Raw genomic sequence first — 72,089 nt, forward strand, 5'->3', positions numbered from 1 at the left:
GAAGGAAGCCAACAGTAACAGAAACATCAGAACCTTGAAATGAATCTGGAAGTGTATCAGCATGTGGTTCCCAGGCATTGACAAGACCTAGACTTTCTTAGGGTTCAGTAAGGAGATGGCTTCCTGTACCCTGAGACTAGGCATCAAAGGCAATGCACCAGTTGGAGAGAGCAAACAATGAGGAATAGCTTTTGCTTGCTTGTGGGCTTCCCCAAGGCGTTAAGTTGGCTACAGTCAGAAAGAGAATGCTGAATGAGATAAATTTATGGGCTGATCCACCAGGCCCTGTATAGCATGTCCTAAGGATATTCACCTGCCTTAAAAAAATATATCAAGAAAGAGCACCACAACCAAGAAAGAGCTTTCATGTAGAAGAGTTAACTCTACAAAAGATTCAGGCAATAGACATTCAAATTCAAAGATGTGCTCCAGTGACTTCAGGTATTTCACAATTGTGAGTCTTTAGGGCAGAAAACCATCTCATTTTTATGTCTGCATTAAACCATTACCCATCTGGTGCTCTTGATGTAGGGTGTAGCGTAGATCAGAAATAAACTTTTAAAACTGAGAATAAAATACCAGCGGAAGATCTGTTTATTCCATTGTGCACATATCAGAAGCAATCTGTGAGCAGGGTTTTTAATTATTCTGATTTCTCCTAAACTCAGGGTAACCATTGCAGCTGCCCAGCCAGCTCCCAGAGTTGTTGCTCTGTGGGTTGTTGTTGTTGTTGTGTGTGTGTGTGTGTGTGTGTGTGTGTGTTTTGCAGCCCACTAGCCTGCACATCTGGATTATTCTGCTTTAAAAAGGAGCGTTGAATTTTGAAAGATACAAATAAGTCTTGCATCAAAATGATTCCACAGCTCCCTAAGTTAATTAAATGCTAATTTTCTAGTGAGGTGACAACAATGGCAGGGACCTGTTATCAGCATGGTAGCTGGTGCCAGCAACCAATGAGAGGGCTTGTGCTATTATTAAACCCCATTCCTACATTAATTAATTACCTTCACAGCTGTATTATTCAGAAGTGGGACAGCAGTGTGGATGGTAGTTAAAGAGGAAAAATATACATTATTAGCAGTCATTTGTGATAGTTATTGTTTCTATGACCTTGTTGTTCTCAAAACCTCTTGTGTGTTTGCATTCCTGTAGTGCTGCTTTAGAAAGAGCCATCCAGGGAAAACTCTCCTAAGTATAGGCTTCCTCTTGCTAAAGCCATTTCCGCAACTTAAGAACTGGGTACATGAGTGGAATGTTAATTAAGGGCAAGCTATTTCCCTGAAATGTGTGCATGTGGGGAAAATAACCAAGGAAGGACCTCTCCCTCATTTCCCTCACAATCCAGGGGCAGGGACAAGGTAGATGTAAGTTTATCAATCTGGGCTGTCAAAGGCAAGAAGACCAGCCCACCTTCTAAACAGCAGAATAACAAGTGACCAATGAAACCAAATTTAAGATGGCAGAATGCAATAATAATAATGCATTGCAAATATTTGTTAAGATTAAATAGGCAAGAACAAAAGTTAACTTGCAGGTCTGTTGTGCTACAGAGAAGAGGGCCAGATCAGAGACTACAACTTTTCTACAATCACCTATGTACTGTACTATTCCATGTATAAGACGAGGTGTGTTTTTCTTAGAAAATTGTGCGTAAGTGACTGGCAGGTGAGAGATTTTCGGCAACCCCCCCCCTAAAAAAAGCTCAAGAACTCTGGGCAATCCTCCCCCCCAAAGCTCCACAACTCTGGGCAATCTCCCCCCATTTTTCTAATTTGGAGTCCCCCAAAATAGGGGGCGTCTTATACACAGGGGCGGGTTATACATGGAAAACAACAGTATGTCCATTAGAGAGTGGGAGAGAGATTGCATCTTATCTCTCCACCCACTCTGTGCTGGGATGCACGAATCACACCAGTGGCATGCAGTGATTTTTTTTCATAGGGGAACAGTTAGAGCCAGAGGCACTGACTTGCGAGGGCATTTGGGGTGGGGAACGCGAACCAGACCTCACAATGTCTCAACGTCACATGTATGAGCATTTTGCCCCCCTCCCTAAGCCAGGCAGAAGCTTCCCAGGCTTTGGGAAGGAGGTGCCAGGCTTTAATACTTTAATATTCCAAGACAGAGGGCCTTCTTAGTAGTGGCACCCACCCTGTGGAATGCCCTCCTATCAGATGTCAAGGAAATAAACAACTATCTGACTTTTAGAAGACATCTGAAGACAGCCCTGTTTAGGGAAGTTTTTAATGTTTGATGCTTTATCATATTTTTAAAATTCTGTTGGCAGCTGCCCAGAGTGGCTGGGGAAACCCAGCCAGATGGGTGGGGTATAAATGATAATTTTATTTTATTTTATTTTATTTTATTTTATTTTATTTTATTTTATTTTATTTTATTTTATTTTATTTTATTTTATTATTTTACTGGGAACATTCAGGGGACTAGCCTAGTCCACTGACCACACACCACTGTCTCACACTAGTTCTTGTCCATGTCACTTTTGCATGTGTTCACTCATTCATCTGTCCCTGCTTGTTTCTGCATTAATCTGTGAATATATTAATCTGTTACATAGGATTTTTACTAAAGTTTTTCATAATACAATACAATATAGAAAACTAAACTAAATTTTAAAAGCTACAAAGAAATGCAAAAAGGATGAGTTGAATATGGAGTCCTTTCTGAAATCTTACTGCCCACAGATGGTAGTAGGCCTTCCCAGCTCTCACCTGGGATCTTCCATTTCTCCTCCCAGCCTCTCACTCTGGGAGACCAACTTTTTCCTGCCTCCCACCCAGGGTCCTCCATCAACCAGCTACCACCCACACATAGTCAGCATAACCAAGTAAGGCAAACGGAGTTATGTAAATTGGATAATATATGCAGGCAAGCCCACATTAGCCCTATTCAAGGATACAACTGTGTTGTGTATAAAGACACAAGGAGAAGCAAAGGTACCCTACTTTTCCATGTATAAGACTATGTTTTTTCTTTAAAAATCATTATAAAAAGTGGTGGGCATTTGATTAGTTGCTTTTGCAGCTGTCAGTGGCTATTGTGCATGTTATTGGTTGCTGCGTTGATTGGCCGATGCTTTGGCAGTTGGGCAGGCAATTGGCAACTTCTGCCAGTGATGGGACAGGCGGGAGGCGGATTTTGTGATGCGTGCGGCTGAGTGATTTTTGGCAATCCCTCAACAACCCTGGGTAATCCCCCCCAAAAATAATTTCAACAACTCTGTGCCATCTCCCCCTGTTTTCTTAAATTTGAGTCTCCAAAAATAGGGGGGCGTCTTATAAATGGGGGCGTCTTATAGATGGAAAAGTATGGTATATTGCCAAGTCCTGTCCCCTGTGACACATCATTGTCACACTGTTTAGAGCCCTCCAAAAATTTGAGGGTGAAGGTCTGAAGTAGGGAGCCGTTACTACTTATAGGGGCTCCCTCCACAATACAAAACCCTAATTGTGAAGGGCTCTAAATCATGTGGAGAACCCTCAGATTCATGGAGGGCTCTAAAATGTGTAGGAATGATGAGCTAGAGTGGGTGGGGCTTTTCTTCATCTGTTTCTCGATGCACAGGGAGAAACCTAAATAGCAATATTTGCCCCAGGGAATTTTTAAAGAACATTATTCGCCTGGTTTCGACTGACACATTTAGTTAAACTGGTGGCAAATGCTTTCAAACCAAGAATGTTTTTATATCTATTATCTTAGCAATACCAGTCCAGACATCGTAAGCAACAGGTAGGGCACACCTGTAACAATTCCTTGGAGTGCTCTACGCAGCAGATGTAATGATGTTCCATAAATGAATTCAAAAACCTGCCAGGATAATAAAGCTGTAATGTGAAAATCATGCTTGAAACTCTTGTTTATATATATATATATATATATATATATATATCCTACTTGCTTGTTCAACTCACATAAATATTTTTGAACACCTCTTCTTACAAACTGCAACAGAGAACAAGAGCAAGCATCTGATACACCTTTATTAATTCATTCCTATAGCTGCAGTGGCATTGCAGGTCTGTCTTATTTGCCCCAGTTCCTAGCTGCCAATATGATAATTTGCATTTATGTACAGGCAGCAACTGTTTTAAGCGTGCCTGGTATGGGGGCAACTGCACATGCAGGTATTGCACTGAGCCCGGAAGTGACATAAAAATGTCACAAAAAGGGGATGAACGGGCTGGCACAGAGGCGAAATGAGGTGTTTGTAGGCTTTTTCAACAGTGTTTCAAATATACACGCTTTCACTTAAACATGCTGTGCCTTGGAACCTAACCCCCCACATAAACTGGGAGTTGCTTGTAGCACATTTTCTTTTGAGGCATCTGAGAAATGAGACGTAGGAACTTTGTAATTCTGGGATTAAGCTGCTTCTGTCACTACCTAGTTACAGATGCCCTTGTATTTTAAAATAACAGAAGGTGGTTGGGATGGGGGAGAGAGAAGACTTTCCAACGTAGAGATGTAGCAGTGTTGAGCAATGATTACTACATTTTGTTTCTCACTGGTGGTTTTATTAATTCTTTTTAAGGTACTGATTTTGGCAGGGTTTGCATCTTCTTATGAAACTGCCTTTCGTGCAGATGGCATCAAACTGAAACATGCACAATCAGACCCTGTATTTTAGATATCCACCTCTTCCTAGATTTATTGAAAATCAGGTCTGGTCTGGTCAGACACAGACGCGGAATCTGGAGTGAAGCCAAACTGCATAGTTTTGACTCAGGCTGGTCTCCATTTTTTGATTATATAAACAGGGAGAGTCATACAAGTCTTCCTCCCAAAGCCCTCATTGCAGTTGGGCTATATACACTCATCTTAAAACCTTGGTTATATATAACTGCATCTCTGTAATTTGTATTTTTATATATATACTGAATACGATTTGTGTATAGTTCTGTTATTGTATAGTAATGTTAGTTTGTGCATGTTTATGATAAATCACTAAAATTATATTTTTTTAGAAAGAAATTCAGACCTGACCTTGGCCCATATTAGGCAACGATGATGCCTTCAAGCCCTGGCATGCAACAATCATATCCTGCACAGATGGACTTCACAGTGGGTAATGGACCCAACACCACCAATCCTCCACTTCCAGTAAGTAATTCAAAGTGGAGGAGATACATCTGGGAGAGCATTATTTACTACCAAGGCAAGGACTGACACCCATAGACATTGGTGATGATGCCATTGCTAAGGCCCAGAAGCTAGGGTCCTAATGCAGACCCAGTATAGAGTCCAGGAGGAAAAAAAAATCAGATCTCCAGATACCAGTTAATCCAGGTACTCTGGTTGATCTATGGACAGTGAAATCCAAACCACAGCTAGGGAGCTATGGCTCAGACCCACAGTATCCCAGGACCTACTGCTCATGTCAGCAGCAGGGACATTGCTGTTGCGGTAACTCTGGACTGATATAGCTGAGGGGCCCAAACTGAACTCCACTTGGGGAATGGAACATCTTAGGATTCAGCAGATCCATAATTGCCTGTGGTCTGCCTCCATCCTGCAATTGCCAACTTTGGGAACCTACACTGGCTTTTGACAATGGGGACATTGCTGGTGATAGCTTCTCAACTGCCTGGCTTCAGTGAATGCCTCCATGATGATGGAATTCCCTCTACCTCCAGCAGATGGGGTTGGCCACTGGATCCTAACCCCATCTATCAGCACAGATTTGGGGATTTTTGTTGTTGTTTAGTCGTTTAGTCGTGTCCGACTCTTCGTGACCCCATGGACCAGAGCACGCCAGGCACTCCTGTCTTCCACTGCCTCCCGCAGTTTGGTCAGACTCATGTTTGTAGCTTCGAGAACACTGTCCAACCATCTTGTCCTCTGTCGCCCCCTTCTCCTTGTGCCCTCCATCTTTCCCAGCATCAGGGTCTTTTCCAGGGAGTCTTGTCTTCTCATGAGGTGGCCAAAGTATTGGAGCCTCAGCTTCACAATCTGTCCTTCCAGTGAGCACTCAGGGCTGATAGGTTTGATCTTCTTGCAGTCCATGGGACTCTCAAGAGTCTCCTCCAGCACCATAATTCAAAAGCATCAATTCTTCGGCGATCAGCCTTCTTTATGGTCCAGCTCTCACTTCCATACATCACTACTGGGAAAATTTGGGGATTAGTCTCCCTCTCTTCTTTATTTGCATTTATCCAGCCTTACTATGTGGTATACGCGCATGCACACATGCACGAGTTGGACTCAAGTAACTTTTGTTCAGAGCAGATACCTTGGAAAGTTAGTCATGGTCATTAATTTCAATGGGTTTGCAAGTTAGTTGGATACAACCTAATATATTTTCATTTTATGCTCATCTCTTTTGTTTTTGGTAGTGTTTTATGCTTGGTTCCGAGGGGTGTTTTTTGGACATTTGTACTGATTTTTGTAAATCGGCCAGAGAACTTGGGTCTCAAAATGGTGTAAGCAAATAAGTGATATCTCTCTCTCTCTCTCTCTCTCTCTCTCTCTCTCTCTCTATATATATATATATATATATATATATATATGTTAGATGACGTGGGTATGGGTGAACTCTGAATTGGCTGCCCACCCCAGGAACAAAACACTTTTTTGTTTTCTAATTCCAGTGGTTCCTAATTTACATCTTGAGTGCCTTTCAGCATTCAGCAGCTCTCTCACTATTTGTAACGTGTGTGAGTGCTAACAAGGAGGAGCAGGAAGGAGAGAAATCAGATGAACGTGTTTGCCAATGTAGAGTTTACATTTACGTTACAGAACAATTTAAGTGAAAATGTGTGTAATCCTCACCTTTGGAGTTTTCCTTTAGGTGCCCACCAGCCATCCATGCAAGGAAATGTGTGTGTGTGGCGGTAACATTTAGTTTCTCGTTTCTCAGCAACTCGAATGAGTCTGGAAAATGGGTTATTTATACCAAGCAACAAAAGCACAGGCCATTCTAGATAATATAGATCTGCCTCTATGTCCTGCTCTGAGTAGACCCAGTGGGCTTAACTTAATCATCACAGAGCTACCATTACCAATAAATAAAAAAATTAAAAAAAATTAAAAATCAATCCTCCTTCTCAGAAAGCTTTACAAATTGTAGTACTGTGGCAGGAAAAGAGGTCTATGAAGAACTCTCAGCACCCATAACAAAATGCAGCTCCCATGATTCTTTGGGGAAAGCACTGACTGTTTAAAGTGGTGTGATACTGCTTTAAATGTGTGGTACAGATGGGGAAGACCTTTGATTTTAATAGATCTACTCGGATGAATGACTTAGCTTGATATAACCCCAAAGTTCTGTTTGTAGAGTTTGACCTTCAGAGCTACCTACTAAAGAATAAATTCCATGTTATTTGCCAAGGGTGATGTAATTTTGCAACCAACATGAATGCAAACTTGCATATTTTTTATTGTTTGCATAATTTGTTCTTTGGCTAGACAGGGGAAGAAAGTAGCTCCACATGTCACTCCAACCTACCTGCTCAGTTGCCCTAGTGACTTTTGAGTTTCTCCAGGTACAGCCCAGTTTTAAGTCACTGAGTTTCTCCAGTTGGTGGATACTGTGCTGTGTAACAAATCCTGTGCTTCTACATATCCATGGAACATACACAGCTTCAACGAACCCCAGAGTGTTCATACTCCTTGATGCAGTAACAGAGCAGAATCCAAATTCCTTAGATGCAGGCAACCTGGATATTCCCACAGAGATGCAGGTGCTTGTGGGCTATTATACTCGGTCTCTGTGTCTCCTGCTCCTGTTTCATTTGACTGGTTCTCTTTGTCAGCAGCTGCAACCAGTTCCATTCACCCTACCAGCTTCAGCGTAAGCCAATTGCAAGGTCAATTTTCACTTTGCTACAGAGGAGTTGCAAGGCAGTAAAACCTGATCATGTGGCGTTTTCCATGTTACTAGCACATGTCATCTTGTTTGGCCCTTAGTGTTCCAAGTATATACATGCATGTGATGCATATCATTCCCATAGAAAAAGACCCACTCTGGTCTCTCTTCAGATCGTATAAATCTTTCACCTTTCACTGAAAAAGACCCACATTAGTACAGTGGAAAGATGACCAGACCTAAGGAATCCAGACTTCTCATCCCATCTTAATGCCCTCAAGACAAATTTATGTGCATGCATCTATTTTTGAATCTCTCACATCTGTATCACACTCTTCCTCCAAATCCTTCAGGTCACCCACCCTTACTCACATGCCTGAGAGTTATGCACATTTCTGCTCTGCTTGTGAAAAGTTCTGTAGTCTAAAAGCTGACACCAACATTGCCTCAAGAAAACACATCAGCTGCACTACTCCTTGTTCATGCTAAAGAGTGTAAATGAGTTAAATGTTAATCAAGGGGGTTAAGTGATTTTAACTACAGTATAGGAAGGTATTAACAAAATACATACTTTTTTATAAAAAAAAGTACTGTAATGAATTGTTGGGAAGGATGGTGTGTTTATCTGATATGGATAATTTACTGTGAAATCTGTTTGTAATTGGTTACTATATATACAAAATTATGTTGTTATGATGATTATTGGAACAAATTTGCTAGAAAAGGAATTTCCCTTTTGTGACAACCATTCCTTAGGCTCACCTTCAAGCACACACATTCTGGCAGAAATGTGCCATCCTTTAAGGCTTTTCCCTTGCTGTCATGCCAGAAGCCTTTATAAATGTGAACTGAGATGCCACTATTTCCTGCTGAAAGCAAGGCTGTTTGTAACAACTGTCTCAAGAGTTCTCACCGGCTTAATGAGCTGGTAGCTGCTTGTTCTGGAAAGGCAGGCAATCATATGTGTCTTTATCTGTTCATTAATCTTAGCCATTCTCAAGCTGCTCTTCTCTGGCAATTCTTTACCTTTGTGCCGCATCGCCTCTTCCTCAAATGCCACCGAGTTGCGATAAATAAAAGTTGAGAGTTCCAGGGCTCTTTCGTAGCATTATTAAATCTAATAATGAACCCAAAATGTTGGCAACCTATCCTGAGAGGAGATTTCCTTATAATTGGATGTTGGTTTTTTGCCTCTGCCCGGTGTCATTTCAGGAGCTAATGCCTGCAGAAAGCTGATCTATAGAGGTGTATCTCAATCTGACAATCTATTTGTCATCGAGAGCTTACTCCATGAAAGCAAGGCACACTAATTTAAGTGCAACTTCCAGCAGGTCCCCTATTGCGCTGCAAAGAGATGCTGTGGTAAACTGAGTGTTTGGCTTCAGAATTCATGAAGAAATCAATTTTGTAAACATGGAAACTCAATGTGCAGCTGTCACACTGTAGAGTACAGGGTACTCCAGGATAAATGTACTCTGGGATAAAGAGTACTCCAGGATAAATGGCTCAAGAAACTCAGCTCTAACATGTCTATTAACCACTGTTTCATTGCTTGAATCCATAAATGAATAAATCCATTTCCTTACTGGGCTCCATAATGTCTGTTAAGAGCTCATTAAATGTTTCCAAAGAAATACTTGGTTGCAACAGTGGTCCCGGAAAAGGGTTTCTCGAAGTACTAGGAGAATGCACTCTCTTTGGGGAGTATTGCTGTACCAATTGGGGGCCGAGTTTGGCAGGCCTTGCCAGTATTTGTTAACACATGTGATTTCTCAAAGTGTGGGTGCTGACCGCCGCTGCCCCCCCCCCAGGAATGCTGAGATGAAGTCACAAGCTCTTGACCCATTAAGGTCCTAGGAATAACACTTACAATTACATTAAAAGGTTTATCCTCCATTCAGTGAGAGAGTAAAGGTAAAGGTAAAGGTACCCCTGCCCGTACGGGCCAGTCTTGACAGACTCTGGGGTTGTGCGCCCATCTCACTCAAGAGGCCGGGGGCCAGCGCTGTCCGGAGACACTTCCGGGTCACGTGGCCAGCGTGACATTGCTGCTCTGGCGAGCCAGAGCCGCACACGGAAACGCCGTTTACCTTCCCGCTGGTAAGCGGTCCCTATTTATCTACTTGCACCCGGGGGTGCTTTTGAACTGCTAGGTTGGCAGGCGCTGGGACCGAGCAGCGGGAGCGCACCCCGCTGCGGGGATTCGAACCGCCGACCTTTCAATCGGCAAGCCCTAGGCGCTGAGGCTTTTACCCACAGCGCCACCCGCGTCCCATCAGTGAGAGAGACACCACTTCAAATTGTCCAGGAAATAAGCATCCCAAATGCTAATATTCAGAGATGTGTAAACAATCACTCAGTGGATCATTCATTACCCTCAAGTGAGATGCTAGGGATCATTTGAAAATTAGCAGAGGTGTCTCTTTTCCGGGGGGAAGGGCCGGAGATCTGTGGTAGAACATCTGTACTGCATGCAGAATGACCCAGATTCAGCTGAGAGTAGGGTTGAGAGACTTCTGCCTGAAACCCTGGAGAACCTCTGCCAATAAATACAGGCAATACTGACTATATGGACCAATGAGCTGACTCAATGTAAGGCAGTGTCCTATGTCCTCTCTCTTTTAACACTACAGGTACTGTATGTTACAAATGACTTAATAGAGTCAAATTCAAATAGGTGAAATGGTTTATCTATTATTTTTTGGTCAAGAAACTTCTGGACTTATTTACAAGGCTTCTGTCTAAAACCAAAATGCAAGTTTCCCTTCCTAAGTTCTTTTCCAGATATCTGTAGATCCAACCATAACTGGCTGTTGGCTGGTATAACGTCTAAACACTTTGACCCTCCATGCATGTTTACTAGAGGTATGCTCCACCAAGTTCAGTTCAACTTTCTTCCTGATATGTGCCCTTCGGATTGAAGCCTTAGCAATCCCTATTTGGAGGGGAGTAAAGTGGAATGTTGATACATGAATTCACCTCCACAATTTCACTAAGTTAAAAATTATTCAGGGTCCGTGAGGTAAACACAGAGAGGGGGAAAATAGGACAGTGTTTTAATAAGTATATGTTTGTCTTTGATTTAACATGCAAAACAAACTGAATACAATTATACAATAGTCCCAAAAGTTACAAGTTTTACGGTAAGGTTACCAGATGTCCCCGTTTCCCGGGGACAGTCCCTGGATTTACAAATCAGTTCCCTGACAAAATCCATCCATTCTGACTGAAGTTGAAAAGTGTCCCCAGATTCATTAAAAAAAAAACTGGTAACCTTATTTACAGGCTATTGCAGCTCCCAGGTGCTTGTCTGGTACTGGTAATTGCAGTGCCGCCCAAACTGGCAATAACTGATACTGTTGTCTCAAATGGGGACAGTAAACAGATTAGCCCATTTTCAAAAAATAAAAAGGCTCCTACAATGTAACATTTCACAGTTGTGCATGTTTATTCATCCAAACAAGCAACAAAATAATGCTGAGGCATCTGTTTGAGAGACACTGGAACCTAACATTTTGGCTGTTTCTTCACAAATTTGGGATTCAGTAAACATTAGCAGAGAATGGTACTGGTTAAGGGCATTGACATGCCATATAAAGTTCCTTTTCCCCTTCTTGGTAACATTTTAAATATATATGTTATTATATAAAACATGGCACACTGAGGTTAAGTTAAACGGTCACATAAAAGGATATGCATTCAAAATATTCTTTTTTTCTGATTTAAGTACAGTTCACACAACTTAACATAACAGTGGTATGTGGTAAAGGCAGTGCTTTTTTCTGGGGGGATGCAGACCCCTAAACATTTTGTGAATCTTTGTACTTTTGTCCATTTGCTGTATTTATTTTTCCTGATTTGAACTGTAAGATGGTGATTTTCTTGAGTCAAAATGAGAGTACCCCTAAACATTTTTTAAGAAAAAAAGCACTGGATAAAGGAACAAGCAAACACCCTTCCACTCCCATTCCAAAGAAAGCTGGTGCCAGGGGTGGGAATTGCTAGGCATTTGTCATGGCCCACACCCCTTGGAGAACTATTATGCTCTGAAACTGCTTGGTTCTACTCTCTTCCTCCTTGTTAGTCCTGCCTGTTCACCTGCCCTCTCTGGCAATGCAAGCAATGACAAAAGGGAGGAGATGGAGAAGCAACATCCATTTCCCTTGGGCTCACTGTCAGGCTGGTGTGCCGAAAAGTGAGTGGGCAGTGGTGCATTGGAGAGGAAAAGGAAGGACCATAGAGAAAAGGGTGCCAACTCAAGAGACAACACTGCCTCCACCATACAGAGAGCATCACTAGTGCACTGTGCAAACACTTGATCTCATAATTCTTCCTCCACAGACGGGAGAAATCATGCATGCTGGGTGCCAAAGTGCAATGATGGTGCCAGTTCTCTAAGTTGCATGAACCAGACCCCGGTTTGTTTATTGTTCCGTTGAGAGGGGAAAGTACACAAATAATCATAGCCAGTTTATTCATTTGCCAATTTCATTCTCACAATTACAAGCAGAATTCACTACAAAAAAATGCCAGGAAGCAATTCCAACACTACCTCTCTCTTTTTTCTTTTTCTTTTTTTTTTTTTGCAATTTCAGTCAAGTACCATATTATCCTGCCAAAAGAAGTAAAACTTTACATGTAAAGTGACCAATTTTTCAGTTTGGATTGATCTGCATTATGTTTCCTGTTTGTGGAATGTTTTCATGTTGTGTCTTTCAACTTGGATGCATTATAATAGCTGACTTTCAAAATCTTTATGACAAACAACAGCGAAAGAAACACCTATGATTTGGTCCACAGACTGAGCAGAGTAGCTTTATGGTCAGGATGTTAAAATGAATTTCAAGGCTTCAATAAACATACCAAACAATTCTCTATTAAGCTTCCATATCCTAATCAGCACTAGGGCTTCTCTGATGCCCCATTAAAATGAACGAACCATGTGAACAGCATCATAAATTTCCCAACCATCAAATCTGCACAGATTCATCACAAGTAAAAAATAATAATTGCAGACCTTATAATATACTCAGATGCATTTTTTGTATTATCTATTTTTCCTTGGAACTGAGGTTAGGGAAAAAAAACCTTATACATTATATTTAGAATTTTATCATACAAGAAAGTATTAAGGAGCCAGGATGTTTCCAATTTACTGGGAATTTGTATGGAAAAGGTTTGTTAACCGTTATTTGAACTTATGAAAAATGACTGCCTAATTGCCAAAGAGATTTTTTAAAAAACAACCAGCAACCATGTATCTTCCATGTTGATATTGCAGGAACAGCAATGGTATAATTAAAACAGAATTTCAACTTTATATTAATGAAGCAATGCGCTAATTAAAATCAACATCGACTGAACTTTCTATTTACATTCGTTAAGATAGCCCAAGAGGCAAGGAACTCTGCTTCAGAGGCATATGTAAATGCTTGAGCTTCTGTCATCCAGGTGCCATTTCTGACAGAACACATGTGCCTTGAACAGTTGGCAATGAATGAAAAAGATGACTGCTGATATATATGCACAAAGGAGCCAGGGTGACACTGAAAATAAACTTGCACCAAAAAATATTTTTTTAAAAAAGGAATAGAAGGGTTCTTCTAAACAGAGAGGTTTGCCGTGTGATTCTATGTATAGATGTGCTACAATTACAAATTATTAAAGCATGCTTATTTGGGAAGTGTTTCTTCTGGCAACTCTTGATAATTTGGAAGCTTTGGATCGTAGAGTTTGATCAGAGTTGACTCCAAGTAGCTTTTACTGAGTCGAGGCTCTCCATATTCTATACAAACATCCATTGAAAGCCACAGCAGAAAATGCTTTGATGGTAGAGGTAGGTCCCATTGGGAGAGGGAAATGCAGTGTAGTGACCCGTCTGTTTCCATTAGCTCCAATCTTAAAATATTCGATTACACTTCTCTCGTCTGGTTCTTGGTTCTCTCACTGATGGCTATACTTGAGCACAGTTTAATTTGCTGTTAGGAAATAAATCCAAGTATATCAACTTGTAGGCCAATACCATAAATTACCTTTAATTATTTTCTCGGTTAAAATCTGCTTTCATTGCAAATGGAAACGCGAGGTGGTTAACTCAAGGTGATCTTTGCAAATTAGTTTTTTAAAATCCCCATGAATTAAGACTGCTTGTTTGATATTGACACTTGCAGAGGTTGCAACCAACCTAGGCTGCAATCCTATACACACCTATCTGGGAACAAGTCCAATTGAACTCAATAGGCCTTACCTATTCGTGAATTGTCCATAAATTGTGCTGTCCTGGTTAGCATCCTCTGGACTCTTTTGAGCTCTGGATCTTGGCATTGGGCTGTTTTGCAGTTAATAACAATGACCATCTTCCAGCCAACATTCAGCATTTTACAATCTCCTTATTCTGAATGGAATTTAAGCACGTTTTACTCTCTCACTGAAATCAATGCAACCTATGTGTGTTTTTGCAGCATCGTGGCCAATGGTGCAAGAGGGTACACTTGATGCATTGATACGGAGAAGACTGTGCTGGTGTGGTCGAATCCCTCTTCTCCAGCTTGTCTACACTTTTTGCTCGCAAAGTCAAAGTAAACCTTGGCATACTAATACTTGCTCTCACTAATTACTGGGTATGATCCAGTTATAGTTAAGCACATTTAAATTCTCACTGGTATTAGTCTAAGAATTAAACATATGCTTGAACCTTTCCTACTGCCTTTAATGCAACTTAACATTCTTAATAATGGAAGCATGCCCACAGACAGCATAGACAATGTAACTTTATCCAGTTCCATCCTGTTTGGTTTCGGTTTGTCATCCTTTGAAAATAGCTCATTCCAAGATGAGTCCAGGGAAATCAGAGTCTGCCCTCCAACATGGTAATGCTCATAAATGTAGGAAATTGTATTCCGGAATCAAATATTTTGCAGCTCAAATTATGAAACAAACTATGAAAAGGCTCTATATCATTGAATAAGCCAGGTTGAATAACAGAGGTTTGGTCAGTGGGCTTCATCATTAAAACCCGTAAGCCTTGCTACAATATTTCAAAAGTTTCCAAAGTGCAGGAACTTGTTCAGGTTATGGCCACCTCTGTGAAGAGACGGCTTGTTCTTCATCATCATCTTTTCTAGGAAAAAAAGCTTGCAAAAAGGACATCTGCTAGTTTTCATCTTGATCCAGTTCAAGGTCAACCTCTTCGGACAGGTTAAGATAAAAGAAAGCATAACATGCTACCAGAAATACCAATATAGCTCCAAGGATGAGGCTGACTTCCTGTAGCAATGATAAGATCGGGGTTGAAAGAAAAAAAGTTAGACAAGTCATCATTTCAGTTTAATTAAGAACAAATGACATTTTTCATTCATAAATACATTAACACTGTATGCAATTTACTCAACACATTGTAAATTATCATGGTAGGAAACTTACTCTGTAATTTACTCAAGCACAGCCTGATGACCCTCCTCATGCAAGGCCCCACAGCAATGAGCTACACAGTTTACTTAACCAATGTCAAAATACACTTTAAAAAACAATAACCGTGAACAAACACCCTGGCCAAATAATGATATAATCTAAACTGAAGGCCACTTTTGGTTTGTTGGTTTGCTTCACCACATGAGCAAACCTAACCTTCCTCATGATCTTCAAATTTCTAAAGGGCTTTCACATGGAAGATGGAGCAAACTTGTTTTCTCCCGCTCTGGAGGCATCAAGCTACAAGAAAGGAGATTCCGACTAAATGTCAGGAATAACTTTCGGACAGCAAGAGTGGAACAAGTCTCCCTGCACTCGCCTTCCTTGAAGGTTTTTCAGCAGAAGTTGGATGGCCATCTGTCATGCATGGGGTCCCTTCCAACTCTACAATTCTATGATTTGGTGGTTAACATGCATTAACAGTAAGGGCTAAAGCAGATGTGATATTAATGCATTTCTTACGATTAACACACACATCTTTAGTTCCAGTTACAGATAGGTAGCCGTGTTGGTCTGCCATAGTCAAAACAAAAAAAATTCCTTCCAGTAGCACCTTAAAGACCAACTAAGTTAGTTCTTGGTATGAGCTTTCGTGTGCATCACAGCAGAAGCAAAGCTCATACCAAGAACTAACTTAGTTGGTCTTTAAGGTGCTACTGGAAGGAATTTTTTTTGTTTACACACATCTTTATTAGTGTAAATAGCTGTGGGGATGAAGAACAGCACGGGATTTTTGTAGGTGAGGAATTCAATTCCTTTCCCCCTGGCACAAATCTGATGACAATCTCCACCCCTCAAGCTACTGCTTTGGCAAACAACTTCTATTAAGGCCAACAGCACCAATCACTGGGGTGGGGCTGGGGCTTTTCACTGGAATCACAGCAGAAGCAAAGACTTCATTTCTCTCTCTTCACCCGCTGTGGTCCTAATCTTCTTCAAATCTCCCCCCCTTTTTTTTTTTAAACTGCACGTTTTTTAAAAGTGCATTTAATGTCGCTTCTAGTCTGGTTATCAGAACTGAATCTGGTGACCATGCGGCTAAAGAAGAAAGATTACTGTATAACAGGCTTAGGAAGTGTTTTGCCCAGGACTCTGAAGAGGGACAGAATTCACAGAGTACTTTAAAGGTATCCAAGTGCCCACCAGCAGCATCACACATTTTTAACAGCACCCTCTTCCTAGGCAATATATGTGAACTTTGAAAGTTTCCTATCTTTTCTGGGAGCTGGGAAGCAACCTACCATACCGCTTAAAAAAATATATATGTTAAGGAAAACCCCCAGGCACTTGGAACTTATTCTGTAAAATGAGCTTTACAGCTCTCTAAATTATAGCCCGTGTCTCAAACTTACTGCAGGAAGAATGTGGGGCAGGTGGACAAAGACCAAGGCTCTTCCACCTTCTGAAAAGACTATTTAAAGCTAAGAGCCATTTCACCCAGGCAGTTTCATCTAATGCTGGAAGGCTGTGACCTGACACAACGAGGCCTGGCTCTAGGGTTGACATGCATAAATGGGGCCTTTGGGAGGCCGTCTTCCTTATTTGAACGACATACATAATTAAGGCCTCTCTCACACACATGCGTTTGCACATTGTGTAACTCGAGCCTACTTTATAACTTCGAGCTGGATTTAATAATTTCATGTAGCATGCAAGTTCTCTCTCTGCAAGCACTTCTGAAAGTACTCACGTCAGAGAGAAAGCAAAACAGTGTAATCCCAAGAAAGAGTTAACGTTCCTCTGTCGATTCTCTCCCCCGTCGCAAACTCCTCTGGAACACACTTCATTTGCATTTACATGAATCTGCTTTATATTTTATCAGTATTTCATATCCATAATTCAGTATATGCCACCACATACACTTTTCAAATATTATCGCTTCTTGGGGCGAAGATTTCTCAGTGGATTGTCATTCTGCAGGTAGCACAAATTTCCTTTTCCACACAAATAATGCGACTCACAGGTTTGAAACAACAACAACGCCATTTAAAAACTGTTGGTGTGCTTTTGTTCCCAACCCATAATTATAAGGATCATCAGGTTAGTTTAAACTTTGGGATCTTCTTTTGGTTTTATCTAACGGAATTTCAAAGAAAAGAGCTATGTAAAATTTGTTTTCAGAAAGCGATGGGAATAAAAAAGAAAGCAAGAGATGGGGGACTGCAGGCACACATCTTCTCTATGTCAAAATGCAATGGTCATATAAGGCAGAATTCATTCATTTTCTTGTATCTACTACAGTTGTGCTCCTAGACCTATCTGGGCCCAGCAATACTGCTTAAGGGGGTCCTGGGCAGGATGACCTCAGCTGGTTCTCCACTCTCTGGGTCGTTTGTAGTCTTTTGATTTCTTCTATCATTGCTTGCTCTCCTCCTCAGCTTCTTCTTTCCTGCAATCTGATAATTAGGGGCAATAGAGAAGGAAGGAAGGAGTCCCCTTCTCTTTACTTTGTCAAAAAAAGGGGGGGGAATTGCTACACCCCAGAAGGTTAGAGGATAATCCAGAACACACTTTGTGAGGCAGGGCAGGCAGGTCATTGCAGGAGGAAGGAAGTTCTTGCCATAGATGGCTTCCCTCATTTTTCTGCTGACAAATTCCCTTCTAGCAGCTGACAATCACCATTAGATGCTACCCTATGTAACAAGCACTGCTTGTTTTTAAGGGGAAAGTATGATAGAACTGTATGATAGAACTGTAAGAGACGTGGGTGGCGCTGTGGGTTAAACCACAGAGCCTAGGGCTTGCCGATCAGAAGGTCAGCGGTTTGAATCCCCGCAACGGGGTGAGCTCCCATTGCTCGGTCCCTGCTCCTGCCAACCTAGCAGTTCGAAAGCACATCAAAGTGCAAGTAGATAAATAGGTACCGCTCTGGCAGGAAGGTAAATGGCGTTTCCGTGTGCCGCTCTGGTTCGCCAAAAGCGGCTTAGTCATGCTGGCCACATGACCCAGAAGCTATACGCCGGCTCCCTCGGCCAATAAAGCGAGATGAGCACCGCAACCCCAGAGTTGGCCACGAACAGACCTAATGGTCAGGGGTCCCTTTACCTTTATGATAGAGCTGAAGAAATTCACAGTAAGGATAGTGACTCTTAATTTTTTGTTGAGTAGCAGAAAATCGATTCTGGTTTTCAGCATAAGATAAGGAGTTTGCAGAGTAGCTGGATGAATCCTTTGCATCTGTCTTTGCAGATAGGACAGATCCCTTTGCTTAAACTTTTTCGGAAGGAAGACCAAGGAGCTGAGGGAAATGGGAGTTAGAAGAGATGGCTGTGTTGTACCTTTGCTGCTGGAGGCAGTAAGCCTCTGAATACCAGTTTGCTTGGAATCAGAAGTGAGGAGGATGCTGCTGCACTCAGTTTCTGCTTGTGGGCTTCCCACAGACATCTAGACTTGACAGGCCATTGGACTAATGCCTTTCTTTTAACAGGAAAACTATTTATGCATGGAGAGGTTTTAATAGACATAGGAAAGCACATAAATTCTGCAGTCTACCACAGTCATCCTGCTTCAACAACACAGAGTCAAAAACACTGGATATTTATTGCCCACAAGTTACTGTGTTGACATTATCAACAAAAGATAAAAATCACTCATTGGGGAAATTAAAAAAGTATTAAATGGCAATGACTAAATGAAAGTTTGTTACTTTCAATCCAGCATAAAAATGATAGGCAATCAAAATGTGACAGGATAGACTAATTAGCATGCCAGTTTTGAAATTAAAAGTACCCTACTGGGGTTGGTTTAGAAAAGTTTAGGGCCCATTTTGAAGTAAGGGGGGAACCATACATTTTTTTAAAAGACTAAGTTTGTGCAAAATGCATCCCTGGTGAAAACTCAACCTGTCTACCTGGGTAAATAATAGAAAAATAAGCAATAATCAAGATTATTATTATTTTAAGAATAATGTTTAATTAAATTAGTGTTTCTGAAACTCCATGAAATCAAAATGTCGTTCTAAGCTGAATTGATCTTCTGTGCCCCCCAAATCTAAAAAACTTTGTATTAAGCTCCTAAATATTCTACATTATTCTTAATATGTCCTGTTCCTACTGCTCCAACTTACTGCTGCCTCAAATGTGATGAATCTTAAGTATGGCTATTTCCTTCAGTATAGATAGGAAAATGAATGCAAATTGTGTATATGTTACCACAGCTTGCTTATAAATATAGCCCATGGAAATATTGTACTGGCATGCTGGCAGAGAATGCAAAACTCTGAAACTGGCATTTAGGTCGCAGGCATTCGATTTCACACCATTTTTCAGCCCAGACACGGAGGTCCAGCTCCGAGGATCTTCTGGCGGTTCCCTCCCTGCGAGAAGTTAGGTTACAGGGAACCAGGCAGAGGGCCTTCTCGGTAGTGGTGCCTGCCTTGTGGAATGCCCTCCCATCAGATGTCAAGGAAATAAACAACTATCTGACTTTTTGAAGACATCTGGAGGCAACCCTGTATCGGGAGATTTTTAATGTCTGACGTTTTACAATTTTTTATGTGGTGTAAGCCGCTCAGAGTGGCTGGGAAAGCCCAGCCAGATGGGCTGGCTATAAATTATTATTATTATTATTATTATTATTATTATTATTATTATTATTATTATTATTGTGATACCTTGGATTACATACGCTTCAGGTTACATACGCTTCAGGTTACAGACTCTGCTAACCCAGAAATAGTACCTCGGGTTAAAAACTTTGCTTCAGGATGAGAACAGAAATTGTGCCATGGCGGCGCAGCGGCAGCAGGAGGCCCCATTAGCTAAAGTGGAACCTCAGGTTAAGAACAGTTTCAGGTTAAGAACGGACCTCCAGAAGAAATTAAGTTCTTAACCCGAGAATACCACTGTATTTAGGTGTAAGGATACCCAGGTCCTTGCACAGGTTGTATGAGCTAATGTGCATTGTGGGAGTTGAAATCAAGGTACAAGGGACTGCTGAATTTAGAGACTGTTTGGATTAACCCATTGGCTAGACTTTCATATCACAGCAAGTTGGTTCAAATGCAACATTCCCAGTCTCCCAAAGCGAAGTTTCAATAACCAAAACATGCTACAGGCTTACATCCGCCCTCCTTCTACTTCCTCCTCTTTTCAGTTAAAAGGGTACCCCTGCCCGTACGGGCCAGTCGTGTCCGACTCTGGGGTTGCGCGCCCATCTCGCTTAAGAGGCCGGGGGCCAGCGCTGTCCGCAGACACTTCCGGGTCACGTGGCCAGCGTGACAAGCTGCATCTGGCGAGCCAGCGCAGCACACGGAAACGCCGTTTACCTTCCCGCTAGTAAGCGGTCCCTATTTATCTACTTGCACCCGGGGGTGCTTTCGAACTGCTAGGTTGGCAGGCGCTGGGACTGAGCAACGGGAGCGCACCCCGCCGCGGGGATTCGAACCGCCGACCTGACGATCGGCAAGTCCTAGACGCTGAGGTTTTACCCACAGCGCCACCCGCATCCCTTCTACTTCCTCCTCTTTTCAGTTACTCATATCCAATTATTTCCTCTTTAACACAAACCATACTTTGCTACAATATCCAAACTAATAAGCTGTTTTTCCTTCCTTATACTCCAAAGAGCTAAAACATAACCAAGCCATGCTTTGCAATTCTGGTTTAGAGGGCAAGTATAAACCATTATTTTCCAGGTTTTGATGTCAAGGTAACTTATAACACCGGTCTTGAAAGACCTACATTGGCTCCCAGTACGTTTCCGAGCACAATTCAAAGTGTTGGTGCTGACCTTTAAAGCCCTAAACGGCCTCGGTCCAGTATACCTGAAGGAGCGTCTCCACCCCCATCATTCTGTCTGGACGCTGAGGTCCAGCGCCGAGGGCCTTCTGGCGGTTCCCTCATTGTGAGAAGCAAAGCTACAGGGAACCAGGCAGAGGGCCTTCTCGGTAGTGGCGCCCGCCCTATGGAACGCCCTTCCAGCAGATGTCAAAGTGATAAACAACTATCTGACATTCAGAAGACATCTTAAGGCAGCCCTGTTCAGGGAAGTTTTAACGTGTGATATTTTACTGTATTTTTGGTTTCTATGGAAGCCGCCCAGAGTGGCTGGGGAGGCCCAGCTAGATGGGTGGGGTATAAATAATAAATTAGTAGTAGTAGTAGTAGTAGTAGTAAAGGTAAAAGTAAAGGTAAAGGTAAAGCACCCGTGGGCAGTTAAGTCTACTCAAAGGTGACTATGGGGTGCAGCACTCAGCTCGCTTTTCAGGCCCAGGGAGCCAGCATTCATCTGCAGATAGTTTTCCAGGTCTTGTGGCCAGCATGACTGAACCACTTCTGGTGCAACGAGACACCGTGACTTAAGCCAGAGTTCACAGAAACGCCGTTTACCTTACCACCACAGTGGTACCTATTTCTCTACCTGCACTGGTATGCTTTCGAACTGCTAGGTTGGCAGAAGGTAACTTATATTTTGCTCTCATCTGGACACAACTAACTGAACCTGAGGACATGAGGGCAGAGAGACATGAGGAAATGGCTTGCTCATGCAACACTAAACAATGGTTTGACTTTACATCAGTACTTCAAGAAGCTTGCTTCTCATTCAGTTGCCAACCAAGTTGTACAATCAAGTGTCCAGAAATCGTGTGAGGAGTGTGCATATGTGACTCAACCCTATGCTTCAACACTGAAAACACAACACTGAAGTATAATTCTGCTTCTGCAAGATTTCCTTTTACTCTCATTATCAATTTGCATAGTACTTTTCACATGCCACATACTGCACAATCTTTATCTTCTTTAACTACCATCATCCAGCCAGGGTAAGGCACACCTATTTTACAGATGGCAACTGAAAAATAGTTATTTCCCAAAAGCTCTGCTGGGAATTTTTTTTATGTTTTTTACGTTATATTTGCTATTGTTCTGCTTTGTAATTATGAAATTGTTACTATGCTATTGTTTGGCTATGTTAGTATGAAACTGTTACTATGTTACTTGGCTGTGTTATTATGAAATTGTTTTTGTAGCATTTGAAATGTGTTCCTGTGTTGTTGTTGTTTTGTAAACCAGTTTGAGCATGATTTTTTTGTGTGGAAAAGCGCTATACAAATCTAAAGAATGAACAAATGAATTCAAGCCTCCAATATATGCATTGTTTGAGGCTATCCTCAACCCTATGCTGTGAGGCCACTTGTCCGGATAGCTCAGTTGGTGGATCATGAGACTCTTAATCTCAGGGTTGTGGGTTCAAGCCCCATATTCGACAAAAGATTTCTGCATTGCAGGGGGTTGAACTAGATTACCCTTGTGGCCCCTTCTACGATGTAAAATTAAATCAGAAAGGTAAAATTAAATCAGAAAGGGACAGAGAAAATTGCATAGCTTGATAGGTTAATAATCTGCCTTTTAAACAAACAACAAAAATGGCAATCTATTTTTTCCCCATTAAAACCTGACACACTGCACTAACTGAGGAGAAGATGTTGTGAAAGCAGACCACATTGCGTGGCAATGCTTGATCGAGATCAGCTATCAGAGAGCGAAAAGAAACCACTGTTTTGTGATTATAATAGCAAATTTTGGAAGACAACCAAATACATCATCTGGCGGCTCAACAGCTGTTACAGCCTGGTAGTAATACCTTGCCATTTGCTGTAAGCTATAACTTGGGGAGGGGGGAATTGATTTCTCATCTGCCAGAAACAAGGAAATGTACTTCTTTGAACATTACTGACATTCTTCTCATTAGGAATAGCTCATTTTTGCATCTATTTTTCCTGATCTGCATCCTTCCTTCAGCATGGGTTGCTAAGCTGATTTTATGTTAATTTATTTTGAACCAAAAATAAATCGAGAGGAAAGTATTGGAAGCAATTTAAACAAACTACATATGTTTAGCCAAACTCTACGACAGGGTCATGTGTGGGTGTGAAAATATTATAAATATCCTTCATATTATTATTTATTACCTTCACTTGTTCTCTTTCCTTTCTTTAAGCTTTAAAAACAGAAGTTCCAAAATAATTGAGTCCACCAGCTTCCTTGCTGGGTCATAAGAGAAGGCAATCGTTTTCCATGCTGGACAGAAAGATGAAAACTGTAGGCTGGATTTCAGTTATACAGTGGTACCTCGGGTTGCATACGCTTCAGGTTACACACATTTCAGGTTACAAACTCCGCTAACCCAGAAATATTACCTCGGGTTAAGAACTTTGCTTCAGGATGAGAACAGAAATCGTGCTCTGGCAGCGCAGCAGCAGCAGGAGGCCCCATTAGCTAAGGTGGTGCTTCAGGTTAAGAACAGTTTCAGGTTAAGAACGGACCTCCAGAACGAATTAAGTACTTAACCCGAGGTACCACTGTATGTATTTATGACAAAACTGTAACCGTTTACAGTAACATCTAGACAAAAAATTCCATCATGGTCAACAGTCAGGGTTCTCTCTGTGTGTGTGTGTGTGTGTGTGTGTGTGTGTGTGTGTGTAGGTAACAGTACTTGCCATACATGCTGGCTCCAGGGAGCTAAGGCACTATTGACCCCCTCTATGGTTTTTTTGAGGGGGATAGGCCCTCCCATTGTAAAAACTGGACACAGAGGGACATTAGGACATCACGCAATGTAGCTCATGTGGCGTCAGTACCTTGTGCAACATCACACACGCGAGGTCAGAACGCTGCATCAGGGTCCCTCAATGTGGTTCAGAAGATGGAGCTTCTGGTACTCACTAGTTAGGAGTTCTGGCACCACATATTTTGCTGCCTTGCAGCAGCCATTTTGTGCTGACCCCCACTTTTATCAAAGCATGGGTACCAGTACATTGTGGGGTTTTTAACCAAAGAAAGCACTGGTGTGCAATAATAATGAGGGCTACAATCCTACGCACGGTTCTTTGGGATTATGGCCTGTTGGGACTTACTGTTGAATAGATATGAGCCAAACTGGGATAGCTCATTTGGTAGAGCATGAGAGTCTTCACCTCAGAGTCGTGGGTTTGAGCCCCACATTGTGCAAAAGATTTCTGCATTGCAGGGGGTTGGACTAGATGATCCTCAGGGTCCCTTCCAGTTCTCCAAGTCTATTATTCTATGCTGTAAAACATTCACTGTCTGCCTATGGGAGTTGTTTTAAAAAATTATTCCATGACACACAGTAGTTGACAAGAAGCTTTAAAAAAAATAAAATGCTGCCTATCAAAATTACTTTGCAGCTTTATTCTATGCACCCTGCATAGACAAGGAGAGGATGGCATCACCGAAGAAGGGGATTTCCGTAGCAGACCCTAAGTAGCATCTTCACTGCACAGATTTCACTGTATGCTGAAGAGAGACCTCTTCGCCCTGGCCTTTGACAGTGAAGGTATTTTGTTTTGTGGGACCCACCTCTTTTGTTGAATTTATACCCATCTGTTGCCTTTGGAATGGCTTTCCGTGTTTTATAATTGGAATGGTTTTACAATTGCATATTTCATCGTTGCAACTCGCCCTGGGACTTTATGGTGGCGTAGGGGCAAGAGATCTTAAAAATAGGTAAACTGAAGCTTAATTCATAAATAACAAAATGGGACTGATTCCTAAGCAGAGCCGTGTCAGATTGCAGCCTCCGAGTTTCAGTTATTCCAGCTTGGCTGTAGGTTAACGCAAAAGAAATCAGTCATGAATATTTTAGATCCTGGCATTCCACTTAGGGTTTTGAAGTGTCATAAACAATATCTTTCAAAGATCAATATTCACACAGGACATCTATGGGGAAAAGAAACTCAACATCTCTAGGATGTTGGTGTAAGCTATCAGTTAGATATACCTTCATGCCTGGCGCAGTTTTCTTGGCCTCTGCTTTTAATCTTGTTGCTTTTAACATTGGCCTGGTTTTCTTGTAATCTTGTTTTCCTATTGACAGGGGGGGCGGGGGGAGAGAAAAAACAGTTACTGAAAACACTCCATGGTAAATGAGGGACAATTATTTTAATGTCTGCAGCATATCCAAATTTTCCTTTACAAAGCACAAAAAGACCACTGTATGTTAGAGCTGCTTATAGAGTGACAAACTTTGAAATGTTTGCTCTAATAGGGAATACATATGACAGTATAATTTGAGCAATTTATTATTTACGAATGGGCAGCCTAAAAGACTGATGCTACGCCACATCATGCCACATCCAATGTAGAAAATTAAAAAGGGAAAGCCCATGATGAGAAAAGTTTGACGCAATAGAGAACAATTGTGCATAGTATTTGCATGGGTTGTGGGGTTAATTAGGCATAAGATAAAACTCTTACTTTTTCCGAGACAATTTTCAAGAGTTCGTAACCACTCCGCCTGTAAATTGGAAGGTTATTAGGCCTACACCCAAATTCAGTTCTAGAAAAAATAAAAAGCACTTCCTGCCTAGTAATAACAGGTTTTGGCCATGTTGAAATTGTTTTCACAGTATCCCTTTTCATGCCTCATGTCACAAGACTGCATTATGGCGGCTGGCTGCCGATCAGTGTCAGATTAGCTGAAAGCTATGCTTTGCAGCCTTGTAGTCATTAAGGGCTCTGATTTTAAGCAAATGCATTCAGGACTACTGCTAGGCCAATGCTTGAGAGTTTGTTTCTGCTGCTAAAGTTACTGTTTTGGGAAGGGTGGTGGAAAACTTACCTTCCATACTTACGCACATTTTTACTGCCTTTTTAGTTTTCCTACTCTGCTGTGGCCTGAGTGCCAAAACAGACCAACAAACCAACCTCGAAAGGGCTTTTTGACTCTTATGGGCAGATCCACACCTTGGATTTAAAGCACATGACTACCCAAAGAATCCTGGGAACTTAAAGCTTCAAGAAGTGTGCATGCACACGAAAGTACATACCAAGAACAAACTTAGTTGGTCTCTAAGGTGCAATTGCCAATTTTTAAAATTTTATTTATATATTTCTACTGCATCAGACCAACACGGCTACCTACCTGAATCTAGAATCCTGGGAACTGTAAGGGTGTTGAGAATTATAGCTCTATGAAGGGAAAACTACAGTTCCCAGCTTTCTTTGCTGGAGGGGGGAGCAGCTATGTGTGGTGTGACCATCAGGGAGTATGTGGTAAACATTATAAAGCCATGTAGCCATATAGCTAATTAGACACGGCTATAGGATGATGTCACTGAGGGCAAATGAAGCCCCACCACCATTTTCGGTGAGAGGGCAAAGAAAGAACTTATCCCCTTTGCCCAACTGAGGCAACTGAGTTGACGCTCCTTGCCTTGCCCCTCCAGTTGTACATGCTTACAGATGACTTGGGGCAGAATGCGGATGAATCTACAAAAGATGTACGCCACACCCCAATCCCAGTGTGCGTTCAGGGAAATGCCTGGATGATGCTTTGGTCTCCCGGTTGCACTGCGCTCCTACTCTTCCTGCGCAAGAGCTTTCTTGTCCTACAACTGTGCCCAACATGTGGTTGCTTCGGCAGGGGATGGGGAGGAGATGGGACAATGCATGGGTGAACTATGGAACTCCCGCAGGAGGCAGTGATGGTCACCAACTTGGATGGCTTTAAAAGAGGGCTGGACAACTTCAAAGGCTTAGCAACGGCTACTAGCCACAATGGCATACACTTCTGAATACCAGTTGCTGGAAACCACAGGAGGGGAGAGTGCTCTTGTGCTTGGATCTCGCTTGAGGGTTCGCCACAGGCATCTGGTTGGCCACTGTGAGAACAGAATGCTGGACTAGACAGGCCATTGAGCTAATCCAGCAGACTCTTATGTTCTTATGACACTGGGAGCAGGAATAAAACCATGGCCTCACCCCTCACTATACAAACACATGTTCTACATGCAAGTAACACATAAACAGGGCTTATGTTTTCTCTCTAGTCATTGGAGGTGCAAGTTGTTATTGTTGTTGTTTTTAAGCGACTCCCAGGCCTGGAAAAAAAATATATCTACGATTAGGGGAAACATTTTCCTTACTGAGAAGTCTCAAGATGCATTTCTCTGGTGATCTGTATTATACCAGAGGAGCAGTGGAGATTTTAAAGTCTAAAGCATGGGAAAATTGTTCTTTTCTCAGAGGAAAGTATGGTCATCGTGGAATAAGGGGGAATTTACATGACTAGAGCTCCCCGCCAGTCATTATGATATTACCATGTGCTATGCAATAGTAAAGGACCTGTCAGAATTTCCATTATGAATTGACTGAGTTTATATGCTCGTAAAAATTCACTCCAGGGTGAAACTTGGCTTAAAAATATATCTGAACCTGTAATACTGTTTGGAGCCAATTTCAACTAAGACATGCAGCTGCTAAAAACTTTTACTTGCGAACAAACTGCAGACATTTATTCACATGGGGCTTTGAACACAGATTTATAAGACTTTAAGAAGAAAACAAGGGGAAAATAATTGTTTCACTTCAAGATCTCAGAAAGTCTGAAATATACCCTCATGTCTACACTGAAAATGAAAGGTGGGACAACTAAGACGTGATTTACATCACAGAGACCTGCTGTTTCTAGAGATCAGCCAAAATTAAATAGATGCAGCTTTGGGAAAGCAGAGGGAATGGTGTAGATGAGCTATCCTATGTGCTTGGCATTTCCTCAGAGTAAATTTGAGTACAACCTTACTGTAGATATTTTGGAAGTACAGCGGTGCAAGATGCAATGGGTGAAAAGCAGAAGAGCTCAAGTATATAGATGATATAGATGTTGATAAAATGTTAGAAGGGGATTTGTTCATCTTCCCTTTCCCCTGGGTTTAGGATCTAATTTATCTTGTGGGTTTTATGGACAATGAACTAATATACATAACCAACAATTCACTCTGGCTTTAGACCAATGTGCGCTACAACTAGCTAGATGGTGAAGTGACCACCTGATTGTCCTGTCTTGGAAACCATATCTAATTTTATGCCTAGGTTGCCTGAATAACTTTTACCATTCACTTCATCTGGCTTTGCCATGCAGCCAACTACAAAGTGCAGTGGATGGGCAGAGCCAATTTTGGCTTTGACAAGTTTTGGGAATGGACCGAACATCCCCCTTGCCCACTAAGCATAAACATGGAGAGCCAGGCATCCTTGCCGTCTCAATGAGCCACTCGTCTTTGAAGCAAATGTGTGGTGCAGAGCAATTGTATGCAGGTACCATTTCCGCGAGGGACGCGGGTAGCGCTGTGGGTTAAACCACAGAGCCTAGGACCTGCCAATCAGAAGGTCGCCGGTTTGAATCCCCACGACAGGGTGAGCTCCTGTTGCTCGGTCAGTGCTCCTGCCAACCTAGCAGTTCAAAAGCATGTCAAAGTGCAAGTAGATAAATAGGTACCGCTCCGGCGGAAAGGTAAACAACGTTTCCATGCGCTGCTCTGGTTCGCCAGAAGCGGCTTAGTCATGCTGGCCACATGACCCGGTAGATGTACACCGGCTGCCTCGGCCAATAAAGCGAGATAAGCGGCGCAACCCCAGAGTCGGCCACGACTGGACCTAATGGTCAGGGGTCCCTTTACCTTTACCTTTACCTTACCATTTCTGCAATCATCTAAACTCCACCAAACCCATGACTGTAAGTGCAGTTAAAGTGGAGTGGCATGTGACCTGTGTCATAGTAAAGATGACATAGATTAAGTGCACATCAGAGTGCATCAAAGGTACAGGCAATAATGGATTATTAATATTTTTGCATCATTATGCCCTAAGAATAACTAGTTATTTCTCAACAAAGAAAGTTTATCGATCCTCTTCAAGATTATATTCTAGCAACTACCCATTCCAGAGGAGAACCATGAGCAGAAATAGGACTGCGTCTGAGAAAGTGGCTTTAAGATTTCAAATGAATTGAATTCGATGATCTATATGACTGTTTCCCTAAAACTTACCTCGGTGCAAGTTAACAGTGACAATATTTGCAGGCTGAAATTGAAGTCGATATTAACAACTGAAACTCTCTTTATTGCAAACAATCTATTTTAATAATGACTCTACAGCTGGTAAGTCTCCAAAACAAAGCATCTGTGATTAATTTACCACTCTCCTTGCTAAATGCTATAGCCAGAAGAGAAAGTACATACCAGAGAATACAAGTCTGAATCAACTGTGTGTAAAAATTTACAAAGGACATCTGTTAAGTCCTTGGTAATGAAAACCACATTTTAGTATTGGACTTTTTAAAAACACCTCTTTAAACAGCTGAACTCCCCTCCCCCCCCAAAAAAAATCCCAAGATAACCACCTGTACTGCAAAAATGGCATATGCGCCCCAGAAGTTGCCACCTGAAATATCTAGTTTATATAAGCAATGCAAACACCTTAGACTGTTGCTAGCTGGAATGTAAATTCACGTTAATTTAAACTAGCATCAATTATAGTGGAGAATATTTTCAGAACTTAAGGTGGCGTGAAAGGGGTGCTGGCTGCTGTTCGTGGTACATATGTATACTTATTCCTGTTTTGCAGTGAGACCTGTTGGTGCATATGGCGCAACCACCCCGCTTTGAGTGGGACACCCCAGATTTACAGAATCTTTAAGTTTACTATGAACACTTTCCTCCCTAACAGATTTCCCACATCTCGCGGGGCTGCGAAGACTGCGTTCCTCTCTTCTTCGCATCCAAAGATGGACCAATGCCAGGGATTTAACCTAGAAACTTCTGCATGCACTTTTATGTCCTGCGTGGGACTTTAACTCTCATCAGTATCATCTGGCATGGTTAAGTATCACAGATGATGAGAGCTGGAGCCTAAAACAACCAGAGGGCTCCAGGTTATGGAAGGCTGCTTGAGAATATCTATCTCAGAATGACCATCAGTAGAACATGAGACTCTTAATCTCAGGGTTGTGCGTTCGAGCCCCACGTTGGGCAAAAGATTCCTGCATTGCAAGGGGTTGGGCTAGATGACCCTTGTGGTCTCCTCCAGCTCTACCATTCTATAATTCTGTGTCTACCTGGAGTCCACTCCCAATACTTTACTGCCTAAGGGGATTACACTTACTCCCATTAGTACAGCTACAACTCCCATTAGTGCCGGTTCTCGGTAGCAGGTGAATTCATTTTTGCCAAACTCTAGCTAACAACGCTGCAGGGATATCAATATTTGAACCTTGAAATATGCAAGCGTTTCAGCAAGTTTACTACTGGGCTTAACCAACTAAGAGTATAGGGCTTCTTTTTAGTTAATAATGGGGTCTTCATCTTTGCCCTTTGTTTGTTTTGCTGTCCAAGCTCATTATCATTTGTATGCCTGGCTATTGTTTTATGAATGTTCACATTTCAGAAGCTCCTTCTATGTCCCACCCCCACCCACCCACAGACTTTCCAATATCCACCCTCATTATCATCATGAGGCAGTGTTGCTCTTCGCCTGCATTTGCAACTTTAAAAATTAATGCACTCCGATTTTCTGAATACTGTGAAGCGTAAGCTGCTTAGGAGCACATTATGCTATCAAGCAAGCACATTCTTTCATAGAAAATACAGCTGGTTCTGATTCAAAGGCGTTTCTTTTCACCTGCAAATGGACTTGCTTCTAACTTGTTCCTCGATTCATTGTCTTTTATGGGTGCCTGCAAATCTTTAATTGTCTTTAATTCAAAAACAAAAGTAAATTCCGTTCTTTAACTCTCGCAAACATGTTCAATCATAATTCCTCCTGGGATGATTACCAAGTTCTATTCACTGCCTGATCTTCAAACAAAAGTCCATAAATTTATTGCCCATTTATATAGACCGCACCAATTATGCCACAATTGAATGGCAGACAAGGAAGAGTCAAAATATTTGAAAGGAGAAGTGTGCAATCTAAATTTAATTACACAGGCAAATTATTTGAAAATGAGTTATTTACTGCATGCCAAAAACTGACAGATAGTAAAAGAAATCAACATTACAGATTTAAAATCCCTTTCAGCACTTTCTCTCCAATTTGTAACTGCCAAGAAACTGCTGCCCTGAATATTTTTGTGCTGGTACCACAACTAAAACAAAAACATTATATCTTTCCCATAGTTCAGTACCATCACAATAATAAATGGTACTGAAATGCAAGGAAATGCAGCATCAAAAACACTGAACTCAAATATCCTTCTTACTAGAATCTACAGCAACCCACTTCCCAATCCAGGTGTGGCTGGCCACCTTCCCATTTATCAGGACTTTCAAAAGACTCCTGTATAGTAGGGATGGACAATCTATGACTCTCCAGATGTTGGACTCCAATGCCCAGCCAGCATGGCTAATGATAAGAGATGACAGGTGCCCCATCCTATAGCCTTATAGACACAGACAGAAGCTGGATGGCATATCTCTGCATCAGGAGCAGAAACTGACCTTTAAAAAATACCCCCATGTGCAGAATACCTTGAAACCTTAGAAGAGAAAGATTAGATGTCCACAGTGTCCTTTATTTTGAATCAGCTATCCTTAAACCTTGACATACATTTTAAAATGATAGAGGGGGAAGGAAACATTGACAGCATTACGGAAGTGTTGGGTGGATTCAATATCACCCGCTGCCAAGCTCACACGTACTTCTCCCTCTTTTCTAATCCTCCATTACAGCCATTTAAACATGTGGTATGAAAGAGATAAATTTAAGCTACACGGAAGGGGAATTCGAAAGCTGCAGGGCCTTCACAGGTGTTGTTCCAGCAACCCTGTCTGTTGCTTTCTCTAGCCATAATGCCTGGGCTAAGTTAAACTGTGCTGCCGCAGCCCTGCCAATTGCAGCCGCCCCTCAAGCAAGAAAGCACGAAAACTATTTTACATTCCATCAGCAAGCAAAGGAGCCACAATCTAATTCCCAAGCTGGCACGATAAATAACGCTGATACCTTTGCATTAAGACGAAGGAGTTGTCCGGGAAGTAGTAGGAATGTAGAAAACGTACATTTTGTAGTGAAAGCATTTCAGAAATCGTTTGGCCATGCATGCAACCAGACACCGTTAAGTGGTTTGCTCGCTATCGCGCCATAAATCCCTCCTTTGCATAATAGGAAATAAGGGCGCTCATTTCCCTCCAACTAATACAAAATGATACGAAAGGCTCTATCACACGGGGAGCTGGGATATTTAGAATATTAATTGAAAATTTCAATTGTAAAAAAAGTGCTGCTTCAAATAAAAGGGCTCCCATTTCATCATCACTCAAGTTAATAGCAAGCCAATTGACTGCAACATAAGCAGCATTCATAGCGGTCTTCTGCAACATCTTACGATGAACATCCCTGGTATAGAGAGCTCTCCCCACCCCCTGGCACACGCGGGGGGGGGGAGAGGAAGAGAGGTTGGCTTTAATACCATTTCAATTGCTGCGATTAAAGATGTTTTAGGAGTCTTCAGCTAACGGAAACATTTTGATATATATTGAATATAGTCAAAGTGTTAGTACTCAAAAGAGAGAGCATGGGAACCCCCCACAGCTCTTCTCTTTCTTTTTTTTTATTCAGGTTTAATGGTAGCTCAAATCACTGGCCATTTTTCAATCTTGAGAGATGGAACAGCTTGACACTAATAATACATTTGCAAAGGACACATCATCATTTAACACAACATTAAGTGCTCATGAACAACTTTTTTTTACAATAGACACAACGTGTTCTGAGCTCAGGGTTGACATATCATTACATTTTATGCTACAAAGATAATCCAGCCAGCCATTCATGAGAGGTAAATTAATTTTCAAGCAACTGTATTTCAGCTTTAAGCCAACAAGAAGGATGCATTAAAGTGAATAAGTTTATTTTATGCTATCAGCAAGGGTTTCTTTAGCCTGAATAAAAGACTTTCTTGAGTATACCAGTATCTATACCTTCAATTATTTCCACTCTCCCTGCAGTTTCAACTCAGAATTCTGCTTGTATAAGTTAAGCTACAATTTTAAACCCATAAAGCAGCCATCTCACGCAGGCTGAATGAACACGGGAGGCAGAAGTGATACAAGGAGGTGGGAAATGAAGAGCGACTTCATATGCTGCAGCCTCTGTAGGGAGGCCGCCCAAACCACAAATATGCATAGTGGACCAGAGCGTTTGTAAAACTTACTGAGTGCCAGAAAGGTGGTGGGAGGCTCTCTGCAAACCAATCAAGGCAGCAGATATGAATGCTTTCTGCATAACTGCAGGCATGTCCAAGCCAGCTTGATCAGACCAAGGGGAGCGGGAATGGTTTTTCATCAGAAATCTCAATGATCTTCACCATAGCTGCTACTGGCATTGGGACACTAAGTAATTTAATGTTCCATATCCACGTAGCTTTTAAAGATCAAGCTTTTACTTTTGTGCTGCTTTCAAACCTACATTCACTAGTTCATGGGCAGGTCCTAAGGGCCTGTGGCATCATTTCAGCTCTCCAAAGGGAGGTCCCTGGAAATCACTTCATGCAAGGAATGATTTGCCATGGTGCCCTGTGACCAACAGTCCAGTCATCCACGTTCAACTGGACTGCAGAGAAGCTGTAATACATTTCAGATAGCATTTCTGTAGTACTGAGCTGAAGAAATGTGAGTGGAGTGCACCGTTGGTACAGGAATGTAACATGGAGCTTTCTCCCCAAGGATGTGTTTCAAATGACAAGGTTGCAAGTATAAAGACTGAAACAAAAGCAGAACAAATTGAAACTGAGAGGAACTCAGCTCCTATAAACTGGAAGGGCTTGGTCTTTTGAGATATTCGGCCCAGAACGTTTGCATCTCAGCGCTATTCAGGAAACAACTGGTGGGAAAATTTGACTTCCCAACTAAAGTTGACCACCTTATAGCAGTAGTCTTTCTTTTTCTTTTTTAAATAAAATACGCCAGGCTGATGCATTGATACTTTAGAAGGGACATGCTTCTCCAAATATATCATCATTGTTTGCACATGCCATGCTAATTAAGTATATTCTAAGAGCAGCACAGCATTGCATATGTTAATGCACTGGCAGCCGTGATAGGAAGATATTAGATGTGGAAAATAGTGTGGGAAATGACAAAAAAGCCCATCATGTTCTTCAAAGATTTATTCAAAAACTGAAACATTTAACAGAATTGACAGGAAAGAGATCTCTTCTTGTATGCAGCGGTATTATCTCCCACTAAATTTACTTGTGAGGAATAATCTCCCCAAATCACTCATAATTTTAGCACTCCAAAGTCTTCAGGGCACTTGTAATTCCACACTACTTCGCTTCAACATAAATGCCACCTGACAGGTCTTAACGAAAAGATGAATGACATCAATAACAGCTTACACTAAAGAGTAGAGGCTGTACATATTTATGAGCAACTGGAGCATTGGACCTCAGGTGAAATGAAATAATGAACAACAGTTATACCAGGAAATATTAGCAACCAGCTAGATTCAAAGGTATCCGTGTTGATGTCAAGAAAGGGGACTGGAATTCCCAAGCCACTTAACTCAACAGCAGACGAACTGATTTAAATAGAACACTTTAGAGCAGAGGTAGGGAACCCCAACCCACAGGCCAGATATGGCAGCCAAATTTCATCAAGTCTTCTGGGTCCCCTTCTCACCATCAGCTGTTCAGCAGGGAGGGGAAAGGGCTTTGATGTGGTGCAAAGCACAGGACTGCAACTCCTTTCTCTGCAGGAAGATCAAAGCAGAGTGGGAAATGTCTCAGCAGACTTGCATTCCTTGCAAATATGCAAAAAGTGGTCCATACATTTTACAACTGCATGCATAACATTTGTGGGTTACAATTTCATCTTGAAGCTTGAGACTTTAACTAGCTATAAGGCAGGACTTGCAATTCAGCTGTGCATTGACTTTATTTGCGTTCATGTTCCAATATTGTTGAGGTGGATATTTCTTTTGGCCATTTGCAGAGTCAGAACAGAAAAAGGGTCTTGCAAAGGAGCCACTGGGAACTGTCTCCCTGCACACCATTTCTGTTTGAAGTAGCTGCACAGATGCTATAGTGAAGGAGTAATGGATCAAAGGAGAGAAACAATCTCTGTCTATTGTAACAAGAGGACCCACACCTTGCCTGAGCTTTTTGCTCATAATGAGGACATTTTTAGCTTGCCCACTTGCAATTTTAATTCAGTTCGTATTTATTAACTTCCCCATTAACACGTTTCCCATTTTACATGGGGGCGAATTTCATTGGCTTTATTTACTAAGCTTTTAAAAAGCAATCATGTTTGAAGGCTTAATGATTGTTTCAAAGAGATTTTACGACACCCCTTATAAAATTATTATTGGTCCTTAACCTTCCAAAGTACTTCTAAACTGCACAAAACACTGCTTCACCCATATATGACGGGCTCTCTGGATTTGCTTGCAATGGTTTCAAAACTTCCTGTTCTCTTACAGTGGGGCACAAAAGCAGAAATCAACATGCAGTTTGTGGAATTTGTGGCTTTTTCAATCAAGTGCTCGGTGACTTTGAGAAGTAATCGGGAGAACATTCCCAACCACAAGCTGGGATAGAGGTTTTTAAGCCTTGGGTGCTCTCTTAGGGCACCTATGTCACCATATGAGTGAAGAGGACACAGCGGCAATGAGCTGGGGAGACAACTCTGAAGCAGGATGGTTTCAGGACAATCTTACTCGGAGGCTGTTGGTTTGGTCTTTGTTTCCTCTCTATCTCCGCTCCCCATGCCTTCCCTCAACTGCTGGGCCTTCTGGCTCTCATCTTTGCAGTTTATACATTTACCACACTGAAGTTTTAAAACAGAATGATGAACTAATGCTCATGTTCACTCTCCGTGATTTTTTTGCATTGGCTGCTACAAGCCTCTTTTGCCTCTTCCTTCAAATCTTCAGTCTTGAGTTTCGTCTCTCTCTATTCTGCTCATTGTTACATTACTCCTCTACACTGGGCTCCCTTCTTCCCTCCTCTCACATTCTTTTAAGACTTCTATTGCCTTGCAGAGGTCTTCAGTCTCTTTCTTCCTCTTCTGCCAACTCCTCCCTCTCTCCATATCCCTTCTCGCTTCCCTTCCTCTTCCATGAACCCCCAAAGTACATTTTTTTCCTGCTACTTCCTGACATTTGGAACTTCTTCCTGCCATCTGGCTCCTTCAACTCATGTGTGTAGAAACACCAATTAAAAACTCACCTTTTTCAACTCTGGCATTCTCAAACTCATCTCTCCCCCCCCCCCAAACTTTCTGTTGATTTGCTGTGTTTGTTGATTATTATCATTTCTAGAGCATAAGCTTGAGGCTGGGATCTGTAGCTTTTCTTTGGATACATGTGCAGCACTGAAAGCTACTGTGTTGCTCTAGAAATAAATAATAAATGCAGGAGTAAAAGATCCACTAGAATTCTTCTCGGCCGTAAAACATAGAAAAGAGGCTACCATGACCGGGACTCTTGACAAATAAGGAATCAGCTGAATGGAGGAGACAGTGCAAATTGTGGGGGCAATCCAGAGTCTGTCAGTCAGGATCCCTTGGGCCAGAGAACCCTAAATAGCACCCCTTGAGCCAAATCCCCTGAGGAATCAGTTCCTGAATGCCACTGCATGCAGTGCACAAGGCAGCAACTGAAAGAGAAGTGACTCCTTTAAGGCTGCCTGTTCTTCCTTTGCCTTTTCAGATCGGTGATTCCGGAAACCTTTCTTCAAACCATCATGTGACAACTAACCAGTTCAGAGTTGGGGAGAACACTTCTGAGTATATACCTACTCTTCACAACTCCCAATTTAGGTGGACCAGGCTTGCCATCTTTAAAATAAATAAAAAAAAAAACAGGACAAAAGTAGTCCAGCTGACTCGCCCAATTAAAATTAATCCAAGTTGCATCAATTTTCTACTTTCTGAAACGTAACCAGGTAATCAAACAGTCAAGTAGTCCTTGTAAAGCATTTGGACTTTGTTGGATACAAGGTGCTACACATATGAAAAAGTATTAAGTGTAATTATTGGTTCAATATCATAATGTATTGCAAGAGCCATCTCCCTGATGGCATGTTATAAAAAGGCTCATAAATTATATTTACTACTAGTATGGAAAACAATTGCAAAAGAACCTCTTTCAAAATGACTCTTGCTATTACCGGACTTCAAAATCAATTTCTCATTTATAAAAAATTAGTATTAAATATTTATAGACAAATGCATAACGATTTCACTTTCTGGAATTAAACACAGGCCATGGCAGGGCACATGCACAAAAGCCTTATTAATAAAAAAAATAAAAAATGGTCAGCTTTCAAAATCTTCAAAGCCAGTCAGATGAATTCATGGAGAATAGGCTTGTGATCATGACAGTCAAGATAGAGAAAACAGACCCTCCACCTAGCTGTTCATCCCAAGGCACAATAAAGAATCTATTATTACAGTGTTGAGACTGGAATTGTGCTCTATGAATGTCACATGTTCACTTTCTTATTGTTTTGTCATATGACTACTAGCCACAAGGTGCAGGTAGTGTATACTCAGTACTTCTTCCCAGCAACAACACACCCCATTGGCCTATAACCTTTTTGTGAGGATTATACATCCCTGCCTTCTTAATGTCCCACATCATCCCTCAAGCCCCTGCATGCTACCTACTAATCCATCTCTCTAACCCCCATGCAGTAAAAAGTCTGTATTACACGTGTGAAGGATGCACACATGCCAAACCAAACTAATGCAACCTTTTCTCTCCACATTTTACTGATTTCCAGCATTCTATAAACTAGTCCTTCCCCCACAGCAGTTGGGATCATTTGTGACATCACAGCAGCTTCAGCCAATGTGAGAGTGGGAAACTGGCAAGAAGCATCAGGCACTTAAAAAACGAACAAAAAACAAAAAAACTCAAAGTATTTATGTTGTGGTTCATAAGTTTTATATGACTGTAAGATACATCAGTGACAATCAGGTATTTATTTGACAGGTTAAAAATACTGTACTGTTAAAAAGTGCCGTGCTGGAAACAAGCACATTTCTGCTTCTTTAACCTGTGTCACTTTGATGGTTTTACTGTTTTGTGCTGGGAGCTCAAGGGATGCATGACAAAGGTTAATAGTTACTACAGTCACTCAGCATGAATTTCCTATTCACTTCAACAAAAGGAAACAACCTGTTTAATTCATGATCGTATTCTTCCATTCTTTTGAATTGTACAGTTGGCTGTGATGGAAATAGCTTCCATTCTCTTTAAAATAAACTAGAATAACACACATGGCAGAAATACCTCGGAACTTCGGATGTGTTCATTTGCAATGCAAGGAATATAGTCCAGGTTTGTGGAAGACATGCCCCTTCTTCTCTTTTACGACTTTTCAAAACTGAACACGGAGGTAGCAGAAGGAATCAGGAAGGGGCAGTAAGCACCCTCTTTTTCATGTCACCCCAATCCTCATAATGCCCCAGTGTGCTGCTTCCATGCACAACTGTACACAAAGGAAGGGAGGGAGCAGGAGCTCCATGGCTAATTCTTCCACATGTTGGTAATGTATGTCTACAAGGAATGGCTGTAGATTAATGGTAAACCAGTTGCCTTGCATGCAGAATGCATCAAGTTCGACCCCTTGCTTCTCCAGGAAGGGCTGAGAATGACTCCTCTCTGAAACTCTGGAGAACCACTGACAATCAGTGTCAACAACACTGCGCTAGTAGGACCAATGATCTGATTTGGTATAAGGCAGCTTCCTACATCCCTATGGGTCATGCTCTTAATTGGTGTTGGGACCAAGTGCACACTGCTCTTATCTAATCTTTCTGGAGAAGCTGAATGTTACCAGTGGAGCATGGAGTTACTGCTGGTTGGAATATGTGACAGCCCACCTCCAATGGGAGGAGAAAACACTGTCGACAAAATCCCTTTCTCCTTCTTCTATGTGTTCGAATTTAAACAGGAGAAGGTCTTTTTTAAAAAAGGAAGCTATTTATGTATTCAGAGCAGCTGCAGTCCACATTTTGCATCCCCATTACACTGGTGATGGCGGAGGTGGTTTTCAGATTAATAATAATATATCATACAACGTAATCAGCATCCCAGTAAATAACACACTTGCTTAACTAGAACAGTTGTAATGAAGAAGAGTTCATGGAGAGAACTTCCCTGACTTGAAACAATGGATTAAAGACAAGCCTCGGCTGTCTGTAAATTGATTCTCAGTAGTTAATGAATATGAATTTGTGCTACCTAAAATAAATACCTGACAGCACAGGCTTTGGTTCTCTTTACATAGTTTTTCTTCTTTGGTGTGACTACTAAAGCCAATCAATTAATGATAAATTGAGATACTAATACTATATATCCCCCCTTTTGATCCAAAGGTTTTCCCCAAGCTTACAAGATGCCTTGATATTATCTAATATGTGCCAAAATGTAAGAGCAGGCAACCAGTTCCATTCGGAATGCCTTGTGGTGCATTTAAGTGTTGTGCAATTAACAGACCATTTTTGTGGTGTTTTGCGATGATCCACAACTTTACACCCTCCAAAGTCTAAACTAATTTGGTAAGCCTCTTTTATGTTTTCTGAATTCAAATTATTAATGGCTGCAAACCTCTCTGCTGTACAACTCCAGTGCAAAAGTACTTATTCAGCCATCTTTACTAAGAACCAGCAAGTCTGCCTTACTGTGCTCCACAGCAATACCTTACCATTGTGTTAGCCTTTTTTGTGTTGCTGTTAGTTATGTCAGTGAAGTTCATGATTAAATAAATTATCATTATAATTACCTGTCTCAGAATATGAACCTGGACTGTTCGTAATGTTTGGTAGAATGACAATTCAAGCACCTATTTCCCTAAAAATTTCTTCTCCATTTTAGATTGTAATGAATACCGCAACAGCAGCATTTAAAGCTTAAGAAATGCTCCCCACCCCCGCTATCTGAGTCCTTAGCTCGGCCATCAGACGCCCAGAAAACTAGGGCTTGATGCTCATGGGAATTTTGTGCTTCAGGTTGTCCCCAATCTACTGTGTACAAACACAATATTCTACTTAGGGATGACACATGAATTCTCCTGATTCAATCTCCATTGCAAGTACTGCTGTTCTGTTAGCACGGGAAAGTATCCTAATGCTTTGTGGTGTCTAATTCTATTCAATATAATTCCCACAAGGAAATAAAAATAATCAGTGGCTGGATGTGCAAGCTCTGGAGCATACAGCTCAGACAGAGGAAAAAATAGATGCAGCTGGCTATGTAACAACCCAGAAAAGTTCTACAAGGGCTGCAAAGAGACAGTTTGAAACTGACATGCTTGAGTTCAGAGAAGTCATTTCACAGTAGAGGTGAAATTAACTAGCTTGAGCCAATTTGGCAACCCCTTGCATTCATTGCAGAGGCAGGAAGCAAGTATTGTATGCAAACCCGAGAAGGAGCAATCAGGGTTGAATTTTCCAGAGTGGCTGGGGAAACCCAGCCAGATGGGCGGGGTACAAATAATAAATTATTATTATTATTATTATTATTATTATTATTATTATTATTATTATTTCCAGAACTGACTGCTGGTTGTGCAAACCGTTGCACAACCAAGTGGGAGGGTGGGGAGGAGGGAAAATACTTGAAGTCATTGGTAAATTCCACAGAAATCTGAAACACCCTGCAAAGCTTCCATATTGGAGATGATGAAGGGAATGAAAACTCTGCAGTCTCCCTAATTCCACTATTGTAACTGAAGAGGTACCTGAAGGAGTTAATGCACAGACTGAATGCTGTTTGGATATTTGGAGTAGTTGTGCAGAAAGCCTTTCTGTCTTCTATCCACACACAAAAAATGCCAAGGTGGTGGTGTGTGCATGCCATATAAACTCTAGCTGATGAAACCTATGGTAACTGAGGTACCTAAACAGATAATGTGAGAACAAAGGAAGGTTTTGTGTCTATTTTTTTAAAAAGATTTTAATTCTCGTGATAGAAAATTGAAGCAGAGCTCAACAGTCTATACGGGAGAAGGAAAAGCAATGGGCCACATGAAATCTACCCTGATCTAGAAGTCCTTCCCCATGTGAATCAGAACATTCATTCTTATTTCTTTTTTCAGTTTGACTTGCCTTAAGTGAGGGCTAGTTAGGCAGAAGAAGAATATCTAGTAATTGATGCTCATCACTGCAACAAACTAAGGCAAATAACTTGTGTTCCCTGGATTCAACCCTCTGGAATGGCCTGCAAGCTATTTGGCTTCAGACTGAAGGCCAACTCTCATTCAGATGCAGATGGAAAAAACAGTGTCAGAGTTTGGGCCTGCAGTGAAGCACATGTGTGATTAATTGCACCCAAACCTCGGTTTTTCAGTTCCAGTCCACATCCCAGCACACCTTTGCTGAACAACTCACTGTGCTGATTCGGCTCATGCTGGGTCGCACCATTTCCGACTGCAAGTGGGGAATCACACTGTGAATGCTCAATCATATACAATGACTTCTCTACAAATGCAAAACAATGCCTCGTCTTCTTCCCGGCAACTATTTCTAAATGTGCAGGTACATTTTTTGTATGATAATCTAATTTACAGCTTTCAGTCTAATGCGGTACAGCCCACCAAGAGCAGCAGCATATGATTCTCTGGCTAATGTGCTGTAGCAATGCAGGATAATGCCCACACGGGAAACTGGAGAATTGGATGCACAGTGAAGCAATCACATGTTCACTTCATCACAGGTCCAGACTTAGTGTGAATGCAGCCTCAATGCAACAGATTCTGTATATTCAAACAACGAACAGTTCAAGCCACCCTCACCATTAATCAATTTGGTATGTGCTATACTCCTCTAACTACTCCTCTTTTAACTGAAAGAGCCACATTATTACACTGAGTTTCACTTTGCCTCCAATACTTTGAGTTAATCTGAGAGCACATCATATCCAGTGAAACCATTACAGCAGGGTGGTTAACCTGTGGCTCTCCAGATGTTGTTGGTCTCCACATCTCATCGGCTTGAGAGTAATGGCGAATAGTCAAGAATGATAGTCCAGCAACGTGCATTAGAAAGTTGAATCAGTTCAAAATATGTTGTTAGAAGGCAGTTAAAGTAATCAGCTTTAGAACTCACTATCTTTCCTACAGGAATGTAGCACTCACAAAAACTAAAAAAGAAACAAATATATTAAGTAAAAAGGGAAATGTTTTACCTATTTGTTTTCTGTACTGCTCAACAGGAGCTCTTGCAGAAGAAGAATCTTTTCTACCCATTTTCTATGTGTCCCAGAACTCTGTAAGGAAAGAGGGAAAGAGTTTATCAATATCTATGGTTGTAAGTGGTATGAGTCATCCTGAATGCTGTCCTTGCAGAAAAGGGCAGCATACCAATAGATCTAATAATTGACTCAAGAAATAACTACACAGAAGCATACACGATTCTATGATTCCAAGTGGGTGGAGCAATTAATGTAAATTTCACCTTTGTACAGTACGTTAGCTCCTACACACCCCTCACAGTCCTCCATCAGGGAAGCAAGGGACATTATCAGAGTCCAGGGACACACCTAGAGGAAAACACTAAAGGATGTGTGAGAGGGACAGCAGGTAGATGTGGCTGGGGAGAGGATCTGGCCTGGGGATCAGTCAGAGAGGCTTAGAAGCTGACATTTCCCCCCCATGGTGCCTGAAATTCCCCATTCTTGATCTAACCCAACGCATTTCACATCAACAAATGCGACACAGTCCTTCGCAATAACTTTATAGACTACGTGGCTATTCATCATCAGCTCTCTACAAAGGCACACTACAGACTTAAAAGAATACTGGAAGATAGTTCAGTTGGTAGAACTGTAGAGACTCTTAATCTCAGGGTTGTGGGTTAGAGTCCCACGTTGGGCGAAAGGGTCCAGCATAGCAGGGAGTTGGACGAGATGATCCAACCCTACGGTTCTATGAAAACGGGTTTAACAGTCTCTCCCTCTCCCTTTTCTCAGGAAAACCTAGGAATGTGGTTCAGTCAGGGAAGGGGGGCTACAGAACTGCTAGAATCCCAGCAACATTACAATTCCCTGGATTATTTATGGGAAGTTCTAAGTGGTATGAAACTGATGCAGATTCATAATGTAGATGTGACCCGTGTAATATAATGAATGCAATAAGGATAACCTCCTCACCCACCAATCCTACACCTCACCTCACACAGAGACCTATGTGCTTGTCTCCCCCCCACCATCAAATCTGCAATGCTGCCATATACCAGATGACACAAAACAGGAACAAAGGCTAGTAAAGTTGATGATACACAAACTTTTATGTGCAACATCCACTTCGCAGCTTACTTTATTTGCTTGAAGAAATAGGGTTTTTTATTTGCCTTTTGCTAATTCAATACCCTCGGAACGTTTGCAACAAAATGTCAGCAGTGAAAAAAGACTGCACTTTTTGCAGCTGCCAGAAAACTATGAAGCAAAAAAATAATATCTATTTTGTTCTTTAAAAAAACAAAACAAAAAAGTTTGGCCTAGTTAATATGAGCCACAGAGACCCTCCTGGATGTCTGTGTGGTTCAAGCTGTCACTGATTTTGCAGTAACCAAGACCTCTAAAATTGCTGTGACTTTTCTTTGTTCTTCAAAGCTGTGCAGTAATCATCATTCATTTCGACTGCTTTGATGGTTAGATAGCAAACTCCCAAGAAACCCAGAGAGACATTAGCACATACAGCCACAATGTCTAATAAGACAGCTATTTGCATAAAAGATCAGCCACAATTTAAAATGTCTTGCAATAGATGTGGAAAGGGAATAACAGATCTATATTAGCATGTATGAAACCGAGATTGTTTTCACAATTTAATTCCCAGGGGACCATAGCTCATCACCTTCCCTTGTAGAAAAAAACCACACCAAAAACTAAAACCTGCATTCCCCGAGGAACTAACTTGCTATGAGCCCAAGTTAAACTAAAATATGGATTAATAAGAAAATATATTCATTATTTATGAATCCTGCTCAGGAATGGTCTTCATTGTATCAGTTTTTTACACCTCATGAAATACTTTGAAAAGAAAACTGTCAGCCTTTCATTAAACTAAAATGGTTTCCATAAAATGATGCAAACCACTGAGGGTTGTTTTTTTAAGTAAACAAGAAATGAGTTCAATCCTTTCCCCGCTGTACTATTACCAAAGAGTAATAAAAAGATGGTGATTGAAACCGAAACAATAATTATCTTTCTTTTCCTTTTCCGGCAAAGGAGATTTGAGAAGCAGCTTTTGGAAGGCCTGAGTCAAAATATAATAGGAATATTATTTATGAAAGCTTTATGCAGGTATGAAAAGCTTCCTGAAGGTCTGTATAGGGAATGAAAAGGCTTGCCCATTCAGAGTGATGGCAATGTCAGTTCAGGAAACATAACTATCCTCTGAATAGGCTTGGTGATGTTGTCACATGGCTATACCTGACCAGCTGTATAGTGTTCTGTTATCACTCTCACTTACATGATCCCTGACTGGCAGAGATCACTCTTCCCATGAAGACATGTGATTTTCTTACATTGATGTGGGGTCCTGTAGGAAAAACTTCACGTGTTGTTCTTGAACCTGAGTGTCCTATTATCAGCACAGGGGGCACTAATGTCAGACTATAATTGGGGAGACCCAGCATAAAATCCCTACTCAATCAAGAAGCTTGTTGGGTGACCTTGAGCAGGTCACTATTTTTCAAGGATTAAATGGAGAGAAGGAACCATGTACAGTGGTACCTCAGGTTAAGAACTTAATTCATTCTGGAGGTCCGTTTTTAACCTGACACTGTTCTTAACCTAAGCACCACTTTAGCTAATGGGGGCCTCCCGCTGCTGCCACGCCGCAGGAGCACGATTTCTGTTCTCATCCTGAAGCAAAGTTCTTAACCCGAGGTACTATTTCTGGGTTAGCGGAGTCTGTAACCTGAAGCGTCTGTAACCCGAGGTACCACTGTATGAGCTCACTGGAAGAAAGGCAGGCTACAAATATGACAAATAACTAAATCTCGCCTGCCAATGCTTTCCCCACATAAAAGCTTCTCCTGGGTGTGGTGTAGTGGTTAAGAGTGGTAGTCTCATAATCTGGTGAACGGGGTTCGATTCCCCGCTCCTCCACATGCAGCTGCTGGGTGACCTTGGGCCAGTCACACTTCTCTGAAGTCTCTCAGCCTCACTCACCTCACAGAGTGTTTGTTGTGGGGGAGGAAGGGAAAGGAGATTGTTAGCCGCTTTGAGACTCCTTAGGGTAGTGATAAAGCAGGATATCAAATCCAAACTCTTCTTCTTCTCCTGGGGTGACCTAACTGGAGATGAGTCACATGGCTGTGAAAGCCTGTTCCCTTTATAATCCAGTACAGTGGTACCTTGGTTCTCAAACTTAATCCGTTCTGGAAGTCCATTCCAACATCAAGGCATGCTTTCCCATAGAAAGTAATGTAAAACGGATTAACCCTTCCAGACTTTTAAAAACAACCCCTAAAACAACAATTTAACATGAATTTCACTCTCTAACAAGACCATTGAGCCATAAAACGAAAGCAACAATCAATGTACTGTACTATACTATAAAATAAATAAGTATTGTAGATGATAAAAATTAAAATTAATTCTTTTTTTAAACTGCACTGATGATAGTCATTGTTTGGAGGGGGGGCTTTTATCCATTTCCACAGTCACACAATCAATCAATCAATCAATCAATCAGTAGCTGAACTGAATTCCACACAGTCACATAAACAAATTAACCGAAAAAGCCTCAAAAACAAAAACACAAAATAAATAGCAAAAAACAAAAGCGCCAAACTTAATCTGTTTCATAAGTCTGTTTGACTTCCAAAATGTTCAGAAACCAAGGCACAGCTTCTGATTGGTGCAGGCGCCCCAGAAACAACAGCCAACAACCGCATCAAACATTTGGCTTCCGAAAAAACGTTTGAAAACCAGAGCACTTACTTCCAGGTTTTTGGCGTTTGGGAACCAAGGCATTTGAGTATCAAGGCATTTGAGAATCGAGGTACTGGTACTGTACCTGGACCATAATCATTTAAACACTATAGCAGCAGTGGTAACAGCTGACCCGCAGCCCAGGCATAACCTTCCAAGTAATTTATCTCCCACCCCTGCCCGCCATTTTGCCTATGGTGGTAGCAACAGAATCTGCAGCAGGTACAAAAGGAAAACTGCACTGTCTCTTACTTGCTCCCCATGAATCATGCTCTGAAACATCACACACTCCTTTAAAACTAAGTGCTTTCCTCAACATGTGGCAGGGCATAATTCACTGTTGAATCCCTTTGGTTATTTTAAAGGATCTATATGTCAGATGGTGAATTCTATAACCAGCTCAGACATGGATACATTGAATCATGACCTATGTGCTTTTTCAAGTATATGTTTCTGACCTTATTGGGATTCTCATTTCAATAGCCTGGGACAGTCTTGGTGAAATCTTAATGTCCAATCAGGTGTGAGTGATGCAAGTCCGTCCAGAAATGATGAGACCCCTTAATTTTGCACAGCAGATTGTTTTTTCCCCCAGCATTGCAAATGGAAGAATAGAGTTTGGTTCACTTTAGAAAAAGTTATATAATTTATGCACAGCCTCTAGGAGAATATATTTGAGCTTGCCACTCATTAAGTACCCATTATTTTTACATTTTGAGGAAATTTATCACCTTGTTCCTCACTATCTCAGGGATCACACATTCCCATTCATATATATAGATATATACAGTGAATGAATAATATAATAAAAATGAATATAAAAGCTATAAACCACATGGCACTGTGCTTTACACATTTATGGTCCCATATAAATGATTAATAAGAATAATAAGGTCCAACGGGACTTCCAGTGTACATAGCAATATCTACTGGCACACAAAATTTCATGAAAATTAGACTAGATCTTTTATAATAGATTTGGGTTCCTCAATAGTGGAAGATACTTAAATATTAATACCAAATATTTTTTTGATCGTAAAGATAATGAAATCTTGAAGGCAGTCCTTCATTATATAGAAAATGAATTAAGAATTCGCGCTAACCAAATGAGCTAAGTTTTTAGGCTATGGCCCAGCAGCTAATGCAGAAATAAGGGGAGAACAATATCTTATCCCATGCAATAGAACAAGCCATTGTTCCCTCTTCTGCAGAAAGATAAATTTTAGTTAACCACAATGGCAGGTCAGTAAGGGAATAAATTGCCTGGTGAGCTATGGAGTTTCTTTCTTCCGAACATTTCAAAAGAAGGTTGGGCTATCATCTATGTGTAATTAACCTCTAGAACAGCATAGAAAAAATAATTTATGAAATTCATACTCAGATCATTCTTATTCCAAGCTATTATGGTGGCCAACAGCTTAGCATACTTTAAAAAGAATTAGACCTATTTATGGGAATCTAACCATGATAACTGGTCGTTTTAACTAAGTGTACCATCCATTTTTAGAAGCAGTGACCTGTTGATTATCAGATGTTAGAAACGAACAGCAGTAATCATTGGAGGCCTTTCTTTGTGTGCCACCTCCACAAGAAGTCCAGAGGGTGTCAACACAAGAATGTGCCTTTTCTGTGGTGGCTCCCAGTTTGTGGAATGCTCTCTCCAGTTAGGCTCACCTGACGCCTTCATTACATATCCTTAGGCGCCAGGTAAACATGATTCTCTATAACCAGATCTTTGGCAGATTAACATTCTATGGCCTTCTAAATGTGTTTGTGGGACGGGGGTTATTTGGTTGGGTTTTGGTTTATCATGTATTTTGTGTTCTCATTTTGAATTTTTATGCTGTGAACTACCCTGTGATTTTCAGATAAAGAGCAGTATACAAATATAATGAATAACAATAGCAGCGGCAGCAGGGGTTGGAAAACATTATCACGTCCTGGTTGTGGAACCCCCAGAAACATCTGGAAAGACACTTTTCAAAACAAACAAGTGCTGGACTAGATGGGTCTTAGCCTGACACCACATGACACAACTATTATGCTCTTACTTCATTGTCAAGGGAAAGTGTTGGGTTTGGTGGTCCATGTGGAGTATCCGACTGTATATTTAAATACACCAGTAAGATAGGTAAAAGACTGCCTGTGGGAGCTCAACAATGTCAAATGTGAGGCATATCGTGTTGAACATATTGCTGGGGAACTTCCATGTCTTAGATATAGAGCCTGGGCACAGAAGATCCAAGGTCAATTCTTAATGTCTCCAGTTTTATTTTTTTTTAAGGAACAAATGTCTGATGATGAGAAAGACTTTGTTTGCCCAAGAGCCTGGAGAGCCACTGCCAATCCAAGTAAGCTATATATAGGTCACGATGGACTGACCTGGTGTAAGACATCTTCCTCGACTCCATATAAAAGATAGACAGTAGCCGTGGAGCATTATGTGAATGCTGTGTGAATGCCATTTAGGCTGTGGGAATCAGAGATAATCCCCATTATTCAATGATGTGGAAATCAGCGATAAGCCTCACAGTAGACTACCATCCTGAGCATTGCTTTTTTGTGGAGGAGGAGAAACAGTCATATACAAACAACTAGCTATGAGAAGTAGGCACAGCATATGCAGGATGCTGTGCATTCCCAAATAATCCTGAGTGTAAATAAAGCTAACCTTTTCCAGACAGTTTAATTAATAAGGTTCTAGTGCATCGATAAAAAATAGGAAACAATGTGCCTAAAATGAAGAAACAACATTTTAGCAACTTTTTTTTTCTTGGTAACATCCACAATGTTATAAATAGGGAGAATGTGTGTGTGCGTGTTTTGTGTGTAATTATATATCAATCACATATACACACACTGCTTGCACGCCAACAACACAAACATTATGCTTTTTCCATTAACAGGAAAAGCATGGTTGATGCATTCATAAATGTTATTTAGCTGTCGTTTCCTCTTTGCAAAGCAATATTAGAGTTTTCAACATCTGCTACATTGAAATAGGAAGGGCTTGATCCAAAGACTTGCTATGCATGCATATGTGCTCACTGTGGATTACTTCATCTACCACACTTGCATTCTGGATTGCAATGACAGCTGTGAGGGGCTTCAGTAATATTAAAAGCTCCTTCTATGACAATTCCATTTTAATCCCCCTCCTCACAAAAAAGTTAGTTTTCCAATTGTTGTCTGTACAAAAAAAAGGAAGAAAAATGTGCAAACAGCAGTCTACCCAACTGTTCGGCATTAAACAATCCACTCCCAAATTCCTGTGTTGGAGCAAAGAACTGCAAGGGTTACTAGGATGGTTGACAAGCATATTTGCTAATATAAACATATTGATCTTTTTTTCTTTTTGCTGTTTTGCATTGACTTACAGGAGGTGTACGCGAATGTACCTTTAGGCTTCATCAGTATAGAACTGTGAACAACATGCCTCGCAGCATTGCTGCCAGACATGTCACTGCAATCGTTTAGGATCAGAGTGACGGGCTCTGTGGACACCCTGCAGTTCCTTTGGCTTTCATAACAATGTAGGAAGGGTCTTGCTAGATCAAAGGAAAGGTCCACCTTGTCGGGTATCCTGCTTCCCACCTTGGCCAACAAAACGGGAAACTTACAAGCAGTCACAAAGGCAATGATTATTCACCACTTGTTAGCAATGCCGCTTTCCTCCTTCTGCCGGGCAAGGCTGCATGTTAAGCAAAATAGTTTTGAAGATCGCTATGCTGTGGGAACTCTTAACCTTGGGACAACCCAAGGACTGCATGTTCTCTTACTGCAACTTAAATTTCTATTGTGGGGGTAGGAGGGATATCAGCTCTTCTGCATGTTCTGCTCCCCTCAGGGTTTTACGGGATGGAGTACATGCAGCCAGCTTTGGTGAAAAAAATACCAGGCGACAGAAGATCCAGCAGGATGATCATATTATGTAAACAGCCTGAGCACAAATACAGAAACTGTGCCATGTTGAGTATTATTAAAAGTTAAACTGGCAGAGTTCAGGAATCTGCCACTGTTAGCCAATATAAAAATACAGCACACTTCCATGTACATATATATAAAAAATAAAAGCTACTAGAGGTAATTATTTCTTCTGCCCTAGTGATTAAGGAGATCAGCAGCAAACATGATATGGAAACGGTTTAATTCCCTCTTTTATCCTTAACACTCACAAACCCCTTTTGAATTTTATTTCCTTTGATGCAGGAGGGGAAATAACTGAAATAAAAGCCGTAGCAATAAAGGTCATCGATCACATGTTTTCAAAATCATCTGAGGCTTCTAAAGCAGTTCCGTTATCATAATGATTTTTGCAGGGTTCCAGTCTATGGGTCATCAAGGCTGCCAAAGTGCACACATCGCACCATGTTTAAAACATCAAAAAGAAAGTGTGTAATCATTCAAGTTATTTAATGGAGAGAAGATAAATTTTTGTAGCTCTTTTGAGTTGTGGTTCATTGTATACTACACACTGGGAATAGCATAACTTTTCTTCACATACACACACACACACACAATCCCTTTTTCTTTTTCTTCACATGCCATTTATTCTACATTGGAAAATTACATATGAATTAAACAAACACAGCTTTAAAATTATATCATCACACACACAATATTCAGTGTTCCTTCTCTTGGTTTCATTTCTTTTTCGCTTACTGTTTTGCTTAACATCAGGGGATGAGTCAAAAGAGGAAGGTGGGTGGGTTGTGTTGAAATTTATGGTTTGTTAACCACTGCTGTGGAATGTTAACAAAACTTTGCATTATTATTGTTATTGTTATTGTTATTGTTATTGTTATTGTTATTATTAAAAAGCTGCCCAAAACAATCCAGTTCATTCTTTGACCACCATTGGTAGTCAAAGGCATCATACTACCAGGTAGTTGTTATTTTTAAAAGCCTCCCATGACAGTTCTAACTACATGGAAAGAAATAGGAAGCTGTTTCCTACTGAATTAATGAGCACTGGCTCAGTAGTCTAGGATTTCAGACAAGAGGCATTCCCAGCCCTACCTGGAAATGAGCATTGAACCCAGAACCTTCTGTATGCAAAGCAGATGCTCTGCCAATGAGCTACAGCCCTTTCCTTGTCACTCATGGTGATTTGCACCTGCCCTGCACATGGTCTACATATGCAGAAGGAGGTGGAAGACATCGAGGACAGGAGACTTTGCCACTTTAGACTATAGGCAAGACGATGCTTGAGTTATGGCGACAACTTCATGAGATATACAAGCCCAACTTCCTGACTGCCCCCCATGTTAGTCCTTCCCCCATGCAGCTTTCTAAAAACAGCATGTGGCATGTTTTAAGCACCAATCACATGGTAAGTGGTTATCCATTTCCACTTGTGTTTGACAGATAAGGTATTTCCTTACGGATTGAGAAGTTAACTTCAATAAAACTTTCCCCAAGGTTTCATAAGACATCCTGTTCACTAAACTGCAGATGAGTGGTTTAGTAGGCGTTGCCATGAGCACAGCAGAGCACTATAATGGATTGCCATTTAAATCAGAAGAAGGCCTCATCTGACCTCTTGAGGCTTTTGCACCAGAACAGTTTTCACACTTGTGTACCCAAATGGCCACCCTACAAGATGAGGGTCTGCTGGTCTGCTATTGGTGTTGATAATTTTATTGTGGGATTTCAGTGTTGTACAGTGTTTTGATTCTGATATAGGAAGCTGCCTTGAGAAGGAAACAATCCTTCTCAAGGCAGCTTCCTATATCAGAATCAAAACACTGTACAACACTGAAATCCCACAATAAAATTATCAACACCAATAGCAGACCAGCATAACATGAAAATAGTTTAAACTATAAAACACTTTAAAAAGGCATAGCACCATTATCTGCCTAAGTCCCCAAGCCCATTTGAAGGCATGAATTAATGGGACCGTGTGTAGAATCAAAGAATCGTAGAGTTGGAAGGGACCCCGAGGGTCGGCTTGCCCAACCCCCAGCAATGCAGGAATCACAGCTAAAGCATCCATGACGGATGAGTAGTATTCTACAGATGTGGAGCCCCATCATGGATGCGCAGGTGGGGACATTGTTGGACGCACTGATCTTATGCCGCCAACACTTGATCTAATAAGCTAATACCCTTCAAGGAATGCTGTGTGATTTTATTGCATGTAAGTAAACCTGTTCCTAGTGTTCCCATGCTCTCATGCCTTTTCTGGTACAGTAAAGTGAAACAAAGAATCTTAGAATTGTAGAGTTGGAAGGGACCACAAGGGTCATCTAGTCAAACTACCAGCAATGCAGGAATCTCAACTAGATCATACATGACAGATGGCCATACAATCTCTGCTTAAAAACAAAAAAATGCACTCTTTGACCAGGACAGCTTAATCGCAAACCAAGATACATGTGTATTAAAAAAAGACGTAGAGGGGGAAATCCCAAACAGTAATCCACTTAGCTATTTGGAACCTGTGAAATTTATAATACTTTTTCCTTCCTAATCAATACAGGAGTCTGAAACTGACACCAACCCATTCCTGACTGTTCTATAAACTGATTAGAATTCAGAGGGAATTAGAGCAGGGGTACTTATATCGTTGGGCTCTTGCAGATGCCAGAAAGAACTCCTTCCATCAACTTCAGAACGCATCGTGGAGAACTTAGTAGAGGGCACCTTTGCACCAGGTGTGGGTGTTGGGGGAGTCACAAGAAAAGGCACCTGCCACTTGTGAGTCAATTAGTGGAAGCCTGCGCACTGCTGTGTTTGGGGAAAATCATTCTGATGTGAAGGGGGGAGTGTGATGAAGCTCAGGTGTGCCAATACAGCTGTACACAGAATGCTTTTTCAGTTCACAACAGTCTCATGGCAGCTCTCCAAGTCAAGGCTGATAGATTTGCCGCAGACGACAGACTGGGCTGCCAGATGTGCCTTATTCTGAAGGATTATCTCTTATTCCAAAACATCACAATCCTATAGAAAACAACACACATCCTTTACTCCAGGCACAACAGCTCAAGAGTGTTTTGTTACTAAAACTGTGATCTGCCAAACCTAACTATAGACAAACTGGTTTGCACTCCAGAGTGATGTAGAAACACAGCATTTTATGTATGACAGCCAAACTACATACTGCCTGAAAACGTGTGTGATGATCGCCTAATAGCTATTGCTCTTATTTTGCTGTAAAAGCCATTTCACGAGGGAAGCACTGGAGACTGAAAAACAGGGCGTGATTAACCCTTTCCCCCATCCCAAAAGCCCTCCATTCTTGAAGTTTTCAAACACCTGCTGGGAATACCAGTTTGGTAGGGGGGGAGCTGTTTAGTAAGGCACTACTGGGTACGGAAATAATTAAGTACAGGCCCTCACTTCCCTGCTTATAATCACTACTGTGCTCATGTCCTGCCTGTGGGTTTTCCATAGGTATCTGGTTTTCTACTGTAGGAAATAGGAAGCTAGGCTAGATAGGCCTTTGGCTGATTCAATAAGACTCTTAGGTTGACACACATCTCAAAGCAACTTCTAGGCCAAAAAACTCCCATACCATTACATGTGTTTCTATGTAGTGCATTGTTTGGTCCTGAATGACAACATTTAGATCAGCGACAATTCTATGTTGTCGTTCTAGGGTGTAATTTGTTTTGTTTTGTCTTCCCTGTTTATCCTGCAAGACCCCAGTGAGGCAAGATAATACTGAAGAAATGCTTTGCATTTATTAGATGTTTGCACTCTTTTCTGGGACCTCACAGAATACTTTCCTTCAAGCAAGGCCTGATTTGTATCAATGTTTCTTCTTCCTATTCCTCTAGATAATTCTAGACAGCAAGGTGAGAAATAGAGATGTGGCTTCTTTTACTTCTGAACACCAAAGAGCTCACTAACATTATTTTAAGGGCTAGTTGGTTCAATGAATGTTATTGTCTCATTCATTGTTTATAATATCTAGACTCAAACAAACACCTATACCAATCACCATAACCAAGATCCCCGTTGAAACTGTCTACTGTATTGCACAAGCAGGTATTCAAATCCTGATGCAGCTAGAACAGTAAAAGTTAATGATTGCCTCCTCCCGGTCCACCTCACATACAGCTTGGCATATTTTCCTTGGGACATCCAGGAGCAAAGTGGCAAATGTTACCGCTTGGAGCTAAAATGAAATAGCAAAGGTTCATGTAGAACTTCTAAACTTCATACCATCCCCCTTCCTTGTCAAAGCTAATGCTTTCACTATCACATCTTCATAAGCACTAAATTTGCTGCTAATGTGCTGAAAAATTGCTTCAGCTCAGGTTTCTATTTACAATTTGCCAAGATCATCGGCTTTGTAAAGAGAAACAAGGAACAGCCAAAACACTACACTAAATGTTTGGTAACTGAATCCACGATCGGACTCCTGGGGCATTTCCATCATACAACCCAGAAATGAATAGACACAAATTTATCATAATCTATGGTTATCAGTTCCAATGACATTCTCTACAGCACTACATGGAATCCAGCTAACACAACATATTTTACCTCCACAGCTACAAAAGCATTTCAAAACAGTACAGCTTGATACTCTTATAGTATGTTCAATTTGAATGGGCATTCATTCACAGATTCTGAAAAATATCCACCCCTAAAAATTCACTCAAAGTGCTTTTAGTACTGCACGTTCTCATTAATGTCAAAGTAAAAAATCTCAAAATAAAAAGATTATATTTTGCCACTGAACAAGAGATGGACTGTATACTGTATCTGCACCATTGCCTTACTCTTCATTTTTAACTGTTTTTATATTTGAAGATACTGACCTCAGTTTTCTGTGCAATGTTAATCTCAGAGAGTTCCACGTAGGCAGATCATACAGAATGAGCACAAGAGCAAATAAACTTGGCCAATAATAATACTGCCGAACTAAATGCTTTGTGTGGTCAAACCAGGTATTTCTTAAAACAAACAAATCGGGGTGGATGCAGAGTGGTATGCTTATGCCCATACCTGAAAAGAAGTGGAGAAAGGCTTCTCTTAGAAATTGCTACCTTAACCTAGAAATTCATTGCCACTATGATGCTCAGCCCTTAACCCTGGGTAAAGCTATAGTTCAGCAGTAGAGCATCTACTTTGCATGCATAAAGTCCCATGTTCAATCCCCGGCATCTCCAGTTAAGGCAGGGAATGTCCCATCTGATATCTTGGAGAACCACAGCCGATCAGTGTAGAAAACACTCAACTAGATGGACCAGTGGAGAGACTCAGTATAAGGCAGCTTCCTATGACCTATGTTTTAAGTAACGTTAACAAAACAAGCTTAGGCATATTAATATTTGACTTCATTCTCCGTTTTAAAAAACCAACAACCCACTACTGCCTGCAGTCTTATTTACAGTATACTAAGGATTGTTTGATTCAGTAAGTTTCACTGAAATCAATGGAATCTAAACCTACTTAGGATCACACTACACAATCTTTTTTTATCTTTGCACGTGTTAATCCTGAGTAATAAAGTTAAGCCTTCTTATTCTACTTTGGTTTTAAATTCTTATTTTCATTGACTTCCAGCTGAACATTCACAATTTGCACAGAGCGGGAGGAGCATTTTCTAGGACTACTAGCAGGCTGGCTTTTTTTTTAAACAAGTCTGCATGTTTTTCTAATGGCCAGACCAGCTACCAGCACAATATTAAACTTTAACTTTAATCCAATGAAAAATTCATTTCCAGGTGCATGGACAAATGTCTTAGGGAAAGAATGGGTGTGGCACTACTTATCACACATTAGAACTTTGCTTCTAGCAGCGAACTTGCACATTGCTCCATCCACATTGCCCAGCCCACCAACCTAACCACCAGCTTGGCCCAGGAGCAACATCAAGGGCTACCACCCAACAATAGGAATGTGGAGGTTTTGCCATGCCAGCAGTCTGACAGCAGCAGCACCGGCCAGTACCAGTGGATGAGGAAGAAAGGACACAGGGCAAGGCTCAGTGGTGGAACACATGTTTTGCATGCAAAGAGTTCCATATTCAATTCATGTCATCTCCAGATATGGCTGGAAAGGACTCCTGCCTTAAAAACAACAATCCTGTAGTCACTGCCAGTCAGTGTTGGCAATACTGAGCTACATGGATCAGTGGTCTGACTTGGTAGGAAAGCAGCTTCTTGTGTACCTTCACAACTGAGATGGCAGAGTGTTGTGGGTAAGAAGTGTGAATGTGCCACTTTGTGAGGCATCATGTTGATAGGTTGAAAAAATAAATAAATGTGGCACCTTGTATGGACTATGATATTGCACACTAGTCACTAGAATATAGTTTATTTCTTGTGGTTCACCACTGATATTTGACCAGTCTGGTCTATGACAATCTTGTGGCTGAAAGAAGCCTTTTAGCCTCAGGAAATCTAATAATTTCCTTGCAGTGAGAAAAAGCTGCCAAACACACATCAGGTGGGGTGGACAATGTGCATCTTCTGCAGGTATGTGGAACCTCTGTGCATCCCTGCGGCAAATCAGAAGAGATTAGCCCATTCCAGCTCAGCTGTATTGGTTTTTTAGCATTCCCTCAAATTGTGAGAGGTACATGAGCACTAACTATGCCAAAAGACTTGGCAGGTCTACAGAAGGTCGATTACATTGTCAGAGTGACATGAGCATGGCTGGGAGATCCAACTGGTTCTAGGCAGTGCTTTTTTTCTGGGGGGACTCATGGGATCCGCATAAACATTTTGTGAATCTGAGTTTGGACTCATTGAGGGGCAGTATTTCAATATGAGTAGGAAAATGAGAGTACCCCTAAACATTTTTTTAGGGGGGGAAAGCACTGGTTCTAGGTCAGGTGGGAGTGAGCCATCATCATCCATAAAGGTAAAGGGACCCCTGACCATTAGGTCCAGTCGTGACCGACTCTGGGGTTGCGGCACTCATCTCGCTTTATTGGCCGAGGGAGCCGGCTTACAGCTTCCGGGTCATGTGGCCAACATGACTACGTTGCTTCTGGCGAACCAGAGCAGCACACGGAAACGCCATTTACCTTCCTGCCGGAGCAGTATCTATTTATCTACTTGCACTTTAACGTGCTTTCGAACTGCTAGGTTGGCAGGAGCAGGGACCGAACAACGGGAGCTCACCCCATCATGGGGATTTGAACCGCCGACCTTCTGATCGGCAAGTCCTAGGCTCTGTGGTTTAACCCACAGCGCCACCCACGTCCCTGTCATCCAGAGCATAGATGTAAACTTTTCCCTTTTCTTGCGAGGAATCCTATTTGGAATAAGGGAATTTCCCTTAAAAAAAAGGGAAAACGTTGACAGCTATGATCCAGAGCCTCCACTCCAAATACAATCCCCATTTCCTCCCCTCTCCACAATCTTGGCGTCAAAGGCAAGCCTGCAACTAAGCAGGGATGATTTAAGCAGGTCGATGATGGGCCACGGGATCTCACAAAAGAGACCTGCACTAGGTGTCCAAGAAGCAGCGAACTGGACCTGTAATGACTTTAAATGGGGGGGGGGCGGGGCAGGGACGACAAGCGCACCCTAACAAATGATGCTGAAGGGCAAGGTTAACAACACACATCCCCTCATCTTTCCCCTTTTTGTTTCCCTGGCTTACAGCTAGTCGCTCTTCCTCCTCGGCTGAGATTTCTTCCTCTCCACTCTAACCTCCCCCACACCCCCGGGCTACCTCACCACCCTAAAGCAATATGGCCACCGCGGCGCATTTCAACGCCCTCCCCTCCGAAGACAAAAGGACGCGTGAACTTCGAAACAAACCAAGATTGGCAGCAGGGCCTAGCCAATCGCGAAGCCGAGCCCTTCCGCGGTGGCCAATGGGAGGCAAGGAAATCGAGCTGGGCAAAGCGTCCCTTGAGCAAGCCCCGGCCTTCGCCAGCCTGGCGGGCGCGCGAATTCCTGCTAGGTCGGCCGTTAGCTGGGGGCTGGCCAGGCGCGTGCGCTCGAGTGTGGGAGGGGCCGGCTGCGCCGCGGCTGTCAATTCTCCCTCCGTTCTGTCCCCACCCCCCACCCCGCGCGGATCCCGCCAAACACCGGCCAGCGCCTCAATACCTTCACTGAACGTGTCGGCTCCGCCTCCTCCTCCTCTAATGGCGGGCGGGTTCTCCGTGTCCGAGGGACGCCCCCCTCCTCGTTCGGGCGGGGACGGGTCCGCCTCTCCCTCCCGTCCGTGTCAACCCAGCCCGATGGAGGAGGCGGCAGACCTGACGTTTGCTCTGAAACGGGGCAGGTTGAGGACAGAAATAAAATCACGAGGACAGAAATAAAACATGCAACTCCATCTCTACCGAGAACCGTTTTCTTCTAAGTACCCCCTCGCCTCCCAACAGAACCTGATTTCTTGTCCAAAGACATGGAGAAACCTTCCCCAAATATGTGGGCGGCGTTGTAAGAAAAACGGCCCTCAGCACATGCTCAGAGGCACTTCGCCGGCGCCAGAAGAGGGTCCCGGGCAGGGCCGGTGCTATCATTATGCAGTCGCCCAGGGCACAGGCTGAGGGGCTGGGGGGGGGGGCGGAGGTTCATATAGATTCACTTCTGTTTTACATTTTGAAGAATTTCTATTATATCTGCCAGACATCTGTTTTTGAAAATTGAAGTCGGCAAAAAGTAATTTGGGGGGATAGCAGGCTGGTGGGCGTAGAAAACAGCCTGGCCCAGAATCAGGGCTAAGCCTTCATTAACCCTCGGAAGTTATAATGATCAACGTTATAATATAAAGTGGTGTCCAGCAGTGTTTTAGAGTTTTTATGATAACTACAGTCCCAGGGTGGGGGAGCTTTTGTTCTGTTTATTTAAAAAAATGTATCAAATGGTTAATATAAAAGATGCCAATATGATGGTACAAAAATAAATATTGCACAACACATAATAATTTAGAAACAATGTAATAACATGTAATAAATAAAACTACTTAATACTTTTTATTATTATTTTTAAATGTATAATTTTAATTATTGGATATTGGATATGGTATTCCAGGGGAAGTACGTTCCAGGTAGCAGGTGTCACTACACTAAAGACCCTGCTCTGGGCAGCCACAAGCTGAATTGCAGGAACATGTGGCACCATCAGGGAAACCTCACCAGATGACCGCAGCCACCATGCAGAAGCCTTCCCAAAGTGCCCCATGTATTTCCCCTCATATATCAGTGAATATTTACCTCTCATTCCTATGGGGGGAAATGCCTTGGTGCAAAAATGGTTCTCCAGCCCTGACACTGGATGGTCTGGTCCTTGCCAATACAGATGTCGATGAGGGTGTACACAGTGCATCTTTGTGTAGAGATACAAATGGTATGTTTTTGTGCAATATCTCCACACACAGCTGTCTATATAATGATGGCTGCATCATCATAATTATTATTATACAGAGTATACCTAAAATTTTCTTTGTACTGTTGAGAGATGAAAAGCAACACAGTCGCTACCCATGGGTTTGCAGACATGATAAACACAATGCAAAAAGGATGGAGGGGGAAGACGAAAACAAGAAATGAGTAATAATTGGAAAAGGAAAATGGAAGAGAATGACTGTGTTTGTAGGAAATAGGCGGAACCCTGAACAGGAACGATCCTTTTAGAAGGCAGGATGCAATGCACATTCTGTTGGAGGGCTCACTTGTGATTACTAGGAGACAGGCACTCTCCAATGGCTGATTAGTACGCATACATGAAACAAAAAAATTCTTTTTTAACACCATACAAGATTATTCCTGATGTTGTTGTTTAGTTGTGTCCAACTGTTCGTGACCCCATGGACCAGAGCACGCCAGGCACTCCTGTCTTCCACTGCCTCCCGCAGTTTGGTCAAACTCATGCTGGTAACTTCGAGAACACTATCCAACCATGTCGTCCCCTGTCGTCCCCTTCTCCTTGTGCCCTCCATCTTTCCCAACATCAGGGTCTTTTCCAGCGAGTCTTCTCTTCTCATGAGGTGGCCAAAGTACTGGAGCCTCAGCTTCATGATCTGTCCTTCCAGTGAGCACTCAGGGCTGATTTCCTTAAGAATGGATAGGTTTATTCTTCTTGCAGTCCATGGGACTCTCAAGAGTCTCCTCCAGCACCATAATTCAAAAGCATCAATTCTTCGGCGATCAGCCTTCTTTATGGTCCAGCTCTCACATACATCACTACTGGGAAAACCATAGCTATACAGACCATTGTCGGCAAGGTGATGTCTCTGCTTTTTAAGATGCTGTCTAGGTTTTGGGGGCTCATTCACACTTCTCTTGCCTGATGCCTAGAAAGCATGGGTCCGATAAGTTTTCTGCTTGCTTCTCCAGGAAAACCTATCTGCAGCTGAATCAGAGCAAACATCAGTCCATGGAAAACCCGACTGACTGACGTTTGCTCTGATTCAGTGGTAAAGAGCAGGTTTTCCCAGGGGGAAGCAACAAGAAAGTGGAAGTGTATGGATGAGCCTTTGGTTTCAATACTCAAGATCATCTGAGAAATTAGCTACCACTTAACATCCTTTAACCACCCTGTCACCCACTGGATGGCAAAAGCTCTGAGCTCCTTGTAACTTCAGTGTAAACTTTTAAATGAATGAGCATTGTAATCTATATGTGAATACTGGCCACTCCTGATGCTAATTCTTCTAGGTGCAAGAGTGTGATTTTTTCATGTTTGGTGTCAAGGTAGAGTTCACCACAAGTTTTTTGGGGTGGTTTTTTTTTTGAAATGCGTTGACTTTGATTAGTCATGTTGAGGATATACGTTGACCTACATAAGTTTATTTCAAGGTCGGGGGGAAACCTAGGGCTTCTGCTTTCTTGGAGACAGCCTTGCATGCTGTACAGTGGTACATGTGTAGGTTCTGTTGACGTTGAAATTGCACCTACTGCTGTGATTCCATTTCTTACATCTTCGTGAGTATCTGCTGGACCTCAACGACTGTGTGAAAAGGTTTCTATCTTTACTGATTCTGGATAATTTGAAGAAGCACGAGTTAACTTTGTGATGCAAACACCTGTCTATTATGAAAGGAAGCTCATTCCACGTAGGCTTCCAACCAGGCATTGGAAACTTGTCCTGTTCAGCCACCTCAGCCTCTCTCCATTGGTGAGGGAAGGACAAAAGGCTCCATATTCCATTACCCGGACTCTGAGCCATCAAGTCTGCTCCTGCCCACTCCCCACTTTCTCTCTATTGATTTTATAGCATTTTGCTAAATGCTATCATCCATACAGATGTCTGCCATCATTTTGTTGACATAGCGAGTCAATACTTCATTAAATGTTACCTTTCAGCTTTACCCTTAATTGGCTAAAGTATATGTAGTGTTTTCATTATTTATGTGACTGTGCCATTAAATTATGCGTTTTAAAATATAAAAAAAATAAAAGGTTTTGTTTACATTTATTATTATTGCTCTGGCGTCAACTTTTGGATTCCTATGTAAATAAATTAATCTTTCTTTGGAGGGGGAAATGGGAGATGACAAGCACTAGCTCCTGCTGCCTCGGGGACATAATTATGCTCACAAATACAAAAACAGAAAAATCATAAGCTCAACACAGTTGAGACTCTTGAAAGTTTCAACTCAGCATGAAGCTATGTTTTAATTATTATTTTTGTCTGCATTGTTCAGATTGTCAGTGCACCAGATAGAATAAGTGCTTATCCTAGTTAATTCTTCATGAGACTTGTGTCACTGGAAGAAGCATTTAATTTATTTTCTTCTTCTTCTTTCTTCATGCCAGTACTGACAGAATTGTGTTTTACAGCTGGATTCAAAGCCTTGCAGTATCAGTGGAAAGATTCTGAAGCAAAGGTTTGGCCAGAGCTAATTCTAGAAGACCGGGATGCAACCAATGAAAGTCTACAATTAGGGTTAAACTAGACATTTGCTTCATTGTGTAGGATGCAGCTATGTATCTGCTTTCCCTTAAATAATTATAAGTGCAGGAGTGTCTGTTTCTTAATGGGAAAGCAGCACATGGGAAGGAAAGGCTTATCTCTTCATTCCCCAAACATTATCAAAAGAGACTTTGCCTCCCTGTCTGCATGGCTAAGAGCGTTAGGGTGCTTCTAGGTGGTTATTTATCAAGTGACCAGTGTTCCCCACACATTGAAGTTTTTGACCTGTCCATACAACACAATTTTCATCAATATGCCAGCCTGTATTCCCTCCTTCCAGTTTAATCCAGATTTACACTTTCTTGGGAAAATCCAGTGTTAAAAAACTTTGTTGCCAATAGCCCATTTGCAATATCTCAGTGACCTGTTAACCATAATAAGCTACCATCTGGAAGTTCCCGTTGATTGTCTAGCTGGATTGGAAAACATTTGTGGCAGAAATATGTTCCATTACTATAAATTAACATCTTACTCGTCTTCCAAGGAGGTTTAGAGCAGTGGTTTTTTTGACTCACAGCAAACAGTATAGGTTAGGCCGAGAGAGACTTATCTGCCCAAGGTTATCCCATGTACCTCTCGACTGAAGAGGGGTTTGAACCAGGTGATTCTTGCATCTAGCTCCCAATATTGCAGTTCAACAGAAAGGCTGTGTTTGTGGGTTGGCATCTTTACCAGCTGCCAGACCCTGCAGTGCCTTCTGCCCCCTTTCTCTGGAGGGAAAAGCCTGGAAACCAGACTGCATCACCAACAGCCAGACACCAGAAGATGCTGCAAATCAACAGAAGGGCAACTTTACTGTCAGCCAGATCTGGAGCTCATCTGCAAATCCTTCTGCTCCATTCTTCTGGAATGACTTGTCTGTTCTGACAAGAAGAAAGGGCTTCACACGCACACACATGTGCAGACTTTAACTGTAAGCTACTTTGGGAGCCAATCTTGCATGGAATGCACAGAATCATAGAATTCTATACAGTGGTACCTCAGGTTACATACGCTTCAGGTTACAGACTCCGCTAACCCAGAAATAGTACCTTGGGTTAAGAACTTTGCTTCAGGATGAGAACAGAAATCGTGCTCTGGCAGCGCAGCAGCAGCAGCGGGAGGCCCCATTAGCTAAAGTGGTGCTTCAGGTTAAGAACAGTTTCAGGTTAAGAACGGACCTACCAGGCATGTGTATGAAAAAGAAAGAGAAAGAAAGAAAGAAAAAGAAAGCAGTATTTTTGTGCACATGCATTTTTCTCCTGGTATACCGGAGTATATTAATGCGGAGCATAAAACCCCTAGTATCCAAACATCTACTACTCATGTACAGGGTTGGCATCTCCTCCTTCCGCCTGCCGTGGGTTTTGTATTAAACAGTTTCCTGACTTTTGGAAATTCCACAGTTGAAGCTTTTCCCTGTCTGCCTGTTATGTGGCTGTTTAAAGCGCAAGAGCCCTGCCAGGGGGGAAAGGTGGTGCAACAACTCACATTTTCTGACTCTCATATTAAAAAATCATGTGTAGACAGAATATTGCTCTGTTGGTCACAGTCTGAAATGTGAAAGTTCTTAATTAGGAGTGTGAGGAGAAAAATGCATGTGCACAAAAATACTGCTTTCTTTTTCTTTTCTGTTTTAAAGAAATGCCTTATAATATGTTGTTAAAATCAGAAATCATACACATGCCTGGTAGGTGTATATATTCACTCTTGGGAAGGGAGAATCCTGTGATATTGCAAGCTGCATGATAGAAACTTTCTATTTCCAAAAGTGGCTTGCCATAGGGCATGGCAGAGCTCCTATTTGGAAAACAAAGTACCCCGAAATGCCTTCATTTTGTGGGGAAATCATTGTATGAACCTTTGAATCCTGACCAGATCCCTCCACTCTCTTCCAATTTGTGTGTGTGTGTGTGTGTGTGTGTGTGTGTGTGTGTGTATTGCCTTTATACATAGGAGAGGATGCTATGGGCCAAGTGCATAGCCTTTAAAGATGTCTCTTTTCCTAGAATGAATGTTTTTACTGTTGCAGTTTTATAGCCCATAGCCTTTCATACCCCTGTGTTAATCATGCAAGTGATATCATAAAAAGTAACTTTCGGTAAGTTTTAATCACATATATTTCAAACCTCAAAGAGTGCTCAGGCAATGCATTTTAAAAAGCCACTAGTACACTGCGGTAGTGTGTGATGAGGAGATGCTACATTTATTTTAAGAGAGAGAGAGAGAGAGAAATCTGTATTTCATTTGTTACCCTGCTAACTTCACTTTAGGTAATTGCATTCAGCTTTATTATTGCCCAGAGCAATAACTGATTGTTAGTTATTGAAGTCTGAAATGATTTTCTCATCTCCCAGGGGAATCTGGAGATTTACATGGTGCACAGCAGTAACTAATAGATATAATCTGGTCATAATGTAGCCAAAGAATGTGTTATTTACTTGTTGAGAACATGGATGTTGAACATTCTAACATTTCCTCAAGAAGTGGAGCTGATTGTACTCATGATATGTGAGTTTTGTACATACTGTTCATTGCTTTTTTTTTAAGACTTGGAGATACTATCCACCACTGAAAGGTATGTCATAAGCAAAAATGCATTTTGACATATGCACACTTACCCGGGAGTAGCTCCTATTGAATTCAATGGGACTGACTTCATGCTAGACATCATAGGATGAAAGAAGTTTGTGACGCAGTTTGTACTTAAATAAATAGATTTGCATTTTTGTATCAATCAATAACCGACAGTGCAATGCAATAAAATTAATCTGTTTACATTAGCATTTTTTTATAATTTAGCATGTCTTATTAACACCTTAATATATTAATTAGGATCCATAGCCAATGAAGGATTTGCCATGCTTAAGACATTGAAATCAATGGACACTGAAATCACCAGCCCCACCCATCATGGCCGATGGTCAGGGATGGTGAGAACTAGACTTGAAGAACATCTGAAATATCAGAGGTTCTCCACTCCTGGTGTATAGGATCACAACTGTGCACCTTTCATTGGATTGTGATCTCATTTTGATCCAGTGCTGAAATTATTTTATTCTTATATCTGTTCATGCAATGTATATGCTACTTAACCATAGTATAACTCCCCTGGTAAACGTGCTTTATTAAACCAGCTTTTCCTCTTCATAAATGTTTTATGACAATATCAATCCATTTCTTTTGGAGATATTATGGAATCCATTCCTCTGTGGTTGCTATGGGGATTATTTATGTGCATGCTTCATGTGAAAGCTAATGAGTATTAAGACCTTGGATGTAAGTATCATTTTCCATTCTGCCCTGTATTCATTGCATGCAGCAATGTTTCCATTTCGCTGCAGTTTACTCTTCCGCCCAAAAACTACATTACAGTATTTGTCTGCTGTGACAAAAGAACCTACACTACACATGTTACATTGTTATTACGTTATTCCACCCCATTAATTTCAATGCCAAGAAAATGCAATGCAAATTTCAGGGTGCCGGGAATGAAATCAATTACATATCATTTGTGGAAGGGGCTTTGAGGTTTTTTAACAAACAAGCAGTGTATACATTTTATAAAACATGGGATAAATAAATAAACAAACAATGAATACTGATCATATTCACTAGATTAATATCCATTCTGGACATACAATGAATAAGTGAACGTCTGCAATTTTCACTCCCATTTCTGTTTCTCCCAGAATTCTCCAGCATCCAAAATTTGGATAGAACATCTATACAGCGGAACCTCGGTTGTCAAATGTAAAGCGTTCTGGAAGACTGTTTGACTTCCGAAACGTTTGACAACTGAGGCGCAAAGGGCTGCTGGCAATTTCCATTGAGAAAATGGAAAAACACACAGTGGAAGCCATTCAACTTCTGGGACACGTTCGAAAACAGAAGCAATTACAGTGGTACCTTGGGTTAAGAACTTAATTCGTTCTGGAGGTCTGTTCTTAACCTGAAACTGTTCTTAACCTGAAGCACCACTTTAGCTAATGGGGCCTCCCGCTGCCGCCGTACTGCCGGAGCACGATTTCTGTTCTCATCCTGAAGAAAAGTTCTTAACCCGAGGTATTATTTCTGGGTTAGCGGAGTCTGTAACCTGAAGCATATGTAACCTGAAGTGCATATAACCCGAGGTACCACTGTACTTCTGGGTTTTCGGTGTTGGGGTTCTGAAATGTTTGGCTTCCGAGATGCTTGAAAACCAAAGTTCCACTGTATTTCACACATATACACAATAAATATAACTTTGCCATCGTGCTCTTGCATTTCCTGTACATCCCCAAGCCAATCTTCATTAATAATGCTAATGTTAGAATAGTGTCACTTTTAAACATGTGTAATTGCAAAGGTTTGTCTGTCTTTGCTCTTACAATTTAGCTCTTCTTTGCCTTTTATTATGATTTTCAGTAAGTGCAGGAAAATTGCACCTCTGGAGCACCTGTGCCCCGTGAAGAAAAGGCTTTGTTCTGCCTCTGCAACAAGCTAAGCCCCGTCACAGAGCAATCCTGGAGCCATTTGACCAAAGTAGTTCAAAATAGTCAACTAACTACAAATGAAGTCACCTAAATCAAACCAGGAAGGCTCCAGCGGCTAATGTGACACATTATTCCATGATGGACTGCAGATAATGTACACTAAAACTGTCATGTATTGCACTGAAGTCGTTCATCATGTCAGTCCTCTGTTGGAAACCCAGTCAAGCCATTGCTACAGAGGAGGATTTTCTTTTAAAGTCGAGGAAGCCTTGCAGGTTAAATTAAAATTCCTCTTCCTCCCCAGAGCACAGTCCATCTCTATTTTCACATATATCTTCTCATTAACCACCCTGCCTCTTCAGTTGTACAACAACACCAGTGTACTTGTATACTCAAAACACAGGCTATGGAATTCAAGCACAGCACAGAGCTTACTTGCAGTGGCGTAGCATGGGCTGTCAGCACCTGGGGCAAGGCAAGTAATTTGTGCCCCCTAACCCATGGATTTTAGCACTCGAGTGCGAGCGCGCCCCCCCCCCAGATGTTGCGCCCGGTGCCGCCAGCCCCCCTGCACCCCCCATGCTATGCCACTGCTTACTTGAATGGCTGGATAGTTTCTTTCTTCTTATCCAGCATTGCACCAGCAAAACATCCTCTAGCAGAGCTCTTCTCAGTGGTAAAAGGGCAGGTGGGTGTTGTTTTTTGGAGGGTGAGCCGTTTCAACTTGTTATTAAGTGTTATGTGGTAATTTGTATTTTGCATTTATACTTGTATTCATGGGTTTTATAAGGCTGGGTAATATTCTACAGCCATTTAAAAGTGTTTGTGGGAGGGGGGCAATTGTTTTGTTGTTTTCAGTTTAACTATTTACTTGTGTTTTTACCTTGTGTTCTTATCCTGTCAATTGCCCTAAGATCTTGTGATGAAGGGTGGTTAACAAATCTAATAAATAAATAGTAATAATACTATCTTGTTCTTGCTCTTGCTCTTGCTCTGGCCACCCAGATGTGGAACCATCTTGCCCTTGTGATATGCTTTTCCCCCCCATGGATATAAATATTCAGGTACAACCCACATATGACAACACCATGGTTAAATCAGGACTGAGCCAAAGCTGTCAGTTACACCATCTTGTTTGAATTACTGTACAAGAATCTCTTTGAGTTTGTTCCCTCCCCCCTTTAGATGTTGACATGTTGAACATACTCAATGCATTTAAAATCTGCATGCAAAGAGCAGTGCATTGCAAGCTTGAGTAATATCAGCCCTGAGAAGTAACTGACCCATGTTAACCCAACTTCAGTTTGAGCCCAATTTTTGATTTGCTAATCTCTACATGAGGATCGAGATCAGTTTTAATTGGTTGAATACCCATTATTTTAGAATGTTCAGTTTTGCAGTCAAACAAAATGGCTATCAAAGTGCACACAGGTTTTGGTAATGTATTAAACTAAGAATGACCTAACTTACTTTCATTTTATTGAACCCTATATATCATGTGACTTGTCAATACTGCACATTCCCTCTAAGACAGGTTGCTTATTTAATATATTGAGCCCACAGACAGGTTTTATAAATAAACTTAATATGCATTAAGCAATGCTGACAGTACCGTGAATAATTTATATATTGCATTACATAATTTAGATCGCAATATCATTATAGAAAACCCAAAGCTATCAAAAATCAATTTTTAAAATGAATCTTTCATTGCTGTCAGAGATGCTTGAAATGTGAACTAGATCCCATTAGTATAAGATGCTCCAAGTTAGTATGATTTTGTATCATTTACAAAAGGTATATAATTATTGACAAAAATAAATATTTAATCACCATTCAGTTGAGCACCCACAGCATCGACCAATGAATAAACTGGAACAGTTTAAAATCTGGCCTTGTTCTCTTTACAATATGAATTGTTAAGTCCAAGTCTGACTTTTGAACAAAGTCAACAGTCCTGTTATTTACCTTGCCTTGAATTTATGCATAGCTCTGCCCTTGGAGCAGTTCAACACTGGGGTATTCCCATCCACGGACCACAAAAGGAGTTTGCAAGATCATAACTTGCAAAACAAATAAATCAAAGATTTTAATTGCAATGCCAGAGAGACCATCAAGCCACAGTGTGCTAACCCTGTATGTTGTCATTTGAAACTAAGACAGTGGTCTTATCTTCACAATTGTACACCAGGTAAAGACTTTTGTGGACATTCTAGTTGGATTGACTAGTGTATTATATTAGCAATCATAACATGAGTGGTCTATAAAAGAGAGGTCCATAGGCATATACACTCTCCAAGAAATTGTCAATAAAACCATGTAAGATTATGTAACCATGGAGCTTATAAGGTCAATAAAAGTTTGCTTACACTGTATATGGAGTCAGCTCTTAACACCAATAACAGACAAGAAAGGACTGTTACACATCTCTACTCTGCTTCCAGTGATTGTTTCTCTCTCTGAGTGTGTCTCAATTTCTGCCCAGCTGCTCCCTCTTTGACTGAATGGGTTGGTTGAGTCATTCATTATGGGCATAAACTATACCAGGCATAGGCAACCCCGGCCCTCCAGATGTTTTGGGACTACAGTTCCCATCACCCCTGACCACTGGTCCTGTTAGCTTTAGATCATGGGAGTTGTAGTCCCAAAACATCTGGAGGACCGAGGTTGCCTATGCCTGAACTATACATTGAGCATTCCGCTGCAAACCTCTTCCATGTAGGTTGAGTGGCAACAAAGTGTGGCAAATTTTGCTTGTGGCACATGAGCTTGGTGCATGTAATGGCCTTGCTCATAACATTGGCTTTGTTTTGCACTTGTTCTTCAATTCTACCTTCCAATACATTCCAGCCTATGTCATCCTGGCAATATCAACCTAGTCACCACATGGTCTAGAATAGATATGTGAAAGAATGTCTTCATGTGAATTTTGATGTACACTTAGATTACTTCACTCCTTACTACAAGCTGCTTGGCCTTCTGAAATTATAAAAGAAGGAACAAGAAGCAAGTTTTGCTTGTCGGTGCTGTCACTGCATTGTGGAATTCCTTACCTAGGGAAACTTTGCAGGCTACTGTGTCACTCTTGAACAAGGCAGACACTTGAGCCAAAATGTGGTTTCCGCTGTCATGTTGATTTAGTCCCCGATAATGTTTTACAAACTATTGCTGTCTATCTGCTCTTCTGTGCAGTGGCAGAGCTTCATGCTCTGGCACCGAGGGGCGGAGAGCAGGGCGGGGCAGAGCTGGCGCATGTCCTGGGGGCATGACACACATCCTGGGGGCGTGGCATGCCACCTGTAGGGGTGTGGTGCCCAGCGCAGGTGGGGGGGCAGCCGCAATGGCTCCCCGCCAATTTTGCACTGCCAGGAGTGGTGCGCTCCCCTTCCCCCCCCCACACCTCTTCCTCTGCCAGTGCTTCTGTGCTCAGTTGTCAGGCTTCAGGGAATAGGCTTCCTCCTCCCCATGGCAGTAGATAAGAAGATCAAAGAAAGGAACGTCTTACCAGTTAGAAACTTTAATAATCACAGCAAGAGAATAAAGAACACATCTAGAAAAGGCGGTGCTCCCAATTTAGGATCACATCCCCTCCGTCCCTGTTAATCTATGTCACTCCTACATCTTGTAATCTGAGTTTGTACCCTCTGTGCTCTCCGTTCTGAGACTTTCTGAGTTCTTCCTGACTTTGGGGAGATCGGAGGAATGCTGTCCAACGACTGTGAATCTGTTAACCCTCTCTCTTCCAGTGTTTCTTTTCCAGCTGTTCCCCATCCAGTATTTCCCAGCTTCTGCCTTCTGAACTATACCCCTCTGCAAGCCACTGTTCTAAATCTATACTGCCCTCCTGCTTCTGGGAAGATTCAGGAGCAGGAGCAGGGGAAGAGGTGGCTCCCACCATTCCTCCTCAGTTCAGCTCTCCTCCAACACCACAATAGCATTTTTACTAGAGAAATCACATTTCCCTCTTACTCAGAGTGGCTGTTTCATTTCACATGCTCGCTCATAGTAGTCACAGAGAAATGTGCACCAGTTGTGGTGGCGGCATATTCTACTTTAGCAGCAACAGTCTCCAGTTTGGAAGAGTCATCTGTCTCAGACTTGGCATCCTACTAGTCATGATGATTATGTACAACCAAAGACCATTGGTGGAGATCATTAAAAGGAGTGTTCTCTTTTGTTTTAAGTCCTACTTATGGGCTTCTCCTAGGCATCTGGTTAGCCACCCCAAGAACAGCTTGTGTTTTTTATCTGGTCACAGTCTTCCCCACTATGGCAAAATGTATTGTATTATGTTTCAATTATAGTAATTATTTCTAAATTTGCATGTGCAATGTGCAATTTTTATGCAAATCTATATCCTCTTTTGTCCTCTTTGGGTGATTCAGTTCTTGGTTTTTGACAATGTGTGGCTATCCTAACACCAAGGCATAATTGCCTCCTGTCTTCTCTCCCAATGTTCATTTTATTACTGGAAATTGATCTATTAGAAGTATGTATTTAATTGCACCATTTTGGATTAAATAAAATGGAGGTTGCCTTTTTATTTTTAACAAAGAGAGCTACAAACATTAAAGGATTCCCCTTCCACTCCAAGTCCCTAATGAATTACTTAGTGACCCATTCAACTGCTAACAAACACAATATTCTACTGTGAAAGTGAGGAAAAAAGCTGTCTAGAAAATTGCCTGTTGTTTTTATTATTGTAAGAACTGGCCCACTAAACTTAGCACAGACTCAGAGGTCTCTGTGAGAATCCCGTGATTAATGAGTTAGCCATTAATGTCAGTAGATTGAACAACTAAAATCTGATTATATTAAAGTGCTTCCCAAACATTAGGGTCACATTAACAGTTTATTGAAACAAGCTGATAAAATTTTAAATGGTCATCTAATTCCCCAGGGCTCCTAATTGTTGCATGATAAATCACTCTGTAGAGAAATCTATTACATTGTTCCAAATGAGAAAATGCAATATACTGTACCATTAGTGGGGTGGCCAAAGCATTTCTGTACTTTGCTGGGAGATTTTAACCAGAAGATGACAAAGATTCCATGTGTGTGCTTGCTGCACGAAATATCCGCAGGGTATCAGACATGATAGTAAATTCATATTTCCTAACGAGATCTATCCATGTAAAGTATTTTTTATTATTTGTACCCTGCCCATCTCACTGGGTTGCCCCAGCCACTCTGGGCAACTTCCAACAAATATAAAAGCATAATAAAACATCAAACATTAAAAACTTCCCTATACAGGGCTGACTTTAGATGTTTTCTAAAAGTCAGATGGTTGTTTATTTCCTTGACATCTGATGGGAGGGCATTCCACAGGGCGGGTACAACTACTGAGAAGGCCCCCTGCCTGGTTCCCTGTAACCTCACTTCTCACAGTGAGAAAACCACCAGAAGGCCCTCAGAGCTGGACCTCAGTGTCTGGGCTGAACAACGGGGGTGGAGACACTCCTTCAGGTACATAGGGTATTAAGTGCCCAGTTTCAAAAATGTAAGCAAATTAATCTAATTTTTCCTCCCACTCCCACAAGGCTATACATTCACGCTGCTTTACTGGACAGGATGTAGTTCAAAATGAAATACAATGAAAAGTGTATGGCGGTGGGGGGTAGTTCCACATATCAAAATGACTGTCAGAAGTGCAAAACTGAGATTACTTCTGTGTCAGCCAGGTAATTTAAAATATCAGTTTTATGTTCAATCTATATTTAATTTTGCTTAATGTTAGGAAATAGCTTGGAAATTGTATTGGCTGTCTTTTCAGAGGGTGCAAACTGACATCCTAAATGTATCAGGGAAAGAA

General features: G+C 41.5%; 1 protein-coding gene across 5 annotated transcripts; it reads right to left on the minus strand.

Moving 5' to 3' along the window:
* Nucleotides 1-11,251: 11,251 nt before the first annotated feature.
* On the minus strand, nt 11,252-58,445 carry TRIQK (triple QxxK/R motif containing). Of its 5 annotated transcripts, XM_079983247.1 has the most exons (5): nt 57,556-57,683; nt 54,759-54,945; nt 42,229-42,309; nt 25,037-25,122; nt 11,252-15,088 (listed from the first exon to the last, which is right to left on the minus strand). In XM_079983247.1, exons 3-5 carry the CDS (start codon nt 42,287-42,289, stop codon nt 14,975-14,977), a joined length of 261 nt encoding a protein of 86 aa, XP_079839373.1. In that variant the 5' UTR covers nt 42,290-42,309; nt 54,759-54,945; nt 57,556-57,683; the 3' UTR covers nt 11,252-14,974. The 5 variants fall into 5 exon arrangements, with proteins under 5 accessions (XP_079839373.1, XP_079839372.1, XP_079839374.1 ...); XM_079983246.1 differs by lacking the exons at nt 54,759-54,945; nt 57,556-57,683 and adding an exon at nt 58,008-58,445; XM_079983248.1 differs by lacking the exons at nt 54,759-54,945; nt 57,556-57,683 and adding an exon at nt 57,717-57,903.
* Between the last annotated feature and the right edge of the window lie 13,644 nt (nt 58,446-72,089).

Source organism: Podarcis cretensis (assembly GCF_951804945.1).
Source record: "Podarcis cretensis genome assembly, chromosome: 7".
Lineage (NCBI taxonomy): Eukaryota > Metazoa > Chordata > Lepidosauria > Squamata > Lacertidae > Podarcis > Podarcis cretensis.

What these genes read in the sequence shown, in the direction of transcription:
- TRIQK (XM_079983246.1), bottom strand. Translation starts at nt 42,289, where the DNA reads ATGGGTAGAAAAGATTCTTCTTCTGCAAGAGCTCCTGTTGAGCAGTAC. An exon ending in GCAGTACAGAAAACAAATAG is followed by an intron (nt 25,123 to 42,228) that starts GTAAAACATTTC and finishes CCCTGTCAATAG; the next exon opens with GAAAACAAGATTACAAGAAA. An exon ending in AAACTGCGCCAGGCATGAAG is followed by an intron (nt 15,089 to 25,036) that starts GTATATCTAACT and finishes TCATTGCTACAG; the next exon opens with GAAGTCAGCCTCATCCTTGG.